Genomic DNA, 72,089 nt, shown 5'->3' on the forward strand with positions numbered 1-72,089 from the left:
ATGTTGATTTGTTCTATTTTTGCTCTATTTTGGTCCGTTTTGCTCCGTTATGCTCTCCGGGCATCTTTTCCTACAAAACAACATAAAAACACAAAAAGTAACAACAAAAGTGCTTAAAGAGTCACAAAAGCTTAAGGAATTAGCATCGAATATCCCGTAATTTCACGGCTCATAAACATACCTTGAGAGTTGATGACAGTTGGAACCCTTGAAATCTTTGTCAGGGTAAAAGAAAAAGAAACACTATTTAAGATTTGTGATATGATTAAGAATGATTGGAGTGAAGTGGGATTATGGGATGATATAGGAGGAAAGAAGGAGGAGGGGGAGAGGGAAAATGAAGATCGTAACTGATGGAAACATCAGTTACGTTTATTGTATTTGAAAATAAAAAAAAATCGAGTCGGGTCGGTCTGACCCGTGAATCATACTTACCTACACAACATGCGACTCGCAGGTGGTGCAGCATGTGTAACATGCGAGTCGCATGTGGTGCCATTTCTTCGCATCTGCTGACAGAGAATTTGGCTTTCTTGGCCTGAAATGTTGCATCACCTGCGAGGCGCAGGTGCTGCAACAGGCACGACATGCGAGTGGCATGTTCTGCAGCATGTTATGCCTGTTGGCATTTTCTCAACTCTTCTTCTTTGTGCACACAATTTATTTCTACACACTTAGACACACATCAAAAACATCACAAAGGTAAAAAACAACAAATACATGAAAATGAAACTTGGGTTTCCTCCCAAGAAGCGCTTGATTTTACGGCGCTGCACGACGTTGGTACCTATTCAGCCTATTCATGGCTCATTGAGGAGGAAGATCTCGATAATCTTTGCTTCATTCTGAGATCCCAAGTAATATTTCTCCCTTTGCCCGTTCACTTTGATTTTATTTCCACTTGGGCAAACAAGTTCAATTGCTCCATGTGGGAACACTTGTGTGATTTCAAATGGGCCGGACCATTTGGATTTCAACTTTTCGGGAAATAACCGGAGCCTTGAGTTGAACAATAATACGCGATCCCCGAGGCTGAATTCTCTTTGCAAAATCTTCTTATCATGAAAGTGCTTCATGCGGGCCTTGTAAAGTGAAGAGCTAGTGTAAGCTCTAAGTCGAAATTCGTCAAGCCCATTGAGTTGTTCCGTCCTCAAGTTTGAGGCATCATTCCAATCCAGATTCAACTTTTTCAAGGCCCACAATGCCTTGTGTTCAAGTTCCACGGGAAGATGATAAGCTTTGCCAAACACCAGCTGATAAGGAAACATACCAATTGGTGTTTTATAAGCCGTTCGGTAGGCCCATAACGCATCATCCAATTTCTTTGACCAGTCGGTCCGGTTAGCATTCACTGTTTCAGAGAGTATGCTCTTGATCTCCCTGTTTGAGACTTCAACTTGTCCACTCGTTTGGGGATGATATGGGGTGGAAACTTTATGCTTTACTCCATACTTCTCAAGAAGAGTCTTGAATACCCGGTTGCAAAAATGAGAGCCCCCATCACTAATGATTGCCCTCGGGGTTCCAAATCTTTAGAAAATATGCCTCTTCAAGAATATGGTGACACTGCTTCCTTCATTATTAGGGAGCATAACGGCTTCCACCCATTTAGACACGTAGTCCACCGCCACAAGAATGTACTTGTTGTTGTAGGAACTCACAAATGGACCCATAAAGTCAATACCCCATACATCAAACAATTAAACCTCAAGAATCGGGGTCATCGGTAGCTCATGCCTCCTCGAGATGCCTCCATGCCTTTGACATTGATCACAGGCTTTCACAAAGTCATGTGCATCTTGATAGATTGTAGGCCAATAAAAGCCACTTTGAGGAACCTTAGCCGCCGTTCTTGCACTACTATGGTGCCCACCGACCGATGATGAGTGACAAGCTTCGATGATGGGCATCATTTCTACCTCGGGCATGCACCTCCTTATAATGTTGTCGGCGCAAACCCGGAATAGATATGGCTCATCCCAATAGAATTTCTGGGCATCACTCAAAAACTTCTTCTTTTGGTGGAAGTTCAAATCCTCCGGCATGATGTCACTTGCATGGAAGTTAGCAAAATCGGCATACCAAGAGATCATTTCATGCGACCCCGCCATTACTTGCTCATCCGAAAATGACTCATTGATTTTTAGGCCATCCAGTAGACGCCCACCCTCTTCAAGACGAGACAAGTGGTCCGCCACTTGATTTTCACAATCCTTTCTATCTTTGACTTCAAAGTCAAACTCTTGCAAGAGAAGGACCCAACGTATCAACCTCGGTTTTGCATCTTTCTTTGTCATGAGGTAAAATAGAGCTGCATGATCGGCGTGAACAATCACATGGGTTCCCAACAAATAAGCCCGGAACTTCTCGAAAGCAAACACAATAGCAAGCAACTCTTGTTCTGTGACAGTGTAATTCATTTGGGCACTGTTTAGAGTCTTGCTTGCATAGTAAATTGGGTGGAAGATCTTATCACGCTTTTGGCCAAGAACAGTCCCCATGGCAAATACACTTGCATCACACATCAACTCAAAGGTTTGAGACCAATCCGGAGCAATGATGATAGGAGTCGATATGAGTCTCTCTTTCAAACCCTCAAATGCCTTCAAACAAGCATCATCAAACACAAACTTCGACTCCTTCTCCAACAATTTGCATAGAGGGTTGGCTATTTTCGAGAAATCCTTGATGAATCTTCTATAAAACCCGGCATGCACGAGGAAGCTACGAACACCTTTAACGGAGATTGGGGGAGGAAGCTTAATAATAACCTCAATTTTAGCTTGATCAACCTCAAGCCCCTTTTCCGAAATCTTGTGTCCTAAGACAATGCCTTCTCTAACTATGAAGAGACACTTCTCCCAATTTAGAACCAAAATTTTCTCTTCACTTCGTTTCAATACTTGGGCAAGATTCTCCAAGCATTCATCAAAGGAATCCCCAACCACGGAAAAGTCATCCATGAAGATTTCAATGGAATCCTCAACCATGTCAGAGAAAATAGACATCATGTAACGTTGAAATGTTGCGGGTGCATTACATAACCCAAAGGGCATTCTCTTGAAAGCAAAGGTCCCTTAAGGACAAGTGAAAGTAGTTTTCTCTTGATCCTCGGGGGCAATGGTGATTTGGTTGTACCCGGAATACCCATCAAGGAAACAATAATAATCCCTTCCGCAAGCCTATCAAGCATTTGATCCATAAATGGCATTGGGAAGTGGTCCTTTTTGGTCCACTTATTCAACTTCCGATAATCCATGCAGACTCGCCATCCGGTGACCTTGCGAGTGGGGATCAACTCATTTTTAGCATTTGTGACAACGGTGATTCCACCCTTTTTGGGCACTCATTGAACCGGACTCACCCAAGAGCTATCCGATATCGGGTACACTACACCGGCGTTTAACCACTTGATGATTTCATTCTTCACAACCTCTTGCATAGGAGGATTTAACCTCCTTTGATGTTCAACGCCTGACTCACATTTTTCATCAAGTTGAATTTTATGAGTACACACACTGGGCGGAATCCCTTGTATATCCGCAATACACCACCCAATAGCTTTTTTGTATCTTCTCAAGATCACCATCAACCTCTCTCTTTGCTCATCCGTCAACCGGGCGGATATAATCACGGGTAATGTGTTGTTGGGTCTAAGAAACTCATACCTCAAATGTGAAGGAAGACATTTGAGTTCCAAAGTAGGAGGCTCAATAATTGAAGGCTTTGCACGAGGAGTTTCTCGGTTTTCCAAGTCAAGATCAAGTCTCTTTGGATTGAGGTGGTAAGACCTCATTCCAATCAATGCATTGACCGTATCCTCAAATTCTTTTTCATTGTCCCCTTCATAGTTCATTATCACCGCCACCAACATATCACCTATATGCTCATGTTCTATGGTTGTCTCCATTTCTTCATCAATTGTATCAATAACCGACACAACACTTATATCCGCCGGTTATTTCATTGACTTGAAACTATGGAAAGTGATATCTTTATCATTCATCCTAAATTTTAGATCACCTCTCTCCACATCCACGAGGGCACGCCCCGTAGCTAAGAATGGTCTTCTCAAGATTATGGGAACTTCGAAGTCAACTTCACAATCCAAGATCACAAAATCGGCCGGAAAAATAAATTGATCCACTCTCACAAGCACATCATAAAGAATACTAATAGGCCTCTTTATGGTCCTATCCGCCATAAGTAATCTCATCGTGGTGGGACGAGGAGTGCCCAATCCCAACTTGTTGAATATAGATAGCGGCATCAAATTGATGCGTGCTCCAATATCACATAAAACTTTTGCAAACTTGTATTTACCGATGGTGCATGGAATTGTGAACGCTCCGGGGTATTCTTTTTTGTGCACCAAAGCTTTGGTAATGATTGCACTACAATGATGAGTGCCCCCCAGTGTTTCAATGCCAGGACTCCTTCTTTTGGTCACAAGATCTTTCATGAACTTCGCATAGCCGGGCATTTGCTCAAGTGCCTCAACCAATGGAATATTTATTGACAGCCCCTTTAATCATTCGATGAACTTGAGGAATTTTCCATCGTCCGCTTTCTTTTCCAATCATTGGGGAAAAGGAGGGGGAGGCCTCATAACAGGCGGTGAAGCCCTTGGTACCTCCTCCGCCACTTCCTTGCTTTTCGAAATATCATTAATTTCCGAAAGGTACTCAATAACAATGGGCTTTTCAATACTGGCCCGCATATTCTTTGGGTTCACTTCTTCTTCAAAAACCATGGGTTCTTCAACCATTTTCTCATCATCACCCAACACATCCTCTTTCACCAACGCCTCTTCCCCAATTGTTTTGCCACTCCTAGTAGTAATTGCATTGCATTTATGATCACCATCATTCCTTGGATTGACAATTGTATCACTAGGGAGTGAGCCTTTTTGCCTTTGGTTTAGGATTGCCGAGATTTGGCCAAGTTGAGACTCCAATTGTTTAATGGAGGTGGAGTGTGAACTCACAACTTGACCCATGGATTTAACCTCATCTCTGGTCTCCTTGCAAAAGGTGTCGGTGGATTCTACTTTCTTCAACACCCTTGACAACATATCTTCAATTTTTGAACTAGCGGGATCGCTAGTGGGCGGTTGACTAGAGCTTGGTTGATTTCCCTTTGGAGAGACATACGTATTTGCACTCCGATGATTGTTGTAATTATTGTTGTAACACCCTTGATTGTTGTCACGACTATCTCTCCAATCAGAGTGACCTTGTTCTTTGTTCCAACCTTGATTCCCTTGACCTTGCCGCCAAGATCCTTGACTCGGACCTTGGTAGTTCGGACGGGAACCCTCCCTTAGATTGTTGACATAACTTGCCTCCTCATCATACATTTGGAAACATTGCTCATCCGGAGGACCCCCTTCACAGGATTCTACCGCATTCACCTTTTTGCTTCTGCCACCCATGACATGTTTTGTAAGAAGGTCCATTTGGGTGACAAGTTTGGCCATGGACTCATCTCTCTCTTCCTCCTTCTTAATCATCTCACGAGTGAGCACATTTTTGGAGGAACTTCCTCCACCTACTTCCGAATCCCTAGTGTGTCATGCTTCATTAGTCTCGGTTAATTTATCCAACAGTTCACAAACGGTGGCATAAGAATTATCCATAATAGACCCCTCTGCAATGTTGTTCGCCACTGATTTGTTGAACGAATCTAAAGACCTATAAAATGTTTGTAAAAGCACACTATCGGGCAACCCATTCTTGGGACAGCTTTTCACTTTCTTTTTAAAACGAATCCAAGTTTCATGGACAGCCTTATCAGGAAGTTGACGAAAGTTGTTGATTTCGTCACGGAGTTGTAACATCTGTGATGGAGGGAAGAACTTCTTGAGGAATATTTCGGTCAATTCCTCCCAAGTAGTGATGGATCCGGATGGGAGATCATCTAACCAAGCTGTGGCTTCCCCCGTTAGGGAGTACGGGAAAAGCCATAGCTTGACTGCTTCAATTGAGACGCCCAGATGCACATTGGTAGAACAGACCCCAAGAAAGTTTCTGAGGTGCCTATTCGGGTCATATTTGGGTAGACCACCAAACAGGCCCTTAGTGTTGAGCAGGTGCAGCATTGTGCTGGTCACGTGGAAACTCGAGTTTCCAATTAGAGGCAGGGACTGAATTGCGGCTGCATAGCCTGCCCCTGCAGCTTCTTCACCGACCGCTACTGGTGGATTTTGGTTAGGATCACCAACCTCGTCCATATTGCCTGCACAACACACAACAACAAAATGGAAATAAGAAAATAAATAAAGACTAAAATTAAAGTTTTACACTAGTTAGTAAATTTCTAGATCGTATTCCCCGGCAACGGCGCCAAAATTTGATACGCCCAAATTACACCTTTAATATCAGGAGTAAGCGGTCGTTGTCAAATATAGAACCCAATGAGGTTGGGGTCGAATCCCACAGAGAATACAATGAAGAAATATACTTGTCAAGTGTAACACCCGACTATTAGTCTATATTTCAAGGGAGAGGGGAGTATAATAGTAGTTTGGTTGTTATTTGTTCATTAAAGACTAAGAGTGGCCATAAAATGTAAACTATTGGTAAATGGGACCAAGGTTTTGGTTCCAATGGAAAGTAATGCACTTGGGTATCAATTCAACTAATTTATATGCCTAGATGCATTAAACCAAGGGTCACGCGAATCTTGCCAAAAGTTTTCCAACCAAATTAGCAAATTTCATCCTAGGCTTTTCCAAGCCCTAGAATGTTTTATAAGAGAACACCTATGTAGCCTCAACTAGCTTTCCTATTCCTAGCTCAAGCTATTAGATGGATTTAATGACCCAAATTATCGCTATTAACTCTTTTCCTAACCTCTACTTTCTTTTCCAAGCAAAGTAATGGTATTAAGGCACAAGTAATATTGTACACCATCACAAGACATTAATTCTTGAAGAGTTAATAGAAAACACCATTAGCATATAAATGAAGTATGAGTATGAAACTCAATCACATAACTAACACATTTGGTCCCACAACGTTAGCTAAAAAGATTAGCTACTAATATTCATTAAAGGTAAAGCAATAAAGTAAAGTGTATTCATAAAGCTTACAAAAGTATTGAATGGAGAAGATGACAAAAGCAAAAGGAATCTCTTAAAAGCTTCACCAACCAATAATAAATGAGCTCCACAAAAATATCAACTAAAAATCTATGGAATAATGAGTCCAAAACCTTAGAAAATCTATTTATAGAATGTCCAAAACGGGAACAATTTCCAGACAAAAATACCCCTGCGCATCTGGTGCGAATCGCACTTGGTGTCGCATGTGCAACCTGCGAGTCGCAGGTTGCACCAAATCTTCACTGGTACTGCATCTTTAATCAGCTGTGGTGCAGCATCTGCGGCATCAGATGCGACTCGCATGTACCACATGCGACTCGCATGTGGTGCTCACATGTGTTGCACCACTGTCTTGCTTTTTTTTGCCATCTCTGTCAATAGATGCTGCAGCACCTGCGACTCGCATACAGTACATACGATTCGCAGGTGATGTTCTGGTTCATTTCAACTAGTTTTTGCTTCATTTTGCCTCAAGTCGCTTCCAGCACATGTTATTCTACAAATTAACACAAAAACACGAGAAACGACATCAAAAGTACTTAGGGATTTACAAAAGACTAAGCAGTTGGCGTCGAATGTGCCGTAATTTCACGGCACATCAATGGGCTCAGAGAGCGAATCATGTCAGAGGCTCACAACTCCAAGTATTCCATTCACCCAGGTTCCACTAAGATGTACCATGATCTTAAGGAGATTTATTGGTAGAATGATATGAAGAGGAATGTAGCAGATTTTGTAGCTAAGTGTCGAAATTGTCAGCAAGTGAAAGCCGAACACCAGAGTCCCGGTGGCTTAGTTCAGAATATTGATATTTCTATATGGAAATGGAAAATGATCAATATGGACTTTGTATCAGGTCGACCTCGTTCAGCTAGGAGGCATGACTCTATTTGGGTGATCGTTGACCGGCTTACTAAGTCAGCACACTTTTTGCCAGTCAAGACCACAGATTCAGCAGAAGATTATGCCAAGTTGTATGTTAATGAAATTGTCAGATTGCAAGGGACCCCAGTGTCCATTATTTCAGATCATGGTGCTCAGTTTATAGCGAACTTCTGGAAATCCTTTTAGAAAGGATTGGGTACCAAGGTGAACCTTAGCACAGCTTTTCATCCACAGACAGATGACCAGGCAGAGCGTACTATTCAGAATATGGAGGACATATTGAGAGCATGCGTCTTGGATTTCAAAGGTAATTGGGATGATCACTTGCCTCTCATCGAGTTTTCCTAGAATAACAGTTATCATGCTAGCATTAGGATGACACCGTTTGAAGCTCTGTATGGGCGAAGGTGTAGATCACCAATTGGTTGGTTCGAAGTTGGTGAAGCAGAGTTGTTAGGACCAGATTTGGTTTATCCGGCTATAGAGAAAGTCAAGTTAATACAAGAGCGTTTGAAAACGGTTTAGAGTCGCCAAAAGTCTTATACAGATGTGAGGCGAAGGGACTTAGAATTTTCAGTTGATGATTGGGTATTCCTTAAAGTCTCACCCATGAAGGGTGTTATGAGATTTGGTAAAAAAGGGAAGCTCAGTCCCAGATATATTGGACCTTACAGAATTCTGCGAAAGGTCGGTCTAGTAGCTTATGAACTTGAGTTAACACAAGATTTGGCTGCTGTACATCCCGTGTTTCATGTGTCCATGTTGAGGAAGTGTGTAAGAGACCCGTCGTTGCTTGTTCCTGCTGATACTATAACAGTTAAGGATGGGTTGACTTATGAGGATATCCCCGTAGCCATTCTTGACCGCCAGGTTCGCAAGTTGAGAACTAAGGAAGTAGCCTCAGTGAAAGTCCTGTGGAGGAGCCAGAAGGTTGAGGAAGCTACATGGGAAGCCGAGGAGGATATGAAATCCAAGTACCCATTTTTGTTTGAACAACAAGCAGAGAACTCTCAAGGTAACTTTCCATAGCCCATGTCATGTTATGTCTCATGTTTCACTCTCATGTCATGTATCCAGCGCTCATGTTTCATGTCTCATGCTTCAGTATCCATGTTTTCATGTAATTACATTATTTCATGTCTAATGTTTCATATCATGTTTTCTTCACATTCATGTATTCAAGCCATGCCCAGCCATATTCTTAACCATGACCCATCATTCGAGGACGAATGATCCTAAGGGGGAGATATTGTAACACCTCATACCTTTAACCTATGCTTTGACCATGATCCTAGACTTAGAAAATCAGATAAAGAATGTGGGAATTGGAAGTTCCCTGTTCAGTTGTAAGATGGGGGTTTACGCCCATGAACAGTGACCGTATTTCAGTATATGGGCCGTATTTTAAGTCGTAAACTGGTACCAAAGATTTCTGAGCATTCTGGAATTTGACATTTGGATGTTACATTGTTAAATACGGACCGTATTTCTTAATATGGCCCGTATTTCAAAACTTATTTGGAACTTGAGAAAACTTCCTTGACTAAAGTTATAGAGCTTTGAAATACCTTTCCAACGGTATATTATGGGGGTCAAACGGACATCTGTGCAAAGGGTTATGGTCATTTTACTGAAAAGACGCAGTGTAGTCCATACGGAATACGGACCGTATTTCAAAATACGGCCCGTCTTTCAAAATACGGCCAGTATTTAACTGGGCATAAAATTCAATTTTCCAGAACAATATATATTCGTCCATATCAGTTCAAATCATTATTTTTCATTCCTTCAAGCCCTAGAACGACCTCCTACCCTCTTCCATCATCAAGAACACCAAGGTAAGCCTACTCTAATTATTTCAAGTCAATTCTAATACATATCCTTGTAATCTAAACAAGAAATCATCATTCCTAAACTAGGGTTTTCCAGAAAACCCATCACAAGGTTCAAGAATTCAAGATTTTGGAAATCTTCTTCAAAGTTAAAGTCTTTAATTCAAGTTTGGAGCATTACCAGGTATGTAGAGTTACTATCTACGTGTGGGAACATCATTGTTCTTCCCCACACCTCATAATCCATAAATTGTGATGTTCTACTAAAACTAGGGTTCCTATACCATGCTCATGATAACCCTAGGTCCATGTCCATGATTATATTATGTATGAATTATTATAATTCCATCATTGAGTTCTTAATATTTCCTTATGATTATTGAGAATCCGTCTGTAATCCATGAAAACCCATATCTTGTATTCCATGGGTTCTTGCATGCATGTTAAATAAAAATGCTTATTTCATTAATATCCTACACGTCTACAAGTTTTCATGCAATTGTATTATATAACTATCTTCATGCCATGACTCAAGATACATACATACTAAATACAAGTTATTTCATGAAACCATGTTTACAAGTTATTTCATGAAATCATGATTACAAGACAAGTACAAGTTAATTCACGAAAATCATGGGCTTCTTAGCCAATTATATCATGTTCATGTTTTTTAGAGTTGCACGAATTACCGAGAAGGTTCAGATAGCCTGAAACTACGTAGCCACCGTAGGACAAGGATCGCTCCGCCCAGTTAGGACGATTCCTTAATTTCACACTGAATGGATCCATCATGCACGTTACCACCTTATACCCTGGCAAGGTATGGGGGCTCTGCTGGTCCGGCGAGGTACCAGACTCCACGTATCCACGTGGTGATATCATGTTGTCGGTTTATGAAATGCTCTCCCTACTTATCATGTTTTACTTATGTTATATATATATATATATATATATATATATGTACCCATGCTCATGCTCATGTTCATGTCTAGGTTTTCAGTTTCAGTTCTTATCATGTTATTCCATATCCCATGTTATTTCTTTCAGTCACTTTACATACCAGTACATTCAATGTGCTGACATCTCCTTTTATTTCCCGGGGGCTTGCATTTCACGATGCAGGTACGGATTTACAGGAAGACGCCTCTGCTCATTAGGATCTGCACGTACCAGCTTATTGGTGAGCCCCATCTCATTCGGGGTCTAGGCATTGTCTTTCTTTATTTAGTTTTGCATCTAAAGGTATGCTGGGGGCATTATCCCAGCAAGTATGTTACGTGTTTCAGGCTCATGTTAGAGGTTTCATAGATAAGACAAGTGTCATGTTAGACTTACAAAGTTGGTTAGCCGGTTTGGCTCATTTATGAATAGTCTGCATTCATGACTTAAACAAGTACTTATGTTTAGTATTATGACTTACTATATTTTATAAAGGCACATCATGCACTTCACGTTATATTTCCGCTCATGTATGCCCCATGATGATTCAGCAAGCCATGTGGTTCGCTCGGTCACATGCAGTCAGGCACCGAGTGTTGTGTTACGCCCAGGCCATGATTCGAGGCGTGACAAATCTATTCGTAGGTTCGCAACTAAGGGCGTTGCTAAAGAGATATCGAAGTTCTACTTTCTTAATACCTTAGGTTACTCCCCCTGTTTTTCCCCACTATCGGGTTCCTAATTTTCTTCAACCTAGCCTAAATTTCTCTTGACAGCTTAGGCGTAATGCTAACTCACTCCTACATGTGGATATGAATTTTTCAACAATCCTGTTGTTGCGCATCTTTAAAGACGACGACGACAACAACAAAAAAAAAAAACATGTATTTTTTCATGTTTGGGCTCCAATTTCAAACTCATGCTTACTTTTTTAATGCATTAGCCTAAATTATTGACCCTTGTTTACTTTTAACGCTTGGGATAATTTCAGCCCATATTTACTTTTAACGCATAAGCTCCACTTTCAACCTGTGCTCACTTTTAATGCATAAGGCTCAAAGTTTTAACTCATACCTACTTCTAACCATAGCAAGCAACGGCGTTGAAGATGGAGAATCAAGATTATTTTTCTAGAAAATTCAAGCCAAGAGGAGATTTGTTAGAGTTTTCCCTCTACCTTATTTGGATTCTATAATAATTGTGTTTTATTTTAAAAAGGTTTTCTTGATAGAAAATGTTTCCTTGGTGGAAAAGTTATCTTTCATATTTGAATAATCCTCTTTCGGAGGAAAAGTTTCAGTCTTTTATAAAGTGAAGATCCATCTCTCACAAAACACACAGAAAAGCATCCACAATGTAGTCATTAAAAGCGTTTCGTTTATGGGGAGATTATTCTCTCATAATTTTAATGTTTTCTTTTTATATTATTTTTCAATATGTACCTCACTTGACCAAATCATATTATAATATTATGCCTTTTTAGTATATTTTTGTGGTTGTCTGATTTATCGTCGTTCAAGGTTTGCAATTATTAGCTTCCGCATGATGCCCTGTTATTTCGATTCTAACAAGTAGTATCAGCGCCAAGTTCGACAAGGTTGAAGACAGGTTCAAGATGCGTTCAAATCAAGAGCAGCCAAATCAGATAATGAAGTTTTTTTGTCAACAAAAGGGGGGGGGGGGGGGGGGCCAAAATACTACATGTGGATATAAATTTTTCTGCAATCTTGCTACTGCACATCTTTAAAAACAAAAAAGTATATTTTTAACCCATGCTTATTTTTCATGTTTGGGCTCCAATTTTGAACTCATGCTTACTTTTTTAATGCATGAGCTCAAATTACTAACCCTTGCTTTCTTTTAATGCTTGGACCAATTTCAACCCATGTTTACTTTTAATGCATGAGCTCCAATTTCAACTTGTGCTCACTTTTAATACACAAGGCTCAAATTTTTAACCCATACCTACTATTTATCATAGCAAGCAGTAGTGATGAAGATTATATGAAGATGGAGAATCAAGATTATTTTGCCAGATAATTCAGGCCAAGGACAGATTTATTAGGGTTTGCCCTGAATTTCCTACCTTATTTGGATTCTACCATAATTGTGTTTTATTTTAAAAATGTTTTCTTGATGGAAAATGTTTCCTTGGTGGAAAAGATATCTTCCATATTTGAATCATCTTTTCTCAGAGGAAAAGTTTCGGACTTCTATAAATTGAAGATCTATCTCTCTCACAAAATACACAGAAAAGCATCCACAATGTAGTCATTAAAAGAGTTTCGTTTATGGGGAGATTATTCTTTCATAATTTTAATGTTTTCTTTTTATCTTAGTTTTCAATGTGTAGGTCACTTGACCAAATCATATTATAATATTATGCCTTTTTAGTATACTTTCGTTGTTGTCTAATTTATTGTCGTTCAAGGTTTGCAATTATTAGCTTTCACATGACGCCCTGTTAGTTCGATCCCGACGTTTTTCTTCCTTATATCTTCCCCGTCACTTATTTTATTTTCATAATCGTTTTAAAGGAATTTTTCTGGTCATATTAATTAGTTGAGACTAACTTCTTATAAATGTATACTAGTATTCATACCCGCGCGATGCGCGCTCGATATTAAAAAAATTAATTATGTAAAAAAATTTAAAAAGCAAATGGTAAAATTTACATGCACTGATAATAAATACTTGACATGTGTCTATATATACCTTCTTATAACCAAATATTAATTAATTACACATGATCTCTTTAATTTATAACTTAACCAAAGTAAATTAGTATTATGATTTAGAGTAAACACCAAGTGTGGATAAAATTTTATCATCAGAGCCTACCTTAACAACTACACTAAGTTATACATAATGGTGGAATTCCTTTAATCTATTTGACAATTGAATTCTTTTTTGAGACATTCTAATTTTAAAGTACAATAGATCATAATATTCTAACAAAGTGTTTAATTTTTTATTTTGTTTAAAGAAAATAAATATATCAAAACCTCGTCCAATAATTTTTGTTTGTTCCCTATTTCAAAAATAAACCTAAGCATTCAAAATTTTTTTAGAACGCGGATGATACAATTGTTTCCAAGCTTCCTTTTTTCTTCTTATTATTTAAATTGGTTGCATGCACCAAAATAATAGATACAACTTTATTATTTATTAAATGCTAATTTATATATGTGTATATATATGTTATATTAAAAAGGAAAAGAGATACATGTAATCATAACATATAAGTTAGTATTCCAAAGAGAAAAATAAAAGCAAACAAAATAAGCTTTTATTTGCTCAATGCTCCTAAAATAGTGAATAATGCCGAACGAAATTCTTGTACATTCATAATATATTCGATCATTCCTTCCACGAATGATCTGGTAAAACTCCTTTATATATTTCGGTTATCCGCCTTGCTTGTTCATTTTTCAAATATCTATTTCGCATTTGTGAGATATTTGTATACATCATATCTATGGAAACTTCAGACTCCTTATTTACATCTGTGACAAAAGAAACATGTGTAATGTTAATTGTAACAAAAACAAAATAATAATAATAATAATAATAATAGAGTTAAATCAAGCATGAAAATATACTTTGATAGTTTGGTAAAACTCCTTTATATATTTCTATTCTCCGTTATGCTTCTTTATTTTTCAAATATTCATTTCGAATTTGTGAGATATTTGTATGTATCATGTCTATGGAAACTTCATATTCCGTAGTTACATCTGTAACAAAAGATAGATGTAATGTTAATTGTAAACAAAAAAACAAAATAATAATAATAATAATATCAAGAATAAAGATATACCTTGATACTTCTTCGGAGATTATTGATGTGCATAACCTGTAATTTCCTTATCCATTGTAGAAAACCTATACCACAAAAAATATTATATAAGATATAAAAATATGAAATCTATAATCACATACTCATAAACATTATTTAAGTAGACACATACATATGAAGTGATAATAGTTAATAAAAATTTAAATATACATTTTGAAAACATAGGATCCTAAGATCTATTTTGAGTAAACTGAAAATTGTATGAGACAATGTTAGACCATAGTCTAAATTTTTGCAAGTTATTCAAATATTAGACAATGGTCTAATATTTAATGATACCTGGAAGAATAATTTATAAAGGTTATATCTGCACAACTTTTAAAAATAGGGATAAAATCTAAATGGTGACCTTACATTAGAGAGATTGAAAAGTAGACTTCACATATATATATATATATATATATATATATATATATAGAATAATGCATATTAAAAAAGATAGGATTATGAGATATCTTATAACCGATGTATTGAATTGATAGAAATATCCGGGAATGATGAGATCAAATCAATTTTTTTAAAACTCAAAAGAAACGAAATAAAAGAAGATCAATTTGTTTCTATTCCTTATCTTGCTTTTTTACTCTTACCCTACGTTTCTTCCTTTATCTTTTCATTCTTTTTTACTTTTGTCCGTTAGAAAAAAATTCAATTTTTACAAAAGTTAGTAAAAGATTTAGATATACAAATCTATTCATTATGTTACCATTTGAATTTAATTTCTTCAAATAAAATGATAAGTTACCTAAGTAAAAAGAACTTAGCAACAATACTTAGCTTTTATGTAGGAGTAGGAGTAGTTGATATTGATTCAATATTCAATACTTATAGCCTGTTTGGCCAAGCTAATTTTTCCCCCAAAAGTACTTATTTTTTCAATAAGTACTTATTTGAAAAAAAAAAAGTGAAGTGTTTGGCTAAGCTTTTGGAAAAAAATAAGTGCTTCTGCGGAGTAGCAGAAGCAGTTTTTCAGAAGCTAAAAAAAACTGTTTTTGCCCAAAAGCATTTTTTTTTAAAAGTACTTTTGAGAAAAATACAAATAGAAACACTTTTTAAAAGCTTGACCAAACACTAATTGATGTTCAAAAGTACTTTTATAATTAATTGGCCAAACACAAATTGATTTTCGCCAAAAGTGATTTTTCGAAAAGTACTTTTAAAAAAAGTATTTTTTAAAATAAGCTGATTTTAGAAGCTTGGCCTAACATGCTATCAGCTTCTTATCCGTTCAAAAGTTTATAATGCAATTTATATTAAAACAAAGTTACATTTACAGTTTAAATTCAAAAATTCTATCCATAGATTAAAAACTTTAACTTCCAATTCAAATTTATGTTATGACATAACTTAATAAGTAAACTTTGTCTTTTGATCAAACATCTCCTTTTTTTTTTTTTAAGAAGAAAAATTGATTTTTTTCATTAGTGGAGAAAAGTAGCCACTTACTATCATTGTAATTTTGAAAGAAAATAATAAAAGATACTTAAACATTCAAAATTCTAAAACATATATGCTTCAGTTTTATTCAATCTACCTTTTTCTAATTATTTATTAAATAAGGTTACTTGTACCAAAATAATAGATACAACTTTCTGAAAATGCTAATCTATCTCTCTGTATATATAAAGGGAAAAGAGATACATGTAATCATAATAAAAAAAATAACTTAGTAATCAAAGAGAAAAATAAAAACAAACAGAATAATGTAACACAAATTAAGCATTTATTTGCGCAGTGCTCCTAAAATAGTGGATAACGCCAAAAGTAATTCTTGTACATTCATAATATATTCAGTCATTCGTTCCACGAGTGATCTGGTGAATCTCCTTTATATATTTCGGTTATCTATCGTGCTTGTTCATTTTTCATATATTCATTTCGCATTTGTGAGATATTTGCATACATCAAATCTATGGAAACTTCAGAATCCTTAGTTACATCTGTGACAAAAGATAAATGTTTAAAGTTAATTGTAACAAAAAGAAAATAATAATAATAAAAAAACTAAATCAAGCATGTAAATATACGTTGGCAATTTGGTAAAACTCCTTTATATATTTCAATTCTCGATTATGCTTGTTTATGTTTCAAATATTCATTTCGCATTTGTGAAATATTTGTATATATTGTATTAATGGAAACTTCAGATCCCGTAATTACATCTGTAACAAAAGATAATGTTATGTTAATTGTAAAAAATAAAAATAAAGCATAAAAATATACCTTGATAATTATTCAGAGAATTTTGATGTACATAATCTATACTTTCTTTATGCATTTTAGAAAACCTATACGTCAAAAAAAATTATATAAGATATAAGCATATGAAAACTACAATCACATACTCATAAACATTATTTAAGTAGTTATTTAAAAGTTAAATATACATTTTGAAAACATAGGATCCTAAGATCTATTTTGAGAAATCTTTATGCATCGGATGTTGTGATATCCTGATTGGCTAGAGTGCAAGAATTGACCAACTTTGTTGGTCAATTCCTATCAAGTGTCTGTGGCAAAAATTAAAAACAAAGCAATAGCATCAGGCTCTAATAATTCTCTGATTTCTACTCTAACATTTCTAAAACTGTATGAATAAAATTAGATATTGACTGACAACATAGATATTCTCTGCCTCTTAGCATATTACTAGATGGCAGCACGGGCCCAACACTTCAGATTATAGTGTATCTATGTATATGTAGTTGTGTTTAGATAATGATAATATATATATATATATATATTATGTTCAAAATACGATTAATATAACATTGTAGTTTGTGCTCCATATCTAGAACTTTATTTTATTCGTGTTTGCTACGAAAATTTATTAATACTCTTTAAAAGAGAAGACTTGTTTAAAAAGAAACTATTTTCCTCTCTTTGAGATAAAACAATAGCAATATTTAAGCATCAGTTGATACTTTCAATTTTAATTCGATTAATTTAACGGTGTAAAATACTTATTATTTTTTTATCAAATTTTGATTTAGATAATTCTAATTCAAATTATTAAATTAATTTTACATGTTTAAAACGAAACAAAGTAGAAATTGATTTTTTCCTTATTCTAAAGAGTCCATCATTATTGATTTAATTGTTTGATTTTCTAAGCATTTGTTTTTTAACATTGTTTGTTTTATTAATATGGGATTCACATTTTTTTTAATATTGCTTGATTCTGTTAATATGGGGTCCACTTTTTTTTTTCTTGTGAGTTTGGATGTGGTCAGTTCCACTTTTTTTTCTTCCTTTTTTTTTTTAACGGGACAACGGACGATGAAGCATGGGTCTAAACCCATGCTTTATATAGTTTTTTTTTTTTTTTTATATTGCTTGGTGTCGTTTAGTATGGGGCCCACCCTTTTGGACATTATTAGTTTGCATTATTTTTATGTATAATATATATATATATATATATATATATATATATACTATGTTCAAAACACGATTGATATAACATTGTAATTTGTGCTCCGTATCTAAAATTTTATTATATTAGTGTTTGCTAAGAATACAAAGTCTGCACTTTTTTTTTGACATTGTTTATTTTTTTAATATGAGATTCACTCTGTTTTATATATATATATATATATATATATATATATATATATATATATATATATATATATATATATATATATATATATATATATATATATTGCTTGATTTTGTCAATATGGGATACTATGTTCAAAACACGATTAATATAACATTGTAGTTTGTGCTCCATATTTAAAACTTTATTATATTAGTGTTTGCTACAAATACGCATGGTGTTTAATATGGGGCCTACAATTATTTTCACATTTATTAGAGTAAGAAAAAAATGTAAAAGTAATTAAATTCTATCTTATTTTAATATATAAGTATTTTAAGTATGTTACTGTACAATAATTTCATTTGCTCCCACTAATGGATTGATACGCACGCGGTAATGAATCCATCATTATTGACTTAATGAGATACTTTGAAAATTACATGAATATTGTTTGATTTTTTAATATGGGGTGCACTTTTTTTTTTGGACATTATTAATTTGCATTATTTTTATGCACATATATATATATATACTATGTTCAAAACACCATTAATTTAACATTGTAGTTTGTACTCCGTATCTAAAACTTTATTATATTAGTGTTTACTAAGAATACAAAGTCTTTTTTGACATTATTTTTTTGAATATGGGGTTCAATTTTTTTTTTGATATTGCTTGATTTTGTTAATATGGGGTTCACTTTTTTTACCGTGAGTTTGGAGATGGTGGGTTCCACTTTATTTTTTTATATATTGCTTGATGTTGTTTAGTATGGGGTCAATATATATGGGGCCCACAATTTTGTTTTTACAATTTTTTTTATGGGCCTGTTTAATATGAGGCCCAATTTTTTTTTTATATATATATATACTATGTTCAAAACATGATTAATATAATATTGTAATTTGTGCTTCGTATCTAAAACTTTATTATATTAGTGTTTGCTAAGAATACAAAGTCTGCACTTTTTTTTTGATATTGGATGTTGTTTAATATGGGGCCCACAATTTTTTTTAATACTGGATGTTGTTGAATATGGGGCCCACATTTTTTTTAGGGCCTGTTTAATATGGGTCTCAAAAATATGGGATTCACTTTTGTTTTTTCAATATTGCTTGATTTTGTTAATATGGGATCCACTTTTTTTTCCCGTGAATTTGGATGTGGTGGGTTTCACTTTTTTTTAATACTGGATGTTTTTTAATATGGGGCCCACAATTTTTTTACAATTTTTTTTTAATACGGGATGTTGTTGAAAATGGGGCCCACAATTTTTTTAATTTTTTTTAATACTCTGTTGTTGAATATGGGGCCCACAATTTTTTTTTTAGGGCCTGTTTAATCAATTGCAGTAAGCAAAATATACAATGAAACATGTATTAAACAAAAAGATCAACAATATAAAAATAAATAAACAATACGGACAACTTCTTTCATTAAACCAAAGTAAATCTACTCAAGTCAAATTGATAGCTGAAATGAAAATCCAAGATGAGTTAGTTGTTTGTGTCAATATTGAGTACCATATGAATATCCACTTATCAATCATAGAGTAAATAAAAGCTAAAAATTAACAAATAAATAACAATATCGAATTCCATAAATTAAGCACATTTTACAACACTATTAAATAAGCAAGCTTCCTCCAAGAACCCTAGACCTACCAAAATTCAAATCAAATACGTCCTTGAAGGTAAGGTACTATTAGACCATATATATAGAGTTAGATGTAGATAAGCATTAAGAATTATGTTAATAATAAAGAATTATAAAGATATTTGTCTTCAAGTTTGGACTTATCCTTTCGGTGTTTGATTAATAATAACTCTTTTTGAAAAAGATATCTGAGTTTGATAAGTCCTAAAATTACATTATTGTTAAAGATAAAGCTAAGAAATTGTAATCACTTAATTTTAAGCAGTAGGCATTAAATTCAATTTTTAAAACTTTATCAAAAGATTCATATATCAATTCAAAACTTTTATAACAATTTTTAAATTTTGTCCTAATTCTGATAAATTTATCCTAATTTGCAGATTACTCACCCTAAATTATATGGATTCTACTTATAAAACTGTAAACTGTAATAATTTTTAAATGTATAAACTTCAATTGTTTAGTACTGATTTGGATACATACAAAGTTAAAACAACAAAGCAAATAAGAAGGAGAAGAGAAAAGAAAATCGTGGGTTGTTTATGAAGAATAAAACGTTATTTTACTACAAAAGAAAAATACTTTTACTTTAATTGTTTTAATTTTATATTTACTTTCACACGTATAGAATTTTGAAGCTAGATATTTATCTTTAGTAAATCATAACAAAATCATAACATCCGAGATAACTACGCTTGGTTTGCAAGATTTATCTTTCAATTTAAATTTGATAACTAATCAAATTTAGATGCTAATATTTTAGTTTGAAATGTTTATCTTTGAATTCAAAAAAATTATTACATAACTTATTAACTTTGTCTTAAATTTGTCAAGTGGCTTGTTATTAGCTTGCCACTTGGCTTAACCACATTACTTATACTTCTCCTATTATATATATATATATATATATATATACTAATACTAATATTCGTACCCGCGCGATGCGCGGAAAATATTAAATAAGATAATTATGACAAATTATAATATGGCTTGTTTAAGTACATTGAATCAAATTACTTTTACAAAATTTCAATTATCATCTTATTTCTTAATGCAATGTACTTAATAACAAAAATTCTATGAAATTAGAAAAGACGGATGATATATAGTGCTAGAATATCATGTTAGTTCCTTAATTAGATATAGAATTTCTTTTAGTCCTTTAATAATTCTTTTATTATTTTTATTAAGTCTTCTGCTCAAAATTATATCATAGTTTCTATTGGTGAACATCATTCCCCCCCCCCCCACCCCCCACCCCACCCCTTCAATTTTGCTTTTAAAAATCAACCAACTTTAAACAACAAACTGACACCCCTCCTCCTCCCCCGCCCCCCGCGGGCCCAACCCTCTGTCTCAATTGAACCTTTTAAGTACCTTTTCTAAATTGTTAACCTTTTTTTTTTTTTTTTTTTTTTTGGATATTATGATACTTTTTCTCTTTCTAACATATATTATGTATATTTATTGAACAAATAATCTCATTTATAAAGTAAAAGTGTAAAAAATGATTTTCAAACATATATAAGTTTGAAAACTAAGAACAATAATATTTTATTTTAATTAGAATAAGTTAACATGTGTGAAAGATTCTTCTTAACTCAAAATAAGTTCTTTAGAAATCTCGGAGTTTAAAGTTTCTACTTTTCTAAGTACAAACTTTAGCAATAAATTAGTTATTTGAGTGGAATGACAATAACTTAAATACATTATGGTTTGAGCAGACATTGAAGGAACTATGTATTCTAAAACAATTGCTAATAATAATGATGTGATTTTCTATGCTATTGATAGACATTCCCGGAGCAATGCTTTGGATGATTCTGTAACTGCTAATGCTTTATTTGGACATGCCCGGAACAATGTTCCGGGTGATGCTTTATGTTAACTATGGAATGAAGTCATTGATTTATGAAAAAAAGAAGAAGGTATATACATACTTTATGGTAGAGGATCATATAACTATGATTAATACTACCAACTAATAAGTCTTAATTTTAGTAACAACAAAAAAAATAATGGTCAAATCAAAATACAAATGAATCCAAAAATATTTAAAAGTATCCAAGTCAAATAACAACATGATAATTTTGATTTTGATTTTCACCATTTTCTTTTCATATCATTGTTATCCTTACACAATTGTTTTCTTTCTTAAACAACTATGTAGTAAAGAAAAATATAAACTTTATTTTATTTACCTTTCATATTTTCTAAAAGCTAAACTACTTGTAAAGATAAGAACTTTTTTTATCCTCTAATTTTTTATATGATTTTGACGACAGTGTTACCACTTAAATAGTTAATTTTGACCTTTTTTTTATGACACGAGAACCCGTAGCCGCTACCCTTCGGGTGGGCACAGGATAAAACCAGGTTTTTAACCATTTACCATCATATTTCCCTTAGATATTCTTTGTATGCATAAATTGAAAAAAAAAAAAACATTTGCTATTTCATGAGAAATGAGGAATATGCCCTCCTTTTGCATGATTCTGCAGCTTCTTATTTATTTATTTGTTATAAGCGATAAAATTATTAAAACATAATACAAATAAAGTTGTAACTCTTTCATTAATTGCTCCCAATATATTGACAAATAATATACCATTTTGTATTGTACAAATCTCAATGTCAATTGCTGTAATAAGTTCAAAAAGATTCATATGTGCAAACCACATTTTTGACAACATTATCTCTGTATTCATATTTCCAATGGACATTTAGCGATGAGCTAGCTCGAGCGCATTCCAAAAGACCATAATACATTTTCAATTACATTCGATCCATCTTCTTTTGTTTTCCTTACTAAATCATGCTACATCTGCCAAAATAAATAATACCAATCTTAATAAAAAGCATATATCAAATAAAAAAAAAAAAATAAGCATATGTAATCACAATAGACATACAAGTTAGTATGTTAGAGAGAAGATAAAAGCAAACATGATTAAACAAAAAGAGGCTTTGCTTGAGCAGTAATTCTAGGCGGTAATAAGCATGATAACAATTAAATAAGTACTTACATAAATATATTGATAATTTAAATTTAAATTAGATAATTGTTCATACGAATTGAATTGAATTATCGATCAGACATAACTCCCTTTCAAATACTTATGCATATTTATTTGGATTTTAAAAAGATAGTCTATTTTTAGATTAATATTGACTGTAGAGTTATTACTACTTTTTAGGGGGGAAATTATCCTATAAAATATGAAAATCACTTTTCTAATTCAAACTATTACTTCAAAAAGTATTGGGATTTTCAACTTAAATTCCAAAAATTTAGGACATAACTGCATAGATAAGCTCACACTAACCTGTCTATTTGAAATTCAAATTCGAATTTTCTTTGAGAGGTATCTCGAAGGGAAAAGAAAAGAGTTGATCGTACTTCCCCATGACAATTACTCTATAATTTTTTTTGTGCATGTTGTTCACCAATGTACGTTACAACACATTATATGTAAAGGTGATTTACGCTTATGAATATCTTATCTTCACATACGTAATCTCATTTTTCTACCACCAAATGTTAGTAATAATGAAACGTTTGTCGTGTGAGATGAAAAAATTTGGAGCACTAATTTTATTTCAATTCTCATTCTTTTTTATTTTAAATTAAATAAAAATATAATGTACTGTTATATACATCCAACAAAACATATTTTATGAAATTAAAATATTTCTGCAGAACATTTGGATTATTTAATTGTGCTATTTTTTTTCATATTTATGTAAGATATCATTGTTGGTATGAAAAAGAACTTAAGTGAAATAATACCCCATTGTCTGTCACATAATAGGAATCGTATACCGAAATTATCTCGTTCAAATTAAAGTATCATATAGACCATAATAGCTCGCTGCTGAAGCAGTATACAGAAAAGAACTCACCCTTCCCTTTTAATTTTAATCATCTGCAAAAGGCAAAATGAATTTAGAAATTTTGGGATTTCTTGCTGCAAAAAAATTCAATGAAATATTTCTACAGAACATTTGGACTATTTAATTGTGCTATTCTTTTCACATTTATGTAAGATATCATTCTTGGTATGAAAAAGAACTTAAAGTGAAATAATACCTCATTGTCTTTCACATAATAGGAATCATATACCGAAATTATCTCGTTCAAATTAAAGTACCGCATAGACCATAATAGCTCACTGCTGAAGCAGTATACAGAACAAAACTCAACCTTCTCTTTTAATTTTAATCATCTGCAAAAGGCAAAAAGAATTTAGAAATTTTGAGAGTTCATGTTGCAAACAAATTCAACGAAATCAAAAATATGAAAAAATGGTATAAAGAAGTTGAACTGCACCAACAAAAACAACAATAAGGAATTAATATAAAGTAATTAAAAACATGTTTAAAGCAGTAATAAGGAATTAACCTAGAGTACCTATAGGATAGGAAATTGTAATATGCTAAAAACACAAATAGTATCAAAATCAAGCGTATGAGTAAGAGACTATCACAAAAGAAAGAAGAAAGAAGAATGATCAGAAGAATAACCAAATACTTTATAAAGAAATAGAATAATAAACCATAAAATTAAAATTCTCACATTTTCTCAATGAACAACGTGCTGAGTTTTGTGAATTTTGACTCCCGCTTTGAATTTTAGGGGATTAGATAGGGGAAGGAAGAGAGATGTAGATAGAGACAAAGAAATAAATTCAAATTCAAAAAGTATATGTATCCTTAAAATGAAATCGTTATCTTCAAACTCAAATTCAAATTCAGAAATAAAATATATTCAATTTAAAACTAAATCCAAAAAATTATTACTATGTTACGAAACTGCAAGCATAATATTTGTTGACATATTATAGTATCTTATCACTTACAATTAATTTGAATTTATCTACTATAATACAATCAATTACGTGGACTTATTGTTAACATTTAGCATGTAGAATTCAGATATAACTTGTACTTATCTACTTGTGATAACAATTTGAAATGCTTATTTTAAAATTCTGTTAAACTTGATTTATCTCCAAAAGGGAGCTACACCAAATTTTATCGCATTTTTTAGATTTACTTTAAATTATATATTTATAGTTTTGTGTTTAAATTCTGATTTATGTTTCTTTTAATTTTAAAAGGCCATTCTGATTTCTTTAACTCTTTTTTTACCAGATATGTTTGAGTTTCAGCCGGGAGTTATGTATACCCCTTCCTATGAAATTCAAAAACATATTTATTATTTAAATTTAGTTTTTTCTATATTTCTTGATATAGCATAATATTTCAAATATATAGTATTTCTTAGTATTTGAAAAGTAGGCTTATCTTCATTATTGATAATGATAAACTTCGTTCCCACCATTTAGGCTAATCTGTACATAAGGTTACTTTTGAATATAATTTCTTATATTTCTCTTTTTAAGTTCTTTAATAATTAATATTAAATTGATTAATTGTAAGTTATTACATACATAAATAATTATGTCTTAAAATTACCAAGTGGCTTGTTATTAGCTTATCACTTGGCTTAACCACGTAGCTTGTACCTCTCCTATTTTATATATATAGATATGTTTGAAGGAATTACAACCTCTAGTTATGAGCACTTCTCCGCATAAACTATAATCCTTCAAATTGCAAGTAATTAAAAAGGACGGTGCTTTTGTATAACTTAAATTTATTTGCTTTCTAAACTAATAAAATAATGTGTACCCTTTTGTCCCAATTTATGTGATACTTTCCTTTTTAGTCTGTCTCAAAAAGAATGTCTATCTTTTTATATTTAGAAATAATTTAACTTTATGAGATGATTTATAGTCACACAAATATCTATAGCTTGTTTTGGACTACAAATTTAGAAAATCTTCCTTTTTTTCTTAAATTCCATACCAAATCAAATAGTATCACATAAATTGATACAGAGGAAGTATTTACTATCTAGAGGGTTAGCTTTGTTGTGTTGTTTTTTTAGTTGATACATTACTCATACATGTACTGTTACTCTAATTATATTTCACGCAAAATAATATACATAAATTTTCACTACTAGAAACAGAGACTTTTTCTACCCATATTTAGTGGCAAGTTTGTATTATAAAATATGATTTTTTCACATCAGTTCCGCCGAATTAGCTCACTGGGAAGACACATGATGGAAACAGGTTTCCATTGAAACGCTGAGAATTTTTTTAATTTTTTTGTGTGAAAAGACTAATGATTAGATTTTTTCCACCGATATTTAGTGGGAATAGGCACTGAATATTTTTTTGTGGGAAAATAGTACTCTCTCTATCCCAAAAAGATTGTTCTCCTTTCCTTTTTAGTCTGTCCCAAAAAAAATTGTCCCCTTTCTATATTTAGAAACAATTTAACTTTATGAGATGATTTACAACCACATAAATATCTAAGGCTTGTTTTGGACCACACATTTCAAAAATCTTCCTTTATTTCTTAAATTTTGTGTCAAGTCAAAAGAGTACAATCTTTTTGGACGGATGAAATAATTTTTTTTTAGTAGTGTTTGACTTATGTGAGTATTAATCATAAAAAGTACTTAAGGTGGTACATTTTTCAAACATTACAGTAACACTCCTGTAAAAAGATATCCTTTTAAAATAATAAGGTTTATTTATAAATTTGTTTTATTATTAATTGCCACATCATAATTTATTTATAATTAATTATCACATAAGAAAATTTCTATATCTATAATTAAGGAAATAAGATTTTTTGACCTCTTATAATTTGAATAATTTTTTTTTCAGATCTTTTATATATTTTATTTCAAATCTCTGATATGTAAAAAATAAAATTTCTTATAAAAAGATCATAAAAGTAACAAAAGGTCAAAAAATCATTTCTTCCTCATGTCGCTAAATTAACATGTGAATTGGTTCATCTCGCGAGAAAGAGTATGAGATGCGTGCTGATGCTGTGTACTATACCCGCATTCAATGCAAAGGGTCACAATAATACAAACCTAGAGTGACAGCACAACAGAAAAAATGATGCTGCAGCAAACCCTAGTTGGGAGTAGATTTAGCCAGAGGCGGGTTAGATTGTAACCATTGTACCATTTGAAGGGAAAGCCACACATGTGTATATAGTATTGGTTCAGTCAAATAAATGACAAAATTTTCAAGCTTTGCTGCTCACTTTCCTAAGTCTCACTCACTATTATGATAGTGTGAGAACTAAATACTCAATTTTTGTGAATTTATTTTCTTTTTAATTTGTGTTAAATATATGATTTTTTTTTTTAATTTGAAAATAAATTCACTTTATGAATAATTTACAGCTATATAAATATTCAAGACTTGTTTTGAATCTCAAGTTTTAAAAGTCTTCCCTCTTTCTCAAATATCGTGTCTAATCAAATGAGTTCACATAAATTGAAACTGAGGGAGTATAATATACAGGCCAGACATGGTTCATGCAAAATGGGGATCGGGTTGGGGGTGTAGATGAAGACAATTCGTATTATATACTCCAAAATTTCACTACGGGAAAAAAGGAACTCTAGGTGTATAAAATAAAATATATAACATGTTATAAAAATATTTTTTAATCTGGGCGAAAATATCCAAATATATTCTCGAAGAATTGGATTTTTGGTCCTTTACAAATTTTATTTAGTTTTATGACTTTTTTTTATAAGAGATCTTCATTTTTTACACATAAGAAATTTTAAAAAACCATTTTCTTCTATTCAAATTGTAAGAGGGCAAGAAATCCTATTTTCAAGTTTGGCCAAGCTTCTCAAATTAGCTTATTTTGAAAAGTATTTTTCAAAAAAGTATTTTTGGTCAAAAATATTTTGTAATTGACCAATTAATTTTAAAAACACTTTTGAGTAGCAAGAGACAGTTTGGATTGACATATTTTAGGTGTTTTTAAGCCAAAATAGCTTTTAAACCACTTTTGTAGTGTTTGTCTAAAATAAAAAAAAATGTTTTTAAGCACTTGTTTTTTAGCCAAAATTAACAAAAACCCATAAGTTAGGATTCGGCTTTTAATAATCCTTTTAATCACTTTTGTAGTGTTTGAATAAAATAAAAAATGCTTTTAAGCACTTGTTTTTAAGCCAAAAATAAGCCAAAAGTCAAATCCTAACTTATAGCTTTTGCCTTATAAGCTATAAGTTATAAGCCCATCCAAACAGGCTCGTGTTTGACTAAACTTTTAAAAGTGCTTCTAAGAGCCTGTTTGGCCTAGCGGTGTTGAGGCCAAAAGCGAAAAAAAAAACACTTTTTTTTAAATACTTGAGGTGTTTGGCCAATTAGTAAAACTGCATTTAAGTAGCAGCAGAAGCAGCTTTTCTGCAGTTGGGGATACTTGAAAAAAGCAAATGTTTTATCAATTTCTTTCCATTTGTATCTGTTGAAAATTACAAGAAATTCCAATTCCATTTAAGTAGAAAATTCTCTTTCTTCCTCCTTTCGAGGGCAAGGAAGGAGGTTATCATTTTGAAGCATGCGAGCTAGTAATTCCTCTCCTCGAGAAAATTGACATACCTTTTGATTTCCCTCGCTTCGTAAAGTAAACGAGAATGGAAAAAGAGCAGAAGCAGAAATTAATTTTCTTCAAGACAAAAATATTCCTACCATAAATGCATATTTATCAAGTATATCCCTCATTAATCCATTAGGTATGAAATCATTGAGAATCTTCGTGATGTCTGAAGGATTCTACTTATTTTTGTGTTGAGTTTTAATTTGTGGAATAATTTTGAATTTTATTTTGGTTGTAGTTTTTTAGTATATTTAAATCATCGTATTGATATTATATAAATATTTAATATTGTTTTATTTATTTATTTATGTATTATATTAATTAAAATATTTAATATGTACTTTTAAATTTTAATTAATTAAAGTAAAAACTTTATTAAAGTTTTTCACAATAGCTATTTAAAATAATTTCTCTCTATGAAATAATCTTGATAGTAAACGTTTATCGATACTTGTCTTTTTTTGTAATTTAACACTCAAAAGCAGAAGATTTATCAAACACAATCTACTTGTTAAAAGCAGTCAAAAACACTTTTCAAATGAATTAGCCAAACACAAACTGCTTCTCATAAAAAGTACTTTTGTGAAAAGTACTTTTAAAAGAAACACTTCTCAAAAATAAGCAAATTTTAGCCGCTAGGTCAAACTAGCTCTAAGTGTATTTTTCTCAAAAGTGCTTTTGGAAAAAAACTATTTTTTAGCCTATGAAAAACAGTTTCTGCGACTCCCCAAAAGCCAAAAATACTTATTTTCTCCTAAAAACTTGGTCAAACACCTGACTTTTATAATAAGCACTTTTTGCGAAAAAAAAGCACTTCTGAAGAAAAATAAGCTTGGCCAACAAGCTATTCATCGTTATTTTTCTTCTCAAATATTGTTCTCCCAATAATCATTGTTACTGTGAAAAATTGGTGTGGTTTGATTAATACGGTAGAAACCACATAGCATATTTAGATATTCAATTATTCAGGGTATATTTTGTGCTTTTTTAATTGTTCAAGACCATGCTTAAAATTATTGCAAAGGATCTATATGCAAACCAATTTGATAAATTAGAAATAATTTTGGATCTTTTGTTTGTCTACGTGGTTGCACTGTGACAAGTGTTAGAGCCAAGGTAAAGAGCCTTAATTAAAGGGATATATTCAAAACGAAAGATAAAATTGAAGGCTTCTATGAACCGATAAGTAAACGAACGACAAATGTAAGACAAATCGAGTAATTCAGAGAGAAATTTTAACATTTTTCTTTTAATGAATAGCGAAAAAAAAAAAGAAAAAAAAAAGTCAAATTTGTTCTTGAACAATGCAATAGAGTAACTTTTCCATCCCTTCAGCTCCTGATCTAATGATATCTCCGTTGTTAGAAAAAGCAACACCCTTGACCCTCTACCAGACTCTAGCATAGTTAAAAAATTTAGTAAGAAATTTTTAAATCATAGTAAAAAAATTAGTAAGAGATAAATTTAGATTTTTTTTTTCTTCATAAAATTTGAATATCTGGGGTTCACTCAATTACACATTAAAGTTTTGTTAATGAGAAAAACAAATACAAGATCATTTAGTAGCAACAACAGTAGAAATGCAGCAAATTTCTTATAGAGGGATTAAACTGAGAAATTTCATATAGTATGGGAGCAAATTTTGACATTTACATAAGCAAAAAAGTTTCTGGTCAAACATTTGATATCAATTTTTATAGAAAAAGAACATATCATCATCTCAAATTAAAACATTATTCGGTTATACGGCGGCATAGTTTGTTTTCAAAATATGTTCTAGTTACGTATTGGACAGATATTGTTGTTATTTTTTGAAGATGAATTTTTCAAATTTGAAAAAATTATTTTGACCAGCTTCTCAAGAGATTTTTTTTTTAAAAAAAAAACTATCAACAAAAATTCAATTATATTTTGGGTAATTTAATCCGAGATAAAAAAAAAAAAGACTCATACAGCTAACCTCAGCTATCTGAAACACAAAATAACGTTTTCCATAAAAAATGAGTGCTAGTGTTCATTTACATAGATAGTAATCATTAGTGCATTATTTATATCAACAAATTAAAATTGTTGAATTCGTGATATATAAAATGGGATGCCACCAAAATATAACATGTAGCTCTCCACCTCACACCGTCATCTAGAGCCCGTTTGGATTGGCTTACAGCTTAAAGCTGTTTGCAGCTTATAAGCTGAAAAAAATAAGTTGGGGTAGTCCAACTTATTTTTTTTGGCTTATAAGCTGTTTTCAGCTTATAAGCTGCTTTAGATAAACTAAGTCAAATGGGTCCAATTATTTTTTTGAGCTTATTTTAAGCATAAAATGACTTTAAGCTGGCCAGCCAAACACTCAAAAAAGCTGAAAACAGCTTATAAGCCAACTTATAAGCCAATCCAAACGGGCTCCTAATCTTCACCGTCATTTTTGTTTTGTTGTCTACACAAGCTCTATTCCCCAACGTTCTCCCTTTCCACTTCTCTCTGTTCCTCTCTTTCTTCTTCCTCTTTGTACTAAAAAAAAAAGAAAAAAAAAAAGCTCTTTGGACAAAATTTTAATTTCTGGTATCATGGCCACTTTTGAACTATTTTTAGTACTCTTCTTGGCCATCACTGGTCATTCAAGTAAGTTTTTCTTTACAATTTTACTGAATTTGAGCCAAAAGCGAAGTCAGAATTTGAAGTTAGTTGGTTCTAATTAATTTATCACTGAATTCAATAGCTTATCTTAGTTATTGAGTTTACACTTAAATATTTACTAAAACAAAAGTGGACATGATTTTGCTACTATCATGACCACTTTTGTACTGTTTTCAGTACTTTTCTTGGCCATCACTAGTCATTCAAGTAAGTTTTCCTTTGTAATTCGAGTCCGAAGCAGAGGCAGAATGTAAAGTTTATGTTTTTTCTATTTTTCTAAATTGGTCACTGAATTTAATAGTTTGTTTTAGTTATTGGATTCACACTTAAATATTTAATAAATTTGTTAACACACAAAGTTATTTATTCATACTTACATATTTATACATATTTAATGAATTTACTAACCCACAAATTACCAGGTATAAGCAAAATCTACTGGCTTTGTCCGAGCCCTTAGCTAAATCCCCTGATTTGAGATTCACATGCTGATCAGATGAAATTTTCCAATCCTTCATCAAACTTCAAGATTTTTGCTTGCCTTGAGCTGATTTTATACATGTTTAATGAATTTCCTAACACAAGTATGGGGTTTAAGCAAACGTTACTGGCTTCATCCGAACTCGTAGCTGATATTCTGCCTCCTCCCCTGATTTGAGCTTCACATGCTGATTACAAACAAGGGTTCTTTTTTTCTTTTTTTTTTTGATTGTTTTAAGCTGTTTTTTTTTTGGGGTGGATTTACTGTAGGTGGTTTGTACTGTATTTGTAAAGATGGAGTAAGTGACCAACAACTTCAGAAGAATATAGATTATGCTTGTGGAGCTGGAGCTGATTGTACTCCGATCACTCAAAATGGTCCTTGTTTTAACCCTAACACTATCAAAGATCACTGCAATTATGCTGTAAATAGTTATTATCAGAAGAAAGGTGCAGCTGGTGCTAGCTGTGATTTCAGTGGAACTGCAACTACGAGCCCAAGTCCACCGACTAGTAAGTTCTTGAGGAAAATAAAACAACTAATCTTCTTCTATTTTTTTTTTCTGTGATCTATTTGTGGATTTACTGATTTTATTTTTTAATTATTCTTTGCAGCAACAGGTTCTGGGTGTGTCTACCAATCTAGTCCTGGGTATGTTCTCTGTTCTCTGTTCTCTGTAGTAGTCATAAATGACTTAGATCTTGGAGCATTTATGTTGTCCAAAAACTTTAATACGAGTCTAGTATAATTGATATTAATTATGTGAGTATTTCTTTTTTTCCTCACAAGTTGGTGGCTCAAATCTACCTTTTAGGTTCACAAAATTTGAGTCCACTAACTTGTGAGAGATTTATGGGATCACCCTGAATATGTTGTTATTTTAACTTGAGATTAAAAGAAAAAAGTCACGCAATTAGTGTCAAACTAGCCTAAGTTGTGCGTGACACAAAATTAATCTTGTTGGTTTTTTTAAATGAAGCATCTCTAACTTAATAAAATATTGCCAGCACCGGATTAATATATATATTCTAAAGCCTTTTTCTTTTGGAAAAAGTTAACAAAAAGATGGGGCCTTTAGGATTATCTTGAACAACCGCCTAGTTTTATATTAGAGATGTTACTAGTAAAATTCTGTTCAAAGGCAAAGCTTATCCTCTAATTTAAAAAAATAGACTTAATCGATTTGATTTTCTTTCGGAGAAAAACGGACTTAAATAGAATTATGAACACCCCTAAATTTGGAAGGCTTATGCTTTAGCTAATAGCTGCAACGGTTGGTATTTGGCGGCAAGTGTGAACTTGTTGTATGACCGAGACGCTCAGAGCACGCCAGCTAATTGAGTTACTTTTTCCAAATTGGTTGACCTTTTTCGAAAGTAAGATTGGCGTTGCCGATTTGTCTTTGCCTTACCAAACTTTTCAAATAGGGCATTCTTGTCCTTGTCCTGGCCTGGCTGTTACTGTTATTTTCCTTGAAATGATAAGTGTTCGATGACTTTTAATTCATCATTATGCGCCCAAAGTGAAAGCCTTTATGATGATATGTTAGTGTTGTATTTGTCTCTTTTTTACCATGATTAAAAGCTGGTCAATTTGTTCCTATTTTCTTCGCAGTAATGAGCGTGTTTCCCCCTGGTTGCACTAGCAATCACAAATCTTATCTGGCTTATGGACGTGCGATTTTATGTCATGATTTCAAGTCATAATATGAAATCAGCGTTTGGACGTGTGATTTTATCTCATGAGATGAAATTTCAAATCATCCAAAAGACATGATTTGAGATTTCAAAAATTTTAAATGTAAAACTTGATTTATAAATTTATATTTTGTAAAAAAGAACCCATAAATTGATAGATATTTTTAACAATTACTCCCATCAATCATTTATCAACCTCATTAATTTCTACTAATTATATTAAAGAGTAGTTGCATTACCGTTCATGTTAAATTTTTTATTTTATTGAATTAAAGTTTTTTGATCAATTGATGTTGTATTTTTTTAAAAGATCTTATAGTAGCGCATTAATTTTGTTATGAACTATGACTTGCTTATTTGGTAAGATTGTATAAGGATTGAAAAAGTTTTGATAGTTTTCACAACTTGTGAAATTTTTATGTCTATAAGGAAAAAATGCAACTTACGAAATCTAAATTGCATGTCCAAACATTATTTCAAATCTTATGGTTTCGAATCATGCCCAACTTACCAAGTTTTTAGCCGTGCGCTACTAGCCTTTGGAATTTCTCGATTATAAAAAAAAAGTTATTTTGCTTGGGGGCGATTTCCTATTTCGTGATGTTCTATTTCAATATTGTTCCAGTAACACTGGTGGAGGTACCACGACTCCAACAACCGCACCACCTGGAACCACGACTCCAACGATCGCACCACCAGGAACCACAACGCCAACAATCGCACCACCAGGAACCACAACGCCAACAATCGCACCACCAGGAACTACAACTCCAACAATCGCACCACCAGGATCCACAATTCCCACGACTGCACCACCTGGCACAACTACTCCAGGAATTGGCACTGGAACTGGCACGGGCACAGGAACTGGAACTGGAACTGGAACTGGCATAGCGACTACACCTGGTGCAAACAATCCAATTTTTGGGCTCGGACCAACTGGAGCTGGTGTCGGCACGGACGGCAGTGCAGTAGGGCATCTCCAAAACAGTATCTTTTTCACCACTGCCCTTTTGGCTATAAGCATTGTGTGCTTGAGGGTCTAAAGTCAAGCAAGATGAAACGTCAATATTTAGGATCACCTGGGAGAAGAATCTATCTTTCTTTAGTTGTTTTCTTCTTCTTTTCTGGTCTTTCTATCTCATTATGGAAAAGTAGGGAATTGGATTCCCTTAGTAATTTTATGTAGTGCAGAAGAATCTGATCCCTGTCCCCTTTATAGATTTCTCCCCTTTGTTGTATATTAAATGTATTAATTAATTATATAGAGTAGAAGGAAGAGGCTGTATTTTTTATTTTAAGATTATAATCAATGAGAACTCTCTACCCCACCCCAATCTCTATCACAAGCTCAATATATCACTATTTCTCTCTTGCTCTAAATAATTATAGTTGTCAAAATGGCATGATCTCTGTGGCTGACTTAAATCTGGCTCACTAGTGGGGCTTAAACCTTGTACTATTAAGCTCATGTTGATTCCAGAACGCATTGGTTATTAACAAACAGTCTGAGTAACTAAATAAGAATTTGGCTAATCATATTTGGGGAGTTTAAGTTTTTAGGGGTAGGTCGTATTTTTTATAGCTTGCGTTAGGTGATTTTCTATGTAAAAATTTCGTGTTCTTTACCTTAGTTCGCGCTTCACAAATCTACTATTGGTTTCACCAAAACACACAAAGAATCATGTTTTCGGAGTCGGAAATTGTGCAATTCAAGAGATCGCGAAAATTTAGTACGGCCTAATTCACCCCATTTTTGTGCGTTTACAAAACAATAATTTATACTAGAGTAAGTTCTCAAATCAAAAGACTAAGAGCCCGTTTGGATTGGCTTATAAGTTGGCTTATAAGCTGTTTTCAGCTTTTTTGAGCGTTTGGCTGGCCAGCTTAAAGTCATTTTATGCTTAAAATAAGCTCAAAAAAATAATTGGACTCATTTGACTTAGTTTATCTAAAGCAGCTTATAAGCTGAAAATAGCTTATAAGCCAAAAAAAATAAGTTGGACTACCCCAACTTATTTTTTTCAGCTTATAAGCTGCAAACAGCTTTAAGCTGTAAGCCAATCCAAACGGGCTCTAATACCTTTGAGGTGATTCAATCATGAGTGCACCATTAAGAGCCCGTTTGGATTGGCTTACAGCTTAAAGTTGTTTGCAGCTTATAAGCTGAAAAAAATAAGTTGGGGTAGTCCAACTTATTTTTTTTGGCTTATAAGCTGTTTTCAGCTTATAAGCTGCTTTAGATAAACTAAGTCAAATGGGTCCAATTATTTTTTTGAGCTTATTTTAAGCATAAAATGACTTTAAGCTGGCCAGCCAAACACTCAAAAAAGCTGAAAACAGCTTATAAGCCAACTTATAAGCCAATCCAAACGGGCTCTAAGTATGTCTGAGGGAAAATCCACTACAAGACTACCTTTAAAATAAGGATACTCCTGTTGCTCCTCTCTCCTCGTTTGGCGCACGGTAGGGTGATTCTAACCTACGCCTCCACCGGAGATGGCGAGAGGGCGACCTCGCAAAGATGAAAACAAGAATCAGGTACAGAACAACAAGGTACTCGAGAATTTGCAAAGAGATTTGGATATCGCATGCTCACAATCCCCAATTCGAAACAAGACGGTAGCGAAAGGGGGCAGTAAAAACCAAGCAAACACTATGACGGGAAGTACTATCACGGGTGGAAAGGCGACTGCAACAACCGATTCAGTCAGTACCCCTACGGTAACGGTTGGTCAAGGCGAAGCGAACACCGGCGGCAACAATACAGTTACTACCTCGTTAGCGGTGAAATGTGGTCTGGGTCCTACAGGTTCCACACCAGAAAAACAAGTGGAATCAGATCCACAACCTATCAACCTTGAGAAGAAGACATGGGCTACTCTTTTTAGCAATAAACTAGCAGCACGTGGACAGTGTTTGAAATTTATTGCTCCGCAGATTCAAAATGGGGAGAAGGTTGCTCAACTTCAAATGGTTGATGTCGCCAAAGAAATAGAAAAATGGAAACACGCTATAATACTATATGTGGTTGGTGACGCTCCTTCAATTGGTGCAATAGATAGGTTCTTAGCTGCGCAAGGGAATTTCTCCGCCAAACCGAAGATCTTCTATCACAACGAGGGGTATTTCATTGTGCGATTTGCTACTATTGAAGATTGCAATGAGGTATTACTGTCTGGCCCTCATACTTTGAATAACAAACCTGTTATCGTGAAGGCATGGTCTCCTGAATTTGACTTCACCACTGAGGTTCTCAAAACAATTCCCTTATGGATTAAACTCCATAATCTGCCTTTAAGCTGCTGGGGTACTGAGTCCTTAAGTCGTATTGGGAGCACAATTGGTACACCGTTATATGCTGATGATTGTACGTCGAGATTGGAAAGGATTTCGTTTGCAAGGATGCTAATAGAGGTGGACATCACCAGGCCACTTCCGAGCAAGGTGAAAGTGCAGGACCCTATGGGACATACCTTTGAGCAAATTGTCACATACGACTGGAAGCCTGAATATTGCCAAACCTGCTTGATGCTGGGGCATAATTGCCATCCCAAAATAGCACCCAAGCAGCAAATTCAACAGGCCCCAAAACAGCTAGCAATAACACAGCCAAATCATGGCCAAAAGGGCAAAAAGAAGACTACCAGACAGGAATGGCATGACAAAGCAACTGCCCAGCCCAATATCACATTAACTGCCCAGAATGTGGACAAAGGAAATTGCTCTGTGGAAGAGAGATGGCAAGAAGTTTGTGGCAAGTCGGCTAATAAAAATGGTAAGGCTGTTGAATCTCAGGACAAAATGGCTATTGGTAATGGTTTTAACCCATTAAGGGATGAGACAAGGGGAAATGACTTACTGCCTTGTAGCTCAAATAGTGGACAATGTGAACGTAGAGATGGGATCATAACCCTACGCATTCCCTATGAAAGTGGTTGCTTGGAATGTAAGGGGTTTGAATAAGGTGTATAAGCACAAGGAGATGAAGGTGTTTATGAGAGAAAATAAAGTCGATGTGATGGCCATCACAGAACACAGAGTTAATGAGAGTGGTGCCGATGCTATAATGGCCAAACTGTTTCCAGGATGGAATTGGTTTTCCAATGCATCACCAAGCAACAAAGGTCGAATATGGCTTGTATGGAACCCGAATACAATTAATGTTCAGGTTCTAGTAAGCCATGCTCAATGCATACATAGTTTTCTCAAATGTTGCACGAGTAGTTTGGCATTTCATTTTACTGCCGTGTATGGGAAACATACTATTGTTGATAGATGTGAAATGTGGAGTGAACTAGGAGGTATATCTTCTTCTCAGCATGGACCTTGGCTGATTATGGGGGATTTCAACTCTATACTACATACTGAGGACAGAATGAATGGATCAGAAGTGCAGGAAGCTGAGGTTAGGGATTTCAAACAATTCCTAACTAACAATAGTATGGCTGAATTACAATCCTTTGGCAGAGACTATACATGGACTAATGGGCATGTCATGAGCATTATTGATAAGGCCACAGTTAATGCAGATTGGATGACAAGTATGCCCAATATACAAGTACAACTCATGGATCCTCATTTTTCAGATCACTCCCCACTACTCATTGATTTTGGTAATGGATCTCACTCTGGTCCAAAACCATTCAAGTTCTTAAATTGTCTGGCAAAGCATCCTGAGTTCCTTAAACTAGTTGAAGAGAAGTGGTTGATCCCTGTCAATGCTGTCCATTTAGAAGGTGTATGGCTGAGACTAAAACATGTTAAACAGGGGCTCAAACAGCTCAATATGACAGAATTTGCTGGGGTGACGGAGAAGATAGCCAACATTAGAAACAATTTGAGGAACATACAAGCTCAAATGAGAGATCATATCCTGGTTGAAGAGTTGTTTCAGGAAGAGAAGGCTCTCAGAACTCAACTAGAGAATTGGAGCAAAGTCGAGGAAAGCATCTACAGACAAAAGTCTAGAATTCAGTGGTTACAGCTTGGTGATTCCAACTCAGCTTATTTCCATGCTAGCATGAAGGGTAGAATAGCCCAGAATCACATTAACTCCTTAACTGGACAAGATGGATCTATTATTCAAACCCCCGAGGGAATTAAGGAAGAAATTATACACTTTTACAAGCAATTACTTGGCTCTTCCAGTAGCTCTCTGCCCACTATTCAGCCAGACATCCTCAAATTGGGACATATACTTACTAGACAACAACAAATTGCTTTGATCAACCCGTTTACTGCTGAAGATATATACAGAGCATTGGTGGACATCGAAGATTCTAAGGCACCTGGTTGTGATGGACTAAACTCTCACTTTTTCAAGAAAGCATGGCTAGTAGTAGGTGAGGAGATTACTCAGGCGATTCTACATTTCTTTGAGACTAATACTATGCATCTGCCCCTAAATTGCACTTCAGTGGCCTTAATCCCAAAAGTAAAGAATCCCTCATCTATAAAAGAGTACAGACACATATCATGCTGTAATACGGTGTACAAGATTATCTCTAAACTGTTGACTGGGAGGATGCAGGGAATTATGGACTGGTTGATTGATAGCAGCCAGGTAGCTTTTGTTCCTGGTAGAGTGATGTCCGACAATATTTTGCTTGCACATGAGTTAGTGAAGGGCTATGGAAGGAAAGGTATTTCACCTAGATGCATGCTCAAGATAGACATGCAAAAGGCGTACGACTCAATGGAATGGACTTTTCTTGAACAAGTTCTTATCGGCTTGAATTTTCCTCAGAAATTCATTACTTGGATTATGGTATGTGTCAAGACTGTCTCATATTCCATCACAATAAATGGTACTCCTACTGCCCCTTTTAAAGCCAAGAAAGGTGTTCGACAAGGAGATCCCATGTCACCGTTTTTGTTTGTTCTTGCCATGGAATACCTTAATAGGTTGTTGAAGACTCTAACAAACAAGAATGGCTTCAAACACCACCCTAGGTGTGCGAAGTTAGGCATCATTCAAATTGGATTTGCAGACGACCTCTTACTGTTTAGTAAGGGTGATACTAGATCAGTCTCACTGCTTTTTGATTGTTTCAAGCTGTTTTCTGATGCCTCAGGACTCATAGCTAATTCGGGGAAAAGTTCTATATATTTTGGTGGTGTGCCTGAAGAGGTTCAGTAGGAGATACTCCATATACTAGGCTTCTCGGTTGGTACTATGCCATTTAGATACCTAGGTGTGCCCCTTAGTTCTAAAAGACTCTCCGTCATGCAGTGCCAACCTCTCATGGATAAATTGTTAGGCAGAATCACAACTTGGACTGCCAGGTTTCTCTCTTATGCTGGCAGGCTTCAGCTAATTAAAAGTGTATTGGTGGCTATTCAGTCATTTTGGTCTCAAATCTTCATTCTACCAAAGAAAGTATTGGAAAAAATTGTAGCAACTTGCAGAAGCTACTTATGGACAGGCGGTAAGGACATCTCAAGAAAGGCCATGATATCGTGGGATACTTTATGTCTTCCTAAGACTGTGGGGGGCCTAAACATTACCGATTGCATGATATGGAATAGGGCTGCCATACTTAAACACTACTGGAACTTATGCCTCAAAAAAGACAAGCTTTGGATTAAGTGGGTGCATATTTACTATGTAAAAGATAGACCAGTTTGGGAACAGAGGCTAAACAATCATCTTGGATGATTAACAAGATTATCAAGGCCGGGAAGTATCTAATAGAAGCAGGTATGACCCCTGACACCTTGCTGCATACACCCACATACTCCATGCGGCACACATACAACATGCTAAGGGGAGTCTTACCAAAGGTTTGGTGGCGGAAAATGACATGCAACAATGCTGGCTGTCCTAGATGGGTATTTGTGCTCTATCTCATAATTCAAGGCAAGCTTTATACTAGGGATAGATTGCTAAAATGGGGCATGATCAGCGACCAAACCTGTCTAATATGCGAAGCTACGGAGGAATCAATTCAGCACCTCTTCTTTGAATGTCCTACCTCTTCTTATATCTGGTGCAAAATTCTTAAATGGCAAGGATATACTAGACAGGCAATGAGCTGGCATAATGAGATGCAATGGGCTGTGAACTTTGCTGCAAACAAGGGCTCTAAGGCAGAGGTATATAGGATGGTGTTGGCAGCCACAGTCTACTACATTTGGCAGCTCAGAAATAACAAAGTCTTTCAGAATCCATCCAGGACTGGTGATCAAGTTGTGAGGCTAATTATACAAGATGTTCTCTGTCGAGAAAATACCTTTCCTAGGTTGGCTAGAATGATGGTCACTCTCAATTTTTATCCCTAGCTTCCTAGATAGTATAGGTGATATTTTGGCAGTGTTTGATTTCAAAGGTAGCAGTTGTTGCTAGGTGTTGCTGATGTTCTGTTAAGTCTAAAATTGGGACTGTCCAGTTTTAGAGGGTCTGGTTTGGTTGTATATATTATTTCCCTGGTAATAAAATCTTTAATTACCAAAAAAATAATAAAAAATAATTGGGTAACACTATGATATTTATTAATTGGGTAACACTGTGGTGGGTTACAGATGGACCTTTGATTCATGAAAGAAAAAATGAGAAGGGACAAATGACACCCAAGATTAAGGGAGAATTAGCCGAGGACTATAAGATGATGGAAAAGAAAGCTAAGGCAGTCAAGATATGTGTCTAGTCCACATAAATAAGATTGGATCTTTGCTTGTGAAACTACGGAGGATATTTGGGATGCTCTACACATTATTCGTGAAAGTACAAATCAAACACTACTAAAAATCTCAATTTTCCCACTAATTTCTCATTGAAAAATGTTTAGTGGCTATTTTCCACTGAATGTCGATGGAAAAAACCTAAATAGTTGTGTCTTCATACGGAAAAATTAGGAAGTTTCTCGGCATTTTAATGGAAACTTGTTCTCCACCATGCATTTTCTAAGTGAGCTGGTTCGGTATAAATGAGGTGAAAAATCATGTTTTATAGCACAAATTTCCTACTGAGTAGTTAGCGAAACAATCAAGAATTAAATTGCTCATGAGCGAATATGAATCCTTCTTAATGAAGGATAAAGAGACTTTCAAAGAGATGCAGTCCAGGTTCACTCATATAACAAACGAATTAAGGTGCCGTTTGGCCATAAAAATTATTCACTTTTTTCCGGAATTTGTTTTTCACTTTTTTCACTTTTGGGCGTTTGGCCATAAATATTCCGAATACAGCTTGAAGTTGTATTCCGGAATACCAAAAGTTCAAAAAACTTGTTTTTAAAAAAAAATTCACTTTTTTCACTTTTTTACAATTACATTTCACCAAAAATTACAATTTCAAAAATTATGGCCAAACACAACTTCAACTCCAACTTTAAAAATTCCAAAAAAAGTGAATTTGTTTTTGATATCTATGGCCAAACGCCTACTAAATTTACTTGGAAAAACCTTTAGAACTGAGGGAACTGGTTAGATCTTGAGAATTTTGCTAGTTGCTCGCGAAAGAAAGATTAACAGTGCACTAGTAAGTTACGGAAGTTTATTCAAATTATCTTTACATTTCACAAGTTTACATCAATTAATCTGAATGTTGCAATAATACAGGCTTCATCTTAAATTTCACATTTCAAATATAAATGCTCTGGCAGAGGACATAAATTCCACAATGTTAGTAGTTAGCTGGTAGAGATGATCGCGCTTGGAAACTAAATTAGCGCACATTTACGTGCCTGCCCGGCCGACTATAGCGCAGTGCGGTGTAAGAAAATAGCTGTACATATATATAAATGCATGAAAGACTTGGAAAAGAATATTCTGAACTACTCTGAGCAACATAAGATCTCTGGAAACCATAGGTATAAACCATAGGAGATCAAGGATACGATGAATCCTATACCATCTAGGAGTAGAATCTTTGGAACTCGCTCGCTTACTCTGTTCGTTCATAAGATAAGGATCATGCCAAAAAGAATAGAAAGGATAGCCTTAACATACCTTGTAGCGTATCTAGTCGTCCAACGTCTACTTCACGAACTCGTAAGTCTACAATCAAGGTAACAAATGCCACCATTAGACCATTTACCTCACTTACTAACCAATTTAAGTACGAAAAGAGCTTAACGAATTGCGGATAGCATCTCCCAATTCAATCCAACATCAACAACAATAGCAACAACAAGAATTATAACACTTATATACCAAAATATAATCAAATCTATCCCAAATCATCCCTCAAAATAACCCTTAACCCTAACTTTACCCTTATTCAACTTACCACTTCCTTAACTATATTTCTTTTACTTAAAACCACCAAAACTCTTGATAATAACCTCAAACACAAAGGTAGGAATCATATACATACCTTGAGGGGTCTAGGATTCCAAGAATCAAACTACAACTCCAATTCCAAAGCTCAACAACTTCAATGGAACCCTAGGAACAACTTTCCCTTCACAAGCTCGGGTTTACGGGGCTCGAATCTTACTAAATCTTCACTAATATGTATGGAAATGTTGAGAGGAGATATATTAGGGTTTTCTCTGGTTTGGAGGATGATAAAATGAGAAATAAAATATGAGGGGCATTTATATATAAGTGGACAAAAAGCGTCCCAATAGTGCGGCTCGACGAGTGGGTTGACGACCATCGTCAATCAGCCACCCCAGATTCAGAGGCCACAACACATTGACGATGTGAAAGGACGCCACATCAAAATGTTGACGGGCTGTACCTTTGCACCGTCAAAGTGCACTATTTTCCTGAATCCCTGAGTCGCCCTGGTTCGCGTTGATTTTTTTCGTTTAGCTTCTAATCCTATCGTATTACAAAGAACGCATATTTATACTTTGGTACACACGAGGGAGGGCACTTAATATCTCAAAAACTCTGCTATGGATCTCCATACTAAGGGTATAGACCACCCATAAGCCAAGGAATTTCTTGCGACGGAAACGAGAGGTGTAACATTCTCCCCCTCTTAGAAACATTCGTCCTTGAATGTTCATACAAGTCATGGGTCATAAACATTTTGGCAGAGTCTCCCCTGTAAATGTACCAATCCAACCTGTACACAGCAACCCAAAATAATTCCACACAGGGCCACATGCTAGAATATACAACACCATGACCTCACACGACCAATCACAATAACTATAAATGAAACCAATACCTGGGGGAGATGATGCCTCAGACTGAGCCTTCTGAGACGACGGAAATAAATATGCGTATTTAGCCTTCATTTCCTCTTCAGCCTCCCAAGTCACTTCTTCAACATTGCTATTTCTCCAAAGCACTTTAACGGAAGCCACATCCTTAGTCCGCAATCGACGAACTTGCCTATCCAATATAGCCACAGGGATCTCCTCGTATGATAATTGCTCAGTCACTTCGATATTACCTACCGGAACAACTCTCGAGGGATCTCCTATGCACTTACGGAGCATGGACACATGGAACACTAGATGCACAGACTCTAGATCAGAAGATAGCTCTAACTCATACGCTACCTTCCCCACTATACGAATGATTCTATATGGCCCAATGTATCGAGTGCTCAACTTACCATTCTTTCCAAATCTCATCACTCCCTTCATAGGTGAGGTCTTCAGGAAGACCCAATCTCCTACCTCGAACTCTAGATTGCGCTGCCGGCTATCTGTATAGGATTTCTGTCGAATCTGCGCTGCTAGCAACCTTTCTTGAATCACTTTCACTTTGTCAACTACTTGATATATTAAGTCTGGGCCTACTAGCTGATTTTCTCCAACATCAAACCATCCTATAGGTAATCTACATCTTCGCCTGTATGAAGCCTCATAAGGAGCCGCCTGGATACTGGAATAGTAACTATTATTATATGCAAACTCAATAAAAGGAAAATGATCATCCCAGCTACCTCGGAAGTCAATCACACAAGCTCTTAGCATATCCTCAAGTGTCTGTATAGTATGCTCAGCATGTCCATCTGTTTGCGGATGAAATGCAGTACTAAGACTCACTTGAGTCCCTAATCCATTCTGAAAAGATCTCCAGAAGTTAGTTGTGAATTGCGCTCCTCTATTTGAAATAGTGGCTAAAGGAACACCATAAAGTCGTAAAATCTCTCTAAGGTAGAGCTTACCATAATCTTCAAATGAATAAGTAGTCCTGATAGGCAGAAAGTGGGCTGAGTTTGTAAGCCTATCAACTATGACCTATATTGAATCATACTTTCGCTGAGTACGGGGAAAACCTGTAATGAAATCCATATTGATTACCTCCCATTTCTACGTCGAAATCTCCATAGCTTGCAATAAACCTGCGGGCTTCTGGTGCTCTATCTTAACTTGCTGGAAATTTGGACATTGGGCGACAAACTCCGCTATGTCCCTCTTCATACCATCCCACCAGTAAACTCCCTTGAGATCATAGTACATTTTTGTTGTGCCCGGGTGAATAGAATAGCGAGAATAGTGGGCTTCCTCCATAACTTGTTGACAGAGGCCTGCAATATTGTGAACACATAATCTACCTCAATACCTGTGTACTCCATCTCATGTGAATACGAAAGGTGTCTTTTCTTTCTGAGGAGTTGTATCTCGGTAATAAACTAAAACAAGATCCTCGTACTGACGTTCCTTTATCTCAGCTACCAAAGAAAACATCGTTGTATCCTGAACTATAACTCCTGTATCACCTGAGTCTATCAACCGAACTCCCTAACTGGCTAACTGATGAACGTCACGAACTATCTCTCTTCTCTCTGGCTGCAAATGTGACAGGCTACCATAGAACTAAGAGCATCGGCGACTACATTGCCCTTCCAAAGTGGTACAGAATGTCAACATCATAATCTTTTAACAACTCAAGCCATCGCCTCTGACGTAAGTTCAAGTGCTTCTGCTTAAAGGTGTATTGGAGGCTCTTATGGTCGGTATAGCTTTCAACATGAACACCGTATAAGTAGTGCCTCCGCATTTTCAAGGCATCGATCATCGCAGCTAACTCAAGATCATGAGTTGGATAGTTTTTCTTGTGCTTCTTCAGCTGTCTAGAAGCGTAAGCGACAACCTTGCCGTGATGCATTAATACACAGCCCAAACCAATACCTGAGGCATCACAATATATCACATATCCATTTGTTCCCTCCAGGAGAGTCAAGACGGATGCTGAGGTCAACTTGTCTTCAATATCTGAAAACTTCACTCACATGCATCTGTCCACTGGAACTTAGATGATTTCTGAGTCAGCTTGGTCAATGGGGCTAAAAGAGAAGAGAATCCTTCCACGAACCTTCGATAATATCCCGCTAGGCCCAAGAAACTACGTATTACCATTGGTGTCGTGGGCCTTGGACAATTCTTCACAGCTTCAATCGTTTGAGTATCCACCCTAACACCTTCATCTGAAATAATGTAACCAAGAAAAGCCACATAGTTTAACCAGAACTTACACTTGGAAAACTTCGCATATAATTCTCTATCTCGAAGAATTCTAAGCACTGCACGTATATGATCCGCATGCTCGGCCTCTGATGACGAATAAACCAAAATGTCATCTATAAACATAATTACGAATAAATCTAAGAAGGGTCCGAATACACGATTCATCAATTCCATGAATACAGTTGGGGCATTAGTTATCCCGAATGACATAACACAAAACTCATAGTGCCCATATTTAGTCCTAAATGCCATCTTCGGAATATCTTCCTCCTTCACCCTAACCTGATGATACCCTAATCTCAAGTCGATCTTTGAGAAATATCTGACATCCTGCAGCTGGTCAAATAAATCATCAATCCTCGGAAGCGGATACTTATTCTTTATAGTCACTTTATTCAATTTCCTATAATCAATACACATTCGCAAAGAACCATCCTTCTTTCTTACAAATAATACCGGCGCTCCCCATGGCGATGTGATGGGCCTAATAAAGCCCTTCTCTAGTAAATCCCTCAACTGCTCCTTCAATTCTTTCAACTCTGCAGGTGCCATTCTATAAGGAGGAATGGACATTGGCTGAGTATCTAGTAGTAAATCAATAGTAAAATCAATCTCCCGCTCTGGCGGATTGCCTGGAAGCTCATCTGGAAACTCCTTTACCACAAGGAAAGATTGAGGGGTCGATGACTCTGCTTGTACATCCTGAACCCGAGCCAGGTGATAAATATAACCTTTTCTGATCATCTTTCTTGCCTTAAGGTAGAAAATAAACCTAGCCCTCGGCAAAGCAGCATTACCCTTCCACTCTAGGACTGGCTCGTCGGGAAACTGGAATCGAACTATCTTTGTTCTGTAATCAACATTAGCATAACGGGAAGCCAACCAATCTATACCCATAATAACATAAAAATCAATCATATCTAACTCAATCAAATCTGCTAGAGTTTGGCGATTACAAACTATCACTACACAGCCTGGATATACCCACCTAGCTATAACTGGATCACATACTGGCATAGATACCTCAAACGGTTTAATCGATTCAGGCTCTATCCCAAACTTGCTAGCAATAAATGGAGTAACATATGATATGGTGGAACCTGGGTCAATCAGTGCGTATACATCATAGGAGGAGACTGATAATATACCTGTGACAACATCAGGAGACGACTCACGATCCTATCTACCAGCTAATGCATAAATGCGGTTATGAGGAACGCTCGAACCAGATGCTCCACCTTTTCCTCTACCATGTCCTGCTAGGGCCTGAGAACCGTGCCCTGGAGGGCGTACAGATGAAGAAGAACCAGCTACGGACCCTGTGAGCTGAACAATACCTAAACCACCTCTCGACGCACACTCTTTCATCACATGACCTGGCCGACCACAAGCATAATAAGCATCTAATCATAATCGACATTGTCCAGAGTGTAATCTACCACATTAGGTACACCGTGGCAAAGGTGGTCTCACCTAACCTGACTCTGGTCTGAGCTGAGAACCGGAAACTCTGACCCGCTCCGGAATAAGAAGACTGATACGCTCAAATTACACCTATTAATGGCGTAAAGCGGACGTTGTCAAATATGGTAACCCAAACGAGGTTGGGGTCGAATACCACAGGGAATATGGAGAGAAAAGGGTACTAATTGCATGCGATACTAGTCTTTAAAGGCTTTAATCCTATTCCGAGTATTTTAAAAAGGAGATTTGTTTTGTATTTGCTATTTTGAACTGTTTGAAATTTGTTTGGATTTGGAGAAGCAAAGTTGTGTCCCCGCAATGATTAGACGTTATGCTATGGGTGTCAATATGATATATTTCTAATGGGTTGAGGTTATGCATGCACTTAATCTCTAATACACTTCCTAATATTTTACAATAGTTAGAAAGTATTTCTTTTCATGATTTTCCCAAATGCAGAAAAGTTATAAATAAAGTCGACTAAATATGCCAAGTAGAACTCATCTTATTCCTAAGCGAGTTCATTAAACAAGGGTTAGCGCCCGAGTCCCTATTATATTATTTCAAATCACACCCTAGTTCATCTTTCCAAATAAACTAGGGTTTGTGCATGAACAAGTGTTTGCAACCACTTATAGATCAGTGAATACTAGAAATAATAAAACACATCACAACCCATTATATATATATGCAATGTTAGATACCCATTACATAGCACCCATAATTTTGGTCCACAACTTTGATTAAAGGAACTACTCACTCATTATGGTCTCATAAGTAGTAAGCAATAAATGAGACATCAAGCTTACAAAGTGTAATAAAGTTGAAGGAATATGGAATCTTCTTGTCTTCACTAAGCTCCAAAAGGGGAGTATTCAATACTCACCCACCAATAGAATGTTTAATACACTTGCAATAAATTCTGAATGAATAAAATGACCTAAAATGTTCTTTAAATAGGCTCCAAAAATGCACAGGAAAAACTGACAAAATTTCCCCCCGATAGCAAGATCGACAGACCGTCGATCGTTCGACGATCCGTCGATTTCTTTGTCTTTTGTAACTTCAGCACTGTGTACCGTTCGACGGTGCCGTCGACCAGTTCGACACTCCGTCGAGTATTCCATCTTTTTCTCCTCTGTTGAGAGATCCTGCTTGACGACACAAACGACGAACCGTCGATCAGTTTGACGCTTTGTCGATGCCTCCGTCCTTTGTCGTCTTCAACTTTGTCATCACTGGAAAATCAGGCAGTTCGACGATTCAAAGGACGGTTCGTCGACTGATCGACGGACCGTCGATTCTCATTTCTGGCCAATTTTTCTGTTGTTCTTTGCTTTTTGCTTTTGGGCCATTGTTTTCCTAAAACACAACAAAACATATTAAAGAGAACCAGACTTACTTGAAAATAACAAAAATTAATAGTAAAAAGGCGTCGAATGTGCCACAAATCCGCGGCACATCAATGCCCCCAACTTAAGATCTTTGCTTGTCCTCAAGCAAGTCAGACAAAACAACTACAAAATAAAATTGCAACGATGCTAAAAATAAAGTTAAAGTGACTACAATGGTGTTTTCTCATTGCTACCGACATGTATATTTTTCAAATCAACTCCCTCTTTCATCATTCCCAAACAGGGTTCTTTCAAAACAAACTTATTAGAATTTGACCCTGACGCTTCAATTGATGACATCACATTATTAGAAGCATTATGCGCTTGAGTATTCACCATTATGCCCTCACTTAGCTTAGAAAATGTCCCACACACAATTTTACAATAAGAATCGGGACAAGGATGGATGAGTATAGAAAGCACTCGCGCTCACAAAGAAGTTCATGATTTACCAGTGCAGATACCATATGCTTGCCTTTAATTTCAATGCCTAACACTTTCAGACGGTTCAGTTGTGATCACTATAAGACTTGTTCTTGGGTTGTAATGTAGGCTCAGGGACGGGTAGGATACTCATTTGGGAATTAGTGACTCATCCTCCTCGACACTACAGATTTTGACTTTTCTGCCCATGCCCAATCTATTCATTCTTCAACTTATGACTAAGATGTGATTCTACTCTTACTAGAATTTACAATTCTTTTATGAGACATTATTATTATTGCTATAAAACTATATATATACATACACATATGTACATGATTTTTTTTTTTATAAACTTTTTTCAAGTTTAATCCGCTATCACATTTAGTTCTTGATTATGCAACTCACATACCCCCAGCTTTAGGCTCTTGGCCTTTACTTTACACATATACCACCCCCAGCTTAGGCGATTTGCGTCTTTTCTCTAGTAGTGTCAAGGAGGGAATGGGTGCAAAGATGGAATGAATTCATGAAATGGGGAAAAGGTTTGTTACAGCTAATCAAGAGAAAAAGTCAAAGGCTCAGCGTGGGAACTAGTGATATTCATATAGAACAGGTTTTGGGCTTTTTAAGGCTGTCGTGACTATTCAGAATGAAAGCCTATGATCACTTCATAGCCGACTATCCTAAGCAATATAGCACGACCTACCAGGCAAGTTCTGGATCCACATATGCTAATAATGAACACAAGAAGTTCTCACACTCACAATGGCATAAGGATTTGAACACTCAATTCATATACACTCTAATATCTATGATGTCACAAAAAGAACCATACATGTCAATTCATTACAACCTGAGATACACAAAGTGCATTTTTGAGGGGTCAATTTCAAATCAATCCATAAAACACATCATAAATATCCTTTTTCATCCAAAATCCATGCCATAAGTTCAAAATGCAACAACCATGAAAGTCACTATTACTTTAATCCATAAAACAAATATAAATATCCATAAAACAAATATAAATACTGAAAAGTACATCAGGTTACCCCACCCCCAGCAAAAAGAAGGTGCATTGTCCCCAATGCATCAAAAATCATACCATCACCCCATGGTGGTGGTGCCGACCTGAAATACTCTAATCCTGCTTTTGCTGCTAAGGTTCCTCCCCCGCAGCAGTCTGAATGGGGGCCCTCTCTGCTGCTGGCTCAGTGGACTGAAGTGGTGGAGCTGACTGGCTCTGTGGCATCAGGTCCTGAGGAGCTATCGTGATCGGCCAGACTGGCGCTGGGATAGCACTAGTGCTGGAAGATACACCGGTGAACCTCATATCCAGGAGTGACCGCCGAATACCCTCCTGAAGCTCCAGGTCTTCATCGTCATTGTCGTCCTCCTTATCCTCATCATCAGCCAATTTGACAGGCCGCTTTCTCTTACGAATTTCCTGAGGCTCATCCTCAGTCACCAAGTCAGCTACTCTGATCAAATCGGAAATACTGGCAACTGGTGCAGGTGGTGTCGGGTCATCCACAATAACCGGCTATCTTGTCTGAAGGGCTGCAATCTCAGCTCTGAGCTGGTCAAGCTCGCATGTCACGGATTTTGTACCACAGGGCACAGTGGATATAGGCACAGACGAATTGTCCGCCACAGAGGCCTCCACACCATCTGTAGCTGATGTCGCCCCTTCTTCTGAGGCACTACCTCGGCCTGCTATTCTATCTGCATCTCCTATTCCTCCTTCAGCCGCAACATCAGCTTCCGAGGATCTCTTTGTCCTCAACAGGGCCAACTTTAGAGAGTTTGCAATCAAAGCAGAGCGTGCTGATCAGCAAGTGACCCGGATATTGCAGCAGTTGGGTAGGTTCGTCAAGAGAGAGATTGCACTGGAGTTGGGTCCTCTTCAGGAGGCTATGGAGAGGCATAATGCTAGAGTCAATGCCAGACTTGACAGTTTGGAGATGCGGATTATCACTATTGAGAAGAAGAGTGAGTCTGGTACTTCGGGAGATTCACCCATGAGCTCTAGCAATGAAGTACTGGTGGGCTGAGATGTACAGAGGGTCTCATCCCTACTTCGTGTGATGTCGCACACCTTTGTTGCCTGAAGAGTAGCTGCAAATGCATCAAGGTACCTCACCTGGGCCAGCTGACATAACTGCGTGATGAGGCACGGGAATATCAAGGCTATCGCCTCCTGTAGTACGCGTGCCCGAATGGCCCTATTGATCAAATCACCCAAGTTCATTGGGTACCTCGATAGCATAGCAACCACAACCACTGCTCTGTCCGGTGTGACTATGTTATCTGCCCCCGTGGGCAGAACCCGATATATGACAAAATTCCACTAAAATTTAGCTTCCAAGCTGATATCTGCCTTATGGATTTTGGCACCCAAGTTTCTCAACCATGGGGCCTGGTCCGCTGGCCCTCTAGCCATCACCATCACAAACCATTCCCGTGCAGATTGCTCAGCCCATCTTTCAAATTTATCATCATATTCCACTGTGGTCGGTGCCACGAAGTCATCACCAAAATAAAATCGGTTGATTGTGCGTGCTGAGATTTCAACATGGACACCCCGAACATATACTGTTTCTAATAGAGGGGCGGCTTTCAAAGCTTTCTTGTTCTTGTGCCGCTTCTCGAGCATTACTCTGTAGGTAGCATAGAATTCTCGAACCATAGTCGGGCAATAATCCCCTGGAGGCTGTGTGAATGCCTCAAGATGGTAGTGCTTGATGAGATCAGTAATCCGAGGGTAGCTCTCTAAGCCGGTCATACTGATTTGTTCTTCTTGAATATTTCTCCTCGGATGACCCCAATCGACTGTAGTGACCTCTTTTATATAGTACTTGCGGCACCCGTCATAGGGGAAACAGATTGCCGCTATCTCCATCTTTTGCAGCATCAGCCGCTCTTGCTCCTTGTCAGAATTTCGCTCAGGAGCGGCTGGCTGCTCTGTTGCTGCCTCGCTGGACTCAGCGGATGTGGAGAATAAAGTTCCCTCTGTAGACTGAGAGGAGAGTACAGTGGGTGATTCTGCTTGAGGCGTGGTGGTCCGTGCCCTTGATCTAGTCGTTGGGACTACCGCTTAACGTTCCCAGTCAGAGGGTTCATCCCTAAGAGTAAGGGCTGTTTGACCCCGACCTCGGCCTTTTCTGGGACCCCCACCCCGCTTGACTGGATTCTTTGGAGGCATACCTGAGAAAAGAACACACTTTATTGTTAAGATAACCATTGAAACATAAAAGAATCAGTCAAACGTACGAGACATGTAATCATTGTTAAAGCTTCCAGTGGTCCGTCGATGTGCTAAAGAGTCATCGAACAGATCGACGAAGCGTCGAAGTTCCCGTCGAACTGTTCGACGCGACGTCGATCGCATCGTCGATTGCTGGTAAGCCACTGGAAATTTCAATCAAACGATGGTGAGAAAGACGAACCGTCGATTAATTCGACGGGCCGTCGATCTCATCGTCGATCTCTTATCAGCAACAAATTGGCCACTGGAAATTTGAACCAAACGATGGTGGGAAAGACGCCCCGTCGATCGATTCGACGGGTCGTCGATTCCACCGTCGATGCTGTTTTTGCCAAGAACATTAGATAAGGAGCATTCGACGTTAAATAGGACGGTCCGTCGATTGAATCGACGGGCCGTCTAACTGAGCGTCGAATGTTTTCGCATGCTAGACTACATATCTTATACATTCTTTGGCCAATGTGCCAATCATCACTGATTTTGGGGTTACTCAGACTTCACCCCATGTTGCCTTGGGTTAAACTAGGGAAAACATTTGGCGGGCAAAACAACTCGAAGGTCGTAATGCCCTCCAAGCCATTGTGACCCACAATGCCCTACTTTGGCATTTCATCGAACAGTTGGTGGGCAAAACAACAACAACCTCATGAATGAGGTGTGTTTGTGGTAATGCCCTCCGACTTGGCTAAAAATCAATCACCCAACAACCACAGACAAATCAACAAACCACCCCCAGTAAAAATTAGGAGCATACCAGGCGAAAATAATACGATGTAATCAATAAGGAGAACAATAAAAAATAAGCAACATAAGCCATAGAACGCAAAAACATAATAATTACAAGGGAGCACTAATCCAGTAAGTCACATACCTTGAAGTAGAATGAAGAGGATTTCAACTTTCTAGAATGGAAAAAATACTCGAAAAAGCACACATAGAGAGGGATGAAGTAGTAGGGTGGGGGGGGGGGGGGGGGGAGTGGCGGTAGTGGCTGGTGAAGGAAGGGGAGTGTTGGTAGGGTTGGGGTAGCAGTTAAGGCAAAGGGGGAGAAGTGGTAGCGAGAGAGAGAGAGAGAGAGAGAGAAATATAGAGAAAGAGAGACGTTACATATGAAAAAGGGCAGGGCAACATACGTGGTTTATAAACCCACGTCCCTGAACCTTCGGGTTAAAAGTGTTCAATCGACGGGGCGTCGATTCAGTCGACGTTCTGTCTTTTTAACACGACCCTCCGTTTCTCTTTTTGTTTTCCCGTCGATCTGACCGTCGATCAGATCGACGGAGCGTCAAACCTGTCATCGATTTTCCATTATTTCCAGTGACCAATCTTTCATGTTATCCACTCGACGGTGCATTCGACGTTTCGTCGATCAGATCGACGGTCCGTCGAATGTGTCGTGTAACTGCTGTCCTGGCAATTTCTGGGTTCAACACTTAGGTTCTGCAACACATCAACAAACATTAAAACAACACAACAACAAAAACCAACGGAATGAAAGAAAAATATATTGCAAAAAATGCACATGGGTTGCCTCCCAAGAAGCGCACAATTTAACGTCGCGGCACGACGTGATACCACTTTGGGTGCTAAGGTCCGGTGCCATGTTTTAACCGGTGAGCATCGACAATCTTGTCTCCATCAACCATCCAATGGTAGTGCTTTACCCGATGGCCATTGACTCTAAAAGTACGCGTCCCGTTGTCAGACTTCAACTCCATTGACCCATTGGGTGACACACTCACCAAAGTAAAAGGGCCGGACCACTTGGATTTCAACTTGCCCAGAAAGAGCTTCAACCTTGAATTGAACAACAACACCGAATCACCCGGTTGAAAATATCGCTTCAGGAGTTTGACATCATGATAGTGTTTCATCCTTTCTCTGTACAAACTCTCACTCTCATAGGCATGGTACCGAAACTCATCCATTTTATTCATTGGAAACAACCGCAGCTTGGTTGCGTCGTCCCAATTCGTGTTCAATTTTTTTAACGCCCACAGAGCCTTGTGTTCAAGTTTAACAGGTAAATGACAAGATTTACCGAACAACAACCGATAAGGAGAGGTGCCAATGGGTGTCTTGAATGCTGTTCTATAAGCCCAAAGAGCGTCATCAAGCTTAGATGACCAATCAGTTAGGTTTGCATTAACCGTCTTGGCCAAAATGCTCTTTATCTCCCGATTGGAGACTTCGACTTGTCCACTAGTTTGAGGGTGGTAAGGAGTTGCCACCCTGTTCTGCACTCCATATTTTTCCAAGAGATTAGCGAATTGCTTATTGCAAAAGTGAGTGCCACCATCACTAATGATTGCTGTCGGAGTGCCAAACCTCGTGAATATGTTTCTTTTGAGATATTTGGTGACACTCTTGCCATCATTGTTGGGCAATGCTACAGCTTCAACCCAGTTGGACACATAGTCAACCGCAACGAGGATGTATTGCATACCACGAGAACTCACAAATGGGCCCATAAAGTCGATGCCCCACACATCAAATAGTTCAACCTCCATGACAAAATTCATTGGCATTTCGTGCTTCCTCCCAATTGATCCTTGGCATTGACATTGGTCACAAGATTTTACCATCAAATTTGCATCATGATAAATGGTGGGCCACTAATAGCCACATTCAAGCACCTTAGCTGCTGTGCAGTTCCCATTGTGATGACCCCCCACGGGAGAGTCATGGCAAGCTTTCAAGATTTCCATGGCCTCAGATTCGGCCACACATTGCCGAATTATGTTATCGGCACAAGTGCGGAATAAATAGGGCTCATCCCAATAGTATTGACGACTATCTCTCAGGAATTTCTTCTTTTGATAAGCCTTGATATCGTCGGGGATAAGACCTGTCACCAAGAAGTTGGCGATATCTGCATACCAAGGGGCAACCTTACAAGTTACAGCCAAGAGCCTCTCATCAGGGAAAACATCATTTAACTCAAGATTTCCACTTGGTCTCCCAGCTTTCTCAAGTCTAGATAGATGATCCGCAACTTGGTTTTCACAACCTCTTCGATCTTTGACCTCAAAGTCAAACTCTTGCAACAACAAGACCTAACGAATCAAACTTGGCTTTGCATCTTTATTTGTCATCAAGTATCTCAAGGCCACATGATCCGTATGAACAACCACTTTGGATCCAAGTAGATAGGCCCGGAACTTCTCAAACGCGTAGACAATGGCTAGAAGCTCTTGCTCGGTGACGGTATAATTCATTTGAGCTCCATTGAGGGTCTTGCTAGCATAATAAATTGGGTGCATGATTTTGTTGTGCCTTTATCCAAGCACCGCACCAATAGCGAATCCGCTTGCATCACACATGAGCTCAAATGGCATTGACCAATTCGGAGATACAATAATTGGAGTAGAGGTGAGAATTTCCGTCAACTCATTAAATGCCTTAAGGCATTTCTCACCAAATGCAAACTTATCTTCTTTTTCAGGAAGCTTACATATCGGGTTGGCGATCTTGGAGAAATCTTTGATGAATCGCCGATAGAAACCGGCATGTCCTAAGAAACTGCGAACCCCTTTGACAGAGATTGGTGGGGGGAGCTTGGCTATGATATCAAATTTTGCTCGATCTACCTCAATGCCCTTCTCGGAAATATTATGGCCCAGGACAATCCCTTTTGTCACCATGAAATGACATTTCTCCCAATTAAGTACAAGGTTGGTTTCTTCACACCGCTTCAATACCTTACCGAGATTGGCAAGACATTCGTCAAAGGAGTCACCAACAACAGAATAATCATTCATGAAGACTTCCAAGAAATCTTCCACCATATCTGAGAAAATAGACATCATACACCGTTGGAAAGTAGCCGGGGCATTGCACAAGCCGAAAGGCATGCGGCTGAAAGCAAAAGTGCCATAAGGACAAGTGAAAATAGTCTTCTCCTGGTCCTTTAATGCAATGTTGATTTGGCTGTACCCCGAGTACCCATTCAAAAAGCAATAATAAGCTCTTCCAGCTAGCCGATCAAGCATTTGATCAACAAAAGGCATAGGGAAGTGGTCTTTACAAGTTGCGGTGTTCAGCTTTCGGTAGGCCATACACACTCTCCATCCGGTGACTGTCCTTGTAGGAATCAGCTCATTCTTGGAGTTAGGGACAACAGTGTTGTCCCCCTTCTTTGGCACACATTGCACCGGACTAACCCATGGACTATTTGCAATTGGGCATACAACACCCGCATCCAACTATTTGATTATCTATTTCTTGACCATTTCTTGCATAGGAGGATTTAGCCTCCTTTGATGCTCTACACTTGATGAACTATCCTCCTTAAGCTCGATTCGATGTTCACAAATACCGGAGGGAATTCCCTTAATATCCGCAATAGTCCACCCGATAGATCTTCGATAAGCCCGCAACACTTCAAGCACCTTTTGAGTTTGTTTCTCACTTAAAAAACATGAGAGAATAACCGGTAAAGTATTATCTGGGCCAAGAAAAACATACTTCAAATGAGAGGGAATTAGCTTGAGCTTAAGTTTTGGAGGCTCAATAATCGAAGGCTTACCCGGAGGAGTGGTTCTTTTATCAAGATCAAGAGATAATTTCTTCGGTTCATAAGAGTACGAACCCCGACCAATGAGAGAATTAACTGTTTCAATATACCCCTTCATGTTATCCGCCTCGAAGTTCACCAAAATAGCCGAAAGTGTCTCGTCAAAGTGTGCCTCTTCTAACTTATGCTCCACCGCTTCGTCTATCACATCAAATGAATCAATGACCGAAATGCTCTCATAAGCACTAGTCAATTTTAACCCCTTGCTAGCTTGGAAGGTTACCTCTTCATCATTGACCCGGAATTTTATTTCATTCTTTTTCGAGTCCATTAGGGCTTTCCCGGTGGCAAAAAAAGCCTTCCCAAGATAATTGAGACTTCTTTGTCAACTGCACAATCAAGGATGACAAAATTTGCTGGTAGTAAGAATTCCCCCACTTTAACAAGGATATCATCAACAACTCCTACCGGTCTTTTGATGGTTCTATCGGCCATTTGGAGACGCATGCTCGTTGGTCTAGGTGTTCCCAAACCAGCTTGCTTATATATGGCTAGTGGCATCAAATTAATACTAGCTCCATTGTCACATAAAGCACGAGAAAAATCATGATGGCCAATGGTGCAAGGGATAGTGAAAGCCCCGGGATCTCCCTTCTTCTCAACATTTGATGACGAAATAATAGAACTCACACCGGTGGGTGACTCCCACCGTATCATGCTTGATTGGCCTTTTCTTTGTCAACAAATCTTTCAAGTATTTAGCAAATCCCGGCATTTCTTGGAATGCGTCTAGGAATGGGATATTCATTGACAACCCTTTCAATTGGTCGTAGAAGCGTTGGCACTTGGCATCCTCCGTTCTTTTCATCAATCTTTGTGGGAACGGGGGAGGAGACTTATATGTTTGAGTCAAGGGTTTAATTTCCCCCGTGACCTTACTTTTTTGAAAGCTATCACCGGTAGCTTTATCAACGCTTGGCTCTTCGTCACCCTTTTGAACAGTAGGGTGTACTTCCTTCTCTTTCTCAACAATAATAGGCACTTCAATTGGCGCCTCCATTTCTTCTTCAACCTCTTCTTCAATAGCCTCATCAATAATCGGCTCGACAATGATAGGTTCAACCACTTTCTGATTTACCGCGTCAAGGATCTTTTCGCTGTTAGTGAAAATAGCTTTGCATGAGGCAACGTGATCGCCTCCACTACCCCTTGGGTTCAGAACTGTGTCGCTGAGAAGGCCCCCTCTTTGCGGTGGATATTGCTCACGAGAAATATCTCTCATTTGTGACTCAAGTTTATGAATCGAAGCGGTGTGAGAGCCTACCACTTCGGTCAAAGTTTCCATCTTCTTGTCACTCTTATGCTGGTTGTCTAATATCTTTTCAAGCATAGATTCTATCCGAGAGGTCCCTTGGTCATTGGAAGGACCTTCTCGCCAATTTTGAGAGATAGAAGTGCGGCCCTTTGGTGGAACATAGGCATTGTAATTCCGATTACCATAATTGTTGTTATTGTAATCCCTCCTGTCTGAACTACCATATTCATTTCAGCCATATTGATTGCTTTGTTGTTAGGGTCTCTATTGCTTTGGATAACCCCCTTGATAGTGATCAATATAATTAGCATCCTCACGTTGTGGCTGCCCCTTTAGATAAGCTTCATCCGAGACATGGTACATTCCGGGAGCATGAAGTGGTATCTGCTTGACAACATTAACACTTTTAGCATCTTTCTCCGTAAGCCTCTTTGACAACAAATCCACGGTGGTTTGCAATTGAGCAAAAGCATGATCTCGTTCATGATTTTCTTTGGCCACCGCGGCAGCAGAGGGGCTACCATATAACAGGACTTCACTATCACTCGAGTGCCAAGCTTGATTGTGGGTGGTGAGCTTATCAAGCAAACGGGTGATAACGATAAATGACTTGTCCATGAAGCATCCTCCTGCGGTAGTATTGACAGCAATCTGATTCATTGTATCTAAGCCCTTGTAGAATTTCTCCGTGAGAATATCATCCGGAAATCCATGAGTTGGATATTGAGCTAGATAATACTTGAAACGCTCCCATGCTGAATATAATTGTTCCCCCGGAAGTTGTTTGAACTCAAAGATCTTATCCCTAAGCTCAACCTTTTTGTTTGGCGGGAACCATTTCTTCAAAAATGTATTGGCTAACTCGTTCCAGGTATGTATAGAATTGTCGGGGAGTTTTTCATACCATTCCCTTGCTTGGCCAGCCAAGGAATATTTAAAGACCCGTAATCGAAGCGCATCTACAGAAACAACACCTTGGGATTGTTGAGAACACACATGCAAGAAGTTCTTCAAATGTCGAAGTGGACAATCCTCCGAAGAATTTCGGAAATAACCTTCAAGTTTCAGCAGCTGATAGATAGAACTATCAATTTTGAAAGTAGCATTTCCAGTTCTAGGAGGAACCACAGCAGAAGCATAATCAGCTTCATTGATGAATTCCGCAAAGATATTTTCATCCTCATCCTCTGCTGGTGCAGGTGGATTCACTTAGAGTCCACCTTGGTTTCCTTGATTCCGATTCGGTCTTCCTGCCATGTTCACCTGGTTCACCACAACAGCAAACGAGGTGTGATGGAATAGAAAATGTTTTAAAGAAGAGTACACAACAATCAGTAATTTCTAAATCGTATTCCCCGGCAACGGCGCCAAAATTTGATACGCTCAAATTACACCTATTAATGGCGTAAAACGGATGTTGTCAAATATAGTAACCCAAACGAGGTTGGGGTCAAATCGCACAGGGAATATGGAGAGAAAAGGGTACTAATTGTATGCTATACTAGGCTTTAAAGGCTTTAATCCTATTTCGAGTATTTTAAAAAAGAGATTTGGTTTGTATTTGCTATTTTGAATTGTTTGAAATTTGTTTTGATTTGGAGAACCAAAGTTGTGTCCCCGCAATGATTAGACGTTATACTATGGGTGTCAATATGATATATTTCTAATGAGTTGAAGTTATGCATGCACTTAATCTCTAATACACTTCCTAATATTTTGCAATAGTTAGAAAATATTTCTTTTCATGATTTTCCCAAATGCAGAAAAGTTATAAATAAAGTCGACTAAATATGCCAAGTAGAACTCATCTTATTACTAAGCGAGTTTATTAAACAAGGGTTAGCGCCCCGAGTCCCTGTTATATTATTTCAAATCACACCCTAGTTCATCTTTCCAAATAAGCTAGGGTTTGTGCATGAACAAGTGTTTGCAACAATTTATAGAACAATGAATACTAGAAATAATAAAACACATCACAACCCATTATATATATATATATATATATGCAATGTTAGATACCCATTACATAGCACCCATCATTTGGGTCCACAACTTTGATTAAAGGAACTACTCACTCATTATGGTCTCAAAAGTAGTAAGCAATAAATGAGACATCAAGCTTACAAAGTGTAATAAAGTTGAAGGAATATGGAATCTTCTTGTCTTCACTAAGCTCCAAAAGGGGTTTATTCAATACTCACCCACCAATAGAATGTTTAATACACTTGCAATAAATTCTGAATGAATAAAATGACATAAAATGTTCTTTAAATAGGCTCCAAAAACGCACAGGAAAAACTGACAAAATTGCCCCCGATAGCAAGATCGACGGACCGTCGATCGTTCGGGACGCAGCCCGGAAATCTAGAATAATAAATGAAACAGGAAGTGTCCCACGAACAAAGATGTGGGCTCACCAAATCAACAGCAGCAACAAGTTCTCCTAAGCGTTAAGAGTATCACGAACCTGCTCTTCTCTGTTACCTAACATACCATAAAAAACAACAATGGTATGCCTGAGTACTTTCGTACTCAGTGAGTGACTCGGGGACAACGAGTAATATAAAATAAAATATAATAATATATAAAGAAATCAGTTCTGAAAAGATAGTATAAAAACAGTCATTCCACTTTATGATTCTTAATATCATTTGTTAAACAGTTTACAAAGCCATTAATCACTATAAAAATAGGTATTCAGCTTGTGTATCTCAATTAGAATTATCAAAACCGATTATAAAGCCTTTTGTCAAGTTACAACTTTCAATTATACCTTTCAAATTTATCATGATTGTCAACAACAATTCCATGAGAACATAAGAATATCACACATGCCAATACAGGCCCAAGAATCAAGCATACCGCGCGTAGCGCACCACACCGGAACATATAATTCTCAGTGGCTATCCTTCCTCCCGAATAGCTAGGCATAAATCACACCGAACTATGTAGTACGCAGTGACTATTCTTCCTCCCGAATAGCTAGGCATAAATCACACCCCGGGTAGCGAACCCAGCGGTGACTATCCTTCCTCCCGAATAGCTAGGCATGAATCACACCCCGGGTAGCGAACCCGGTAGTGGCCACTCTTCCTCCCGAATGGCCAAGAAATTACCACACTAGGATCCATAGTGGCTACCCTTCCTCCCGAGTAGCTAGGCCAAATACAACAACAAAGTTCATAGCATAAAAGCCGATTCATAATTTGACTCAAAGTAGTCACACCATCAAATAGCATTAAAGCTCATTATGCCATTACGAAAATTCATAATTTCGTAGATAATCATGAAAACGTTTCCACTTCTTTAAACAATATTATTTTGTCATAGTTCCTTTGTAAAATCATCAATACCAACAATTAACCATCATCACTAAGCATCTCTTATAGAGGAAAACATTCATAATACCTTATACCTATATAGTGTTTGTTACAATATAGGTTCAATGTGGGATCGTCCCCTCACGCACATTAACCATTAATCAAAGCATGTAATAGATTTCAAGAATGTAAAACCAATTTATCATATCATTCAAAATATGCTTTTATAAAGAATCAATCTTTTAAGAGAGTTTGTAAAAGAGACATATGAATTACCTTTATATTAAAAAATGATTTTATTTTCTTGTCCCAACATATAGGTATTAAATGTGATCGGATTTCGAGGTCTTAACCGTTCGTTTCAAGCTATGAAAAGTAGCTGTGAATTTGGTGAATATCTATAGTTTATTGGTCATACAAACCTTAATTAGATGTAGAATGATTCTTTGAAGCATGGAGCTTACGTTTGGGATATTTTAATGGGATTTAAGGTATGTCTCTTTAAAAATAAAATCCTTTTTGAATATAAAGGTAATTTATATGTCTCTTTTGCAAATTCCCTTGAAAGATTGATTCTTTATAAAAGCTTGATTTGAATGATATGATGAATTGGTTTTACACTCTTGAAATCTATTACATGTTTTTATTAATGGTTAATGTGCGTGAGGGGACAAGCCCACATTAAACCTTGATTGTATTATCCTCTATATATTTATATGAAATCATAATCATTTTCTTCTATAAGAGATGATCAGTGATGAGGGTTAATTGTTGGTATTGATGATTTTACAAAGAAACCATGACAAAGGAATCTTGTTTAAAGAAGTGAAAATGTTTTCAAGATTATCTATGAAATTATGGATTTTTGTAATAACATAATGAACGTTAACGCTATTTGATGGTGTGACTACTTTGAAACAAATTGTGAATCGACTTCTATGCTATGAACTTTGTTGTTGTGTTTGGCCTAGCTACTCGGGAGGAAGGGTAGCCACTATGGATCCTGGTGTGGTAATTGCCTAGCCATTCGGGAGGAAGAGTGGACACTACTGGGTTCGCTACCCGGAGTGTGGTTTATGCCTAGCTATTCGGGAGGAAGGATAGCCACCGAGAATTACATGTTCCGGTGTGGTGCGCTGTGTTTAGGGAACCTCTACGGTCATCCCTTCGATGTGATTGATTCTCTGGCCTGTATTGGCATGTGTGGTATTCTTATTCTCTCATGGGAACTGTTGTTGACAATCGTGATCAATTTGAAAGGCATAATTGAAAGCTGTAGCTTGACTAAAGCCGTTGACAATCGTGATCAATTTGAAAGGCATAATTGAAAGCTGTAGCTTGACTAAAGGCTTTATAATCGGTTTTGATAATTTTTATTGAGATACACAAGCTGAATACCTATTTTAATATTGATTAATGGCCTTGTAAACTGTTTAACAAATGATATTAAGAATCATAAAGTGGAATGACTGTTTTTATACTATCTTTTCAGAACTGATTTCTTTATGTATTATTATATTTTATTTTTATGTTACTTGTTGTCCCCGAGGCACTCACTGAGTACGAAAGTACTCAGGCATACCATTGTTGTTTTTGATGGTATGTTAGGTAACAGAGAAGAGCAGGTTCGTGATACTCTCGACGCTTAGGAGAACTTGCTACTGCTGTTGATTTTGGTGAGCCCACATCTTTGTTCGTGGGACACTTCCTGTTTCATTTATTATTCTAGATTTTCAGGCGGCGTCCCGAAGTTAGCTGATTGCTGTGTCTCTTAGAAGCTCCATAGATAGTTGTCAGAATTGTGGGTAGATTTTCAAAGTCTCGTACGACTTAATGGCTGTTTGCCACGTTTATGACTGTTTACTTACATTAGAATTCCGCTGATCTTACTTCATAATTGTGATCCTGATATATGCAGTTACTTATAACTTTGTTTAATTTAATACGGAAAGACTATTAAAAAGAAACTTGATGTTACATTTATTTTATAAACTATTGGAGGTGAATATTGAACCTGGCGGGTTTAAGTGTTATTATTGTGTCGTTTAGGTTCTTCCGATGTTGTTCATGATGTCGGATGCCGGTCACGTCTAGGGTGGGTTTTGGGGTGTGACAGTTTATTAATTTCTAGGGTTACTATTACTAATTTCACCATTGAAAACCTATAAAAGGGATGATAATCATGAAGATGATACGGAATGATTGAAAGGGATGGATGGGACTTACCTTTCAAGATTATTCTTGTCTTAGTTTGAAATTTCACCCTAAGTGCTTATGGGGAACTGTGTTGGAGTTTTATGAATAAGGAATGTGGGACTAAGTATTTAAAAAATGGCATTCTGCCCCCCATCGACTGCTGTGGTGGTCAAACTACCGCTGCAGTGGTCTCGCTATAGCGGCCAAGTGCCCACTATAGCGGACCAACGAAACCCCGACCTCTGCAATAGCGGGCCATGTCCCGCTATGGCGACATCACAATAGCGGGCCATTTCCCACCACAGTGGACACCCGAACTACCCTTGGCTGGCGACGGCGAGGGCCTCACCGCTATAGCGGTGCTGCCGTAGCGGTACTAGCCCCGCCGTTGCTGTGCTATTTGGGCAGTAAGCTCGACTTTTTGCCAAGTTTTCCACTCTATCACCTAATATTTCATCCGAGGCCTCACAACACAAACAAAACATGCACATATACATAAAAACATCATAAGAATCTACCCGTGGCCACGAAATTCCCAACGGAGTTCTAATTTCCTACCTACCCCTCGATGGACTCAACAAAATCAAACAACAACTACAACAAGTCAAATTTTCAGTTCTTAGACTTAGACAGCCGAGTTTTTATTAGCTCGTTCTACCCTTGGGAAGGTTCTATATGGTGGAGTGATCCTATATTTCCTATAACGACCGGGTGGGTCGTTACGCCAGATACCCATTAAAACAGCATTCGTCCCGAACGGACAAGGATGAGGAAACTGTGAAAAGTTACCTGATTCGATGTAAAGCTGAGGATACTTGCTACGCATATCAGATTCTGTTTCCCAAGTAGCTTCCTCTACCGGTCGATTCTTCCACTCGACTTTCACAGAGGCTGTTTCCTTAGACCTCAACTTGCGAACATCCCTATATAAGATAGCAACGGGCTCTTCCTCATATGTCAAATTCTCATTTAACAAAATCGAATCCCAACGGATTATGTACGAACCATCGCCGTTGTACCTTTTCAACATCAAAACATGGAATATCGGATGAACGCCTGATAGACCCGGAGGTAAAGACAACTTGTAAGCCACCTCCCCCACACGCTTAAGGATCTCAAACTGCCCAATGTACCTCGGGCTAAGCTTTCCCTTCTTCCCAAACCATATCAAACCCTTTATGGGTGAGACTTGCAAATATACTTGCTCTCCCTCTCCAAACTCAAGATCACGGACCTTACGGTCCGCATACTCCTTCTGCCTACTCTGTGCTGCCAGAAGCTTAAATTGAATCACCTTCACCTTATCTAGGGACTCCTTTTGAAGATCAGTACCCTAAGGTCTCACCTCAAACACGTCAAACCACCCAATAGGAGACCTAGACCTTCTCCCATACAACGCCTCAAACGGAGCCATATCAATACTCGAGTGGTAGCTATTATTGTATGTAAATTCGGCCAAAGGTAAGAACTGATCCCAATGCCCACCAAGTCTATCACACAAGCACGAAGCATATCTTCAAGAACCTGAATAGTCCACTCAGACTTCCCGTCAGTCTGTGGGTGAAATGCTGTACTAATATCCAACCTCGTACCCAACTCTCATGCAAACACTCATAAAATCTGGATGTGAACGTTGTGCCCCAATCGGACACGATGGAGATAGGAACTCCATGAAGCCTAACCATCTCACGAATGTAGATTTTAGCCAATTTCTCCGTATCGTAAGTTATCTTCACTGGAATAAAGTGGGCAGACTTAGTCAATCTGTCAACAATAACCCAGATAGAGTCAAACTTCCCCAGCATCTTCGAAAGACCGACTATGAAGTCCATGGCTATTCTTTCCCAGTTCCACTCAGGAATGGGGATCCTCTGAAGTGTACCCCCAGGTTTCTAATGTTCATACTTCACTTGCTGGTAGTTCACACACTGAGCAACAAACTCCACTATATCATGATTTATCCTAGTCCACTAGTAGTGCTGTCTCAAATCGCGGTACATCTTGGTAGGGCCAGGATGAATAAAATATCTCAAACTGTGAGCCTCTGTCAGAATGGTTTTGATTAAATCACCCATATGTGGCATGCAAACTCGCCCCTTAATCCGCAGCACCCCTACTTCGTCAATCACAGACTCCTTGGCCTCTCCACACAACACCTTATCAAGAATGTTTCACAACTTAACATCTTATGATTGCTTAGCCTTCATCTGCTCCAGAAATGATGACCGAGCCTCAACATAAGCCTACACCCTACTCGTGTTAGAAATATCCAACCTCATAAGACTGTTAGCCAGAGTATGAACCTCTCTAGCTAACGGACGCTCCGAAGAAATCAAACGAGCCAGAATTCCCATACTAGCCGACTTCCAGCTCAATGCGTCAGCCACTACATTTGCCTTACCATGATGATACAGAATGGTGATGTCATAGTCCTTAGTAGTTCCATCCATCTCCGCTGCCTAGAGTTCAGATCCCTCTGAGTGAACACATGCTGCAAACTGCGACTGTCAGTGTACACCTCACAATGGATACCATACAGGTAGTGCCTCCAAATTTTTAACGCAAACACCATCGTTGCCAACTCTAAGTCATGAGTAGGATAGTTCTTCTGATGCACTTTCAACTGCCGAGAAGCATAGGCAATCACCTTCTTTTCCTATATCAAAATAGTACCCAAACCAGAACGTGAAGCATCACAATAAACAACAAAATCCTTGCCCTCCACAGGCAATGCTAGAATAGGCGCTGTAGTCAATAAAGACTTGAGCTTTTGGAAGGTCTCCTCACACTCATCAGATCACTAAAATGGTACCTCTTTCTGAGTCAAGCGAGTCAAATGAGAAGCAATAGAGGCAAACCCTTTCAAAAATCGATGATAGTAGCTAGCCAGACCCACGAAACTACAGATCTAGGTCACTGATGTTTGCTTAGCCCATTTCTTGACTGCCTGAATTTTTTGAGGATCCATCATAATACCTTCCCTCGAAATTACATGCCCCAAGAAGGGCACTGAAGACAATCAGAATTCACACTTGGAGAATTTAGCATACAGCTCCTTCACACTTGGAGAATTTAGCATACAACTCATTCTCTCTCAATACACCAAGAGCAATCCTCAAATGTTTCTCATGCTTCTCCTTACTTCTAGAGTATACAAGGATATCATCAATGTACACTATTATGAAAGAGTCTAAAAAGGGCTTAAACACACTGTTCATCAAATCCATGAACGCGCATTAGTGAGCCAGAAAAACATAACCACCAACTCATATTGTCCATACCTAGTCCGAAAAGCTATTTTAGGAACATCCTCTGCCCGAATCTTCAATTGGTAATACCCTAACCTTATGTCAATTTTAGAGAACACAAAATCTCCCTGTAACTGATTAAACAAGTCATCAATATGGCTAATGGGATAGTTATTTCAGATAGTTACCTTATTCAGCTGACGATAATCAATACACATACGCATAGACCCAACCTTCTTCTTAACAAACAACACAGGAGCACCCCAAGAAGAGGTAGTCGGGCGAATGAACCCCTTACTCAAAAGATCTTTCAACTGTTCTTTCAATTCCCTGAGTACTGCCTACGCCATCCTACAAGGTGGAATAGAGATAAGGCGAGTCCTTGGGTCTAAATTAATCCTAAAATCAATGTCACGATCAAGTTGCATGCCAGGCAATTCCGCGGGAACCACATCCGCAAACTCGTGTATCACTGGAACCGAATCAATAGACGGAGTATCTGTATTGGTATCACGGATATGTGCCAAGTAAGCTAGACAACCCTTCTCCACTAGCTTCCTAGCACGAACGAAAGATATTACTTTCTTTGGGAGGGGACTAAGGTTACCCTTCCACTCAAGTCTAGGTGCCCCAGGAATAGCTAAGGAAACAGTCTTAGAGTGACAATATAGGATAACATAAATCGGGGATAACCAACTCATGCCCAAAACGACATCGAAATCTACCATATCTAGGATCATCAGATTTGCTCGAGTACTACACCCCATAAAAGTAATTGCACAAGGAGGGTAGACTCTATCTACCACCACCGAATCCCCAACCAAAGTAGATACATAAATAGGGACGTCAAAAGTGTCGCACATCATATCAAAACCCACAGCAAAATATGTGAGACATAATAAAAGGTAGAACCCGGATCAAATAAAATTGAAACCATCCTGTCATAAACTGAGATAGTACTTGTGATAACAGTATCGGAGGCCTCAGCCTCTGGTCTACCTAGAAAAGTGTACAAATGATCGCGCCTTCCTGTAGCCTATGAACCACCACGATTACTTTGTCCAGTTTGGGCCCGCCTTTACCGGGCTGCTGTCCGCCTCTACTTGCTTGAGGACCGCCTCCGTTAGGCTGGGCACCACCCCTAACTGTGATATGGCCGCCCCGCCCTGTCGGTGTGTGATCCTTACCCCCTCTATCTAATGCAAATAGAGCTCATAGAGCCTGATACTGAGTCCCTTGTCCACCCTGTCTGAACCTGAAGCAATACATCTTAATGTGCCGTATCTCACCACACTCGTAATATGCACTGTCCAGCGTAGGTTGCTAAACAGAAGCTGATGAAGCAGTATAACCTCCTGCTGACCGGAAGCTTGATAATTCACCCCTGATGGCCCCTCCGCTGGCACCTACATCACGGACTGAACCTGACGCCCTGAATATATCTGTGAACTATGAACCCTTGAGAAGGCGTTGCTGAAAACCCCACCCCTTCGGGAGTTTTTCTCTACCTGCTTTGCATGACTTTGCTATTTAATCACCTCAACAACACGAATATGCTCCACTACCTCCTGGAATGAATCCAGTGGCTACAAGTTGAAGTGCTGATAGTTGAAGTCCGGTGTTCAACCTCTTCATGAACAGTCGGACCCTTTCCCCCTCAGTCGACAGTAACTGAAGAGCATATCAGGACAATGAATGGAAACGGGACTCGTACACAACAACAGATGAGTTTCCCTGAACAATATTAGCAAACTCATCCTTCCTTTGGTCCCTCAGAGTATGCGAAACATACTTATCCAAGAACACTGAATAAAATCGAACCCATGTCAATGGAGGAAACTCAGCTGGCCTGTACTCCACATATGCCCTCCACCATAACTTGGCATCACCCAAGAACTGGAAGGTCACAAATTCTACACCGTACTTGTCTATAGCCCCTATCTTATGAAGCCTCTCGTGACAGTCTATGATGCACTCGTACACATCCTCTGACTCAGTACCATAGAAAACTAGAGGCTTCATTTTAGTAAACCTCCAAAACAAGTCATGCTCTTCACCAGTCATCACCGACCCTGCAACTGGCCTCGGAAAAGCCATAAAATCCAAAACTTTATCCAAAAAAGGTGCCACTGCTGTGACATGATGAACCCCCGGAGCCTGAACTCTATCCAGACCTGGGTCTACTACTCCTGCGCCCCTACCTGCTGGAACGACTAGTATAGCCCCGGCCTGTGCTAACCCATGCAACCAATTTAGCACCTGCACTATAGCATCTGATATACCAGGATCAGCTGCAGCTCTTGGTGGGACTGGTACTGCCGCTTGCTGGGCTGATGCGGCTGTATCTCCCGCAGCCTCGTTAGGAACCACTGGAGGTAAGGGATCAACTATTGGGACTCTGCCCTCAGCTGGGGCTGCCCCTCTACCGGCTCCTCTGCCTCTACCTCTTCCTCTGGCTGCTTCCGCGCGCTTTCTCGCCATATATGAGAGAGTGAAGAACAGTTAGATACCAATTTGAATCAACAGATACCAATTGGAATCAAGTAGCACGAAGGAAAGTAAGAAAAGGGAATTTTCCTAGTGTCCGGTAGCCTCTCGAAGATAAGTACAGACGTCTCCGTACCGATCCACAAGACTCTACTTGACATGTCCTTGTACAACGAGATCGACGAACCTAAAGCTCTGATACCAACTCTGTCATGACCCAACCCACTATAAATGGTACCCACGCTAACTCCTAGTGGGCGAACCAACACGCAAGCCATCTATTCGTTCAAGTCTATCGTTATATTAGCCAATTAAATCAGTTATTACTCATTCAAGCATAATATAATCAAAACAAGTCATGCCATAGAATGACGAAGTAAATGCGGAAGTCCTAACTATTATAATTTCCCAAAATTTGAAAGTCATCGTACAAGGATTCTAGTCTAAAACATGTCTAAGGAATGAAATGTAAGGAATGAAATTTGTCTAACAAACAACCCTAATTTCCAGAATAGAAAATACACATCATAAGAGGAAGATCTTCGAGCGGCTTGGCATGTATAGAAGCTCACCCCAAATCTGTCAGTAACATCTTCAACGCTAGATGTGAGGGCGGGTAGCAGTCTCTGTGTCACAATCTTCACTCAAAAGAATACAACAAAGAAGGATCAGTACAAACACTATGTATTGGTAGATATCATAGGCCGACTAAGATTAGTATCATGCATATATCATAAAATCAATAGGATAAACAACCAGCCAACAGACATGAAATAAATAAACCACAATAAATCAACCACGGATAATCACCAATCAAGTTACCCAAAATATTAAGAAATCAAATCAACAAGAACCATAAATAGGAATGAGTCTACCACAATGACCATACTCACTGTACACATATGCTAACTAATGTCATTGCTTAGTAGTCATGACCTACGGAGGACCTATAGTGTCTATGTACTAGTCATTCCGGATACTCATCGGACCCGAACCTAAACCTCCGCTCTGGAAAGAACCTCGGATACAGGCCACATCAGTGTATTTCTCATTTTTGGAACAAATCTCGGAACACGAGCCCATAGTCTAGGACACCTTAGTGCCTTTTCATCTATCTATACATAACATTGTTGCTTGACTTTTTATTATTAATGCTCAATTCATCATTTCGTGTCACAATTTCACCAAGAAGACCATATTAACTTCTCATCATAACAACATCAACTGTAGATTCAACACACATGAATAGTGGCACGAAGCCCCCACCGTCACTCAATCAATTGCACATAGGAATTCAACAACACAATATCATGCATGAAGACTAGACATGCGTTCTCCAAATGAATTCACAACACATACAATCAACTAATCAAAGTCTAACTCAAGTAGACGGTAGCCTACCTCAACGTAGAGCTGGAACAACGCGAATCACTCCGCTACAACTTTTCCCTTCCTTAAAGCCTCGGAACGCTCAAAGTCTAGAAATTAGAATACTTAATGAGTCACAATAATTCTAGTCACAAAATCAATACAAAACACCCTTCCCTTAGCCCTATTCCATTGGGTGAATGATTTCTAGGTGTAAAAACAATGGCCTTAGTAACTACTAACCATTAATTTACAACAATATATGATCAACGCATCACTTACAAGCAGTTTTCATGGTCAAGCTACCATTTTTATGGAACCTTATGTCTCAATTCACTTAGTTTATGGCTCTAAAGGTTCAATTAATGATTAAAAGGTGTTAACCCAAGCCATTAGATGAGAAATAAGTGATAACAATCATAACCCATCAAGTATAAAAGGTTTATTAATTTCTAGGGTTACTATTACTAATTTCACCATTGAAAACTTATACAAGGGATGATAATCATGAAGATAATATGGAATGATTAAAAGGGATGGATGAGACTTACCTCTTAAAAGTATTCTTGCCCTAGCTTGGAATTTCACCCTAGGTGCTTGTGGGGAACTGTGTTGGAGTTTTATGAATAAAGAATGTGGGACACAGTGTTTAAAACATGGCATTCTGCCCCCCGTCGACTATTGCGGTGTTCAAACCTCCACTGCAGTGGTCTCGCTATAGCAGCCAAGTGCCTGCTTTAGCGGACCTACAAAACCCTGACCTCCGCTATAGCGGGCCATGTCCCGCTATGGCGTCATTGCCATAGCGGGCCATTGCCCGCCACAACGAACACCCGAACTACCCTAGATCACCGGCGGTAAGGGGCTCACCGCTATAGCAGTGCCACCGTAGCGGTACCAGCCCCGCCGCAGCGGTACCATTTGGGCAGGAAGCTCGACTTTTTGCCTAGTTTTCCACTCTATCACCCAACATTTCATCCGAGGCCTCACAACACAAACAAAATATGCACATATACATAAAAACATCATACGAATCCACCCGTGGCCTTGGAATTTCCAACGGAGTTCTAATTTCCTACGGCACCCCTCGATGGACTCAAAAAATTAAACAACAATCACAATAAGTCAAATTTCTGTTTTTAGACTTATACAATCGAGTTTCCTTTAGCTCGTTATACTTTTAGGAAGGTTCTATTTGGTAGGGTGATCATGCATTTCCCATAACGAATAACGATTGAGAGGGTCGTTACACAAAATGAAGATGATGATATGGCTATTCAACATAATCAGTCTCCTGATCATGCTTACCAGGATCATGCTTCACAAATTCCTAAATATGACATTGTGCTCCAGGAATAGATTCAGGCTCCAGTTGCAGCAATTGTAACTAGGAAATCATCTAGAGGAAAGAATCCTCCTATATGGACGAAGGATTTTGTGTCCTTGAACATCAACAAGGAAGTTCAATATCAAATGGGTAACTACATACAGTATGATCATCTATCAGAATCCTATCAAGAATATGTTGCTGCTACTTCTCCAATTACAAAACCAAGTACTTATACAGAAGCAGTCAAAG

General features: G+C 37.4%; 2 protein-coding genes and 1 non-coding gene across 3 annotated transcripts; all 3 read left to right on the forward strand.

Annotated features, from left to right (window-relative positions):
- Positions 1–30,720: 30,720 nt before the first annotated feature.
- Positions 30,721–34,459, forward strand: LOC132613956 (PLASMODESMATA CALLOSE-BINDING PROTEIN 3-like). Its single transcript, XM_060328280.1, has 4 exons — positions 30,721–30,935; positions 31,701–31,943; positions 32,046–32,082; positions 33,754–34,459. The coding sequence occupies exons 1-4, from the start codon at positions 30,881–30,883 to the stop codon at positions 34,172–34,174; spliced, it is 756 nt and encodes a 251-aa protein (XP_060184263.1). The 5' UTR covers positions 30,721–30,880; the 3' UTR covers positions 34,175–34,459.
- Positions 34,460–39,929: 5,470 nt separating this feature from the next.
- On the forward strand, positions 39,930–40,412 carry LOC132613182 (uncharacterized). Its single transcript, XM_060327229.1, has one exon. The coding sequence runs from the start codon at positions 39,930–39,932 to the stop codon at positions 40,410–40,412; it is 483 nt and encodes a 160-aa protein (XP_060183212.1).
- Positions 40,413–58,597: 18,185 nt separating this feature from the next.
- LOC132616290 (small nucleolar RNA R71) lies at positions 58,598–58,704 on the forward strand. The gene has a single exon (XR_009573081.1). It is a non-coding gene; the product is annotated as a small nucleolar RNA R71 (small nucleolar RNA).
- Positions 58,705–72,089: the final 13,385 nt, after the last annotated feature.

The sequence above is a fragment of the Lycium barbarum genome, chromosome 10 (assembly GCF_019175385.1).
Source record: "Lycium barbarum isolate Lr01 chromosome 10, ASM1917538v2, whole genome shotgun sequence".
NCBI lineage: Eukaryota > Viridiplantae > Streptophyta > Magnoliopsida > Solanales > Solanaceae > Lycium > Lycium barbarum.

What these genes read in the sequence shown, in the direction of transcription:
- LOC132613956 (XM_060328280.1), top strand. Translation starts at nt 30,881, where the DNA reads ATGGCCACTTTTGAACTATTTTTAGTACTCTTCTTGGCCATCACTGGT. An exon ending in GGCCATCACTGGTCATTCAA is followed by an intron (nt 30,936 to 31,700) that starts GTAAGTTTTTCT and finishes GATTTACTGTAG; the next exon opens with GTGGTTTGTACTGTATTTGT. An exon ending in GTCTACCAATCTAGTCCTGG is followed by an intron (nt 32,083 to 33,753) that starts GTATGTTCTCTG and finishes ATATTGTTCCAG; the next exon opens with TAACACTGGTGGAGGTACCA.
- LOC132613182 (XM_060327229.1), top strand. Translation starts at nt 39,930, where the DNA reads ATGACATGCAACAATGCTGGCTGTCCTAGATGGGTATTTGTGCTCTAT.